Source organism: Haemaphysalis longicornis, unplaced genomic scaffold (assembly GCF_048455015.1).
Source record: "Haemaphysalis longicornis isolate Haplotype H1 unplaced genomic scaffold, Haemaphysalis longicornis Haplotype H1 scaffold_8, whole genome shotgun sequence".
NCBI classification, from domain to species: Eukaryota; Metazoa; Arthropoda; class Arachnida; order Ixodida; family Ixodidae; genus Haemaphysalis; species Haemaphysalis longicornis.
In genome coordinates this window covers 48,272,055-48,336,359 of record NW_027526445.1, presented here as the reverse complement: position 1 = coordinate 48,336,359, position 64,305 = coordinate 48,272,055, and the positions used below count along the sequence as shown (strand labels likewise).

Below are 64,305 nucleotides of genomic sequence, written 5' to 3'. Positions count from 1 at the left end.
GTCCACTGCAGGACAAAGGCTTCTTCCAGTTACCTCGAGCCGCTCCTGTCCTGCGCTGCTCGAGTCCGTTCAGTGCCTCCAAATTTACTCATTTCGTCTGTCCATCGAAACAGTGAACTTTCTTCTAGTCTGGTCTCTCCATATCCACTCTTAGCCTGGTGATCCACCACTTGTCGTTTCGTCTCACTACGTGGCCAGCACAAACCATTTTTTTCTGTATTTGAACTATGATTTCTTTTTCTCGAATTTCTTCCCTGATACCAGAATCTCATTTTGTGTCCCTATGTGTTACTCCTACCATTCTTCGTTCAATGGCCCGTTGACCCGACCTAACGTTGTTTTGTAGTTGTTTAGTAATGCGACAAGTTGCCGTTTCATATGTCATCACCGGCAGGATACATGGGTTCATATTCTTTCAAAGGATTGAAGTAGCTTGCTTTTTATTATTTGGGTGTGCTTGTCCAATGCGGTAATCGTGCTTTGCCATTCGTCCCACGAGTAACCCAGCAAGGCAACGTCATCAGCATATCTAAGGTCACTGAGGCATTCTGCACTAACCGTTACGGCCGCCTGTTCCCAATCCAATGTTCTGAACACCTAATGTAAACATGCTGTGAATAATATTAGAGAGATTGTGTCTACTTATCTGACGCTCTTTTTTATAGGTATTTACTGCTCCCCTTATGGAGGATGATGGTAGCTGTGGATCCATTGTAGATATCCTCTAGTATTCTTACTCGTTCTACACCCTCGTCTACACCCTGATTCGCAATGACTGAATGATTGCTGAGGTTTTGACCGAGACAAATGCTTTCTCATAATCTATGAAGGCTTTGTATAGGGGTTCAGTACACTCCGCGAACTCCTCTATCTCCTGATTGATCGTGCTACTATGGTCTATTGTTGAATAACCGACAACATTACCTTCACCAAAAAAGCGAAAGTTAAGTATGAAAGTGCGATCGATGGCATTTATGACCTAAGCAGTTCAGCGAAATTAGTATGCTCAAGGATGAATTCTGTCACCTATTCATGTAAAGCGTTTTACAACAGCTGTAGTGGAAAAAATGCGCGCCAATCCTCCCTGTGAGGGTGGTTGAAAAGCGAAGCTACAACGACACCCATAACGTTTACCCACGCGACGTCACTGGAACTCGTAGCTTTACAAAGAGTGAAACCAGAGGCAATTAAAAGCACTTAACCACACCCTTTATTACTTTAAAGAGATATCATTTGCAAAGGTTAAATCAAACCATGATTCATGAACGGTGGTTGGTTAAGTTGTATTGTTGAAGCACATGAGTGGAAACATTTTTTATAAAAGAAAGCTCAAACCCGGTGTTGGACGATCTCACTTATATCCTCCGTCTCTGCCAACGCCGATGGAGGCCACGAGATCGGCGGCAGAGGCGGAGGAGAAGTGTGATGCCATGCGTTGGTGTGAGCTTTCTTTAATCTTTATAACTCGTAGCACATGCGCAAGGTGCGCACACGGCCGCTAAACGTGCCGTGGGCGGATCGCACGGCGGAGCCAGAGGTCGCGACGCTATCACAACGCATGGGGTAAACACGCAGATGTGCTCGGTAAAAGCACCGTCTGTCTCCTCCGTCTCCGCGTGAGCTCGTAGCTCAATCGGTAAAACAACCGGCTCTTGCTCCGTTTCTCTATTCGTTCCGCGTTTGATTCCTGGCGGTGCCAGTAACTTCTTTTATTTGTTTGCGGCAGTATTCTGTTGACACCAACGGTCGCGGCAGAACCATTGGTGGGTAGAGGTAAAAAGCTTCATTTTAAAAGAGTACCAGAAATTTTGGGGAGTGATGCGTGTCAGAAGTATGCACCATGTTTGCCATTTCAAGAAAGCGATGGTTGCCGCAAAAGCCTCCTAGATGCTACAGCCAAAGATGGTATTGGAGCCGGCTTCAAAGTGGACCTAGCGTATTCAAACCATTGCGTGCTTTGTTGTTTGTCTGTGGACCAAGGCCAGCGGGGACTTTTTTGTTTAAGCCATCGTAACGTGCACTTCAAATTATTAGTTTTTTGCTGCACGAGTGTTTGCGTGAAACATTCCCGTTGTTTTTTTTTTTGCATAGACGATTAGGAAGGTTTGGAAGGCACGTGAATGCGGCGCAGCAGAAATGTTTGGTAGGCGCGAATATAAAATACTTCTAAACGCACGTAAACTGGTGCAGCAGACGTGGGCTCGGGCAGGGGTTATTATGTTTAAAAAAAAAATTCGGGAACCCTCGCAATTGAGATGCGAAGACTGAGGAAACAGTCAAGCTGGCGGTCTTCACTGACTTTTACTTGGCTTTTTTGATGTCTTCCCATCTTATGAGTAGACCGGAAATTAATGCCGCCGAGCGCACGCCGTCTCTTTCAACCAGGAGGACACCGGTACGTTAGTTTAGGTCATCACAGGGCGCAGCCAATTCTTCGACACGTGCCTCCCCACCCGAACATCTGCGCCGAGACGCGCACTCCCCACGCCTGCTGGTCGGGTCGTTGCCTCCTCAGCACTCGCACTCCCCACGCCTGCTGGTCGGGTCGTTGCCTCCTCAGCACTTTCTCTCACGCTCCTTGTCCTGGAATTTTCTTCCCCTCACTTTGCTGCGCCGAGTTTTGAGCTACGCCAGGCACGGATACAACTGAACCTAAAACAGCTCCGCTGTTAAAAACGTCCTGGAGGAACTAAGTTGAAAAAAGTGAGGCCAAAAAAGCCTCGCCAAAGGGTGACGCCAGAACATCCTCCAGGGTTCAAAACTGTTCAAAATTAATGTGTGAACAAGGCTTGTCCTTTGAAGAGAAAGAAAAACACTCTAAATCAAACCACCACTGCGGTTGTACACATTTTCGTCCCACAGTGACTGGAAGTTGGGGTGCTGTTTTCTGGGGACCGGTATGGTTGTGGGTTGGGGATGAATTGGATATAAAATGCGGGTTTGTGTTACTGTATTCTCTGATTTCCCCTTCCGTCCACTGCGGTTCTGTCAAACCATCTACAGCCGCAAGAGGTAAATCTAACGACATAACGGCTGTAGAAAGTTTCGCAGGTTGTAGAAATCCTACGCCAGAAAACGCACCTGAGCTCACAGCGATCGCGAACGTCTACGAAGCTGTGTACAATTGCAGTGTTGGTCTGATTTAGATTTTTCGTTTTATTCTTCGATCATCACAATTTCTAGGGATATTTAATGGGAAGTGTTTCGACCACTTCAGGTTTTTCTGGCGTCAGTTCTATGCCATGCTCTATAGGCTTCACTGACACCTCATTAGTTCCTTAAAGTTGTTTTTGGGGTTAGAGTACACGTGGACGTTTTTTAAAGCACGATAACCCCTTCTCGAGCAGAGAGTTGCAAAAATACGTCTGCAGCATCAGTACACGTGCCTTCAGAAAAGTTTTATATATCTGACCTCTTAGAAGTATTACTATACTGCACCGCAGATGATGCTCCCCTACGTTCGACGGGGTGGGGATGGGTTTTGTTTTGGTGGTTCGAATAGGGCTGTATGTCGTGTTGTTTTTTCAGGTATCGCTGCTTTTCACGACTTTCGTTATACGAAACGCTCTACTACTGGAAGATCGTTACATTAAACCTTCACTTTCTAGGTGTCAATTGCTTGTTCTCCCCAAAGAAATCCCATTCGAACTATGTCCCTCCCAATCTTAATTTTCAATTTCCTCCGTGCAGCAAGCTTGCTTCCCTTCATGACTCAGCTCAATAGCCACGTGGTGATTTCTACGTCTGGGTTCATCGAAACTAAATGTCTTTCTTACGGTCTTCTTTCGTCGCTTTCACGCGCGCTTCTCGTTAGACTTCAATTACGGTGAGCGAAACACATATATTACATTGCATACTGAACTGATCGCTCTAATCAACCGGGTGGCGGTGTATTGGTCGCTGTAGCCGACTGTCTCACTTCCAGTTTGGTGATAAATTCAGTCTTAATAATTATCTGTGTTTCTATACACTTGCAAAATCAAAACGCCCTGTTTTGTGCCTGTTATCGTCCGCCGAATACTACATCTGACTTTTGTGACGAAACACGTGATGTTCTTAACAACCTGGTCTTAAAATTTCCGCATGCGCCTTTGTTCTTGCTGGGGGACTTTAACCTCCCCAAAATAAACTGGTCGGTGCCCTGCTCTGCTTCCAGTAATCTATCAGGAGATAGCACTACATTTTTTAACATGTGTGTCGACTTAATTTGACTCAGCTAGTTGACAAACCAACCAGAGTGGGTCCGACGTCCACTAACATACTATATCTGGTCCCAACAAACGTTCCTGATCTTGTGCGAAACCTAATTTTCCTTCCTGGTTTAAGCGATCATTGTTTCCTTCACTTTATCTTAGAAGCTCAGGTTTTGCTCCGGCTCACACACCACAAAACAATCAGAAATACCGCCAAAGGAGTCTACGCTGCAATTAACACAGAACTTGAATCTTTTATCGATACTTACATGATAGGCTTTTTTGATCGCACTGTTGAACACAATTGGCACTTGTATAAAAAAAATACGTTTTTGATTAACAAGTATATTCCTTTAATTGCTATCTCTGGCAGCCAACGCTCACCGTGTTTACATCTGATCTAAAACGACTGCAAAATCGAAAGAAACGCTTACTTTGTGTAGCCAAGCGCAAAAATTAGCCATCCTGCTGGTTCGCTTACAAGAATAGTTCAGTCACTTATCGTGCAGGCATAAAAAAGCAAAGAATGTCTTTTTTTACAAACACTCTCACCTCGCTTCTCCAAAGTAGCCCAAAAAAAGTTTTGGAAGACAATTAGACCTAATAAAAAACTTGTATCTCTTAGATATGCTGCCAACCAGGTCATGCGCAGTGACGAATGTTGTTGGAATTATGAAGCTGATTCGTAACCTGAAACCTTCCAGTTTGGCGTAGATGAAATTAATGCCACGTTCTTCAAAAACACCGAAATTTATTCGTCAATAATCATGTCACGCATTTTTTTTCAACCCCTTCAGTGCTGTGCTGTGTCAATTAATTGGAAGGTGGGGAAGGTTGTCTCTGTGTTCAAATCCGGTAACCAGAGCTCTCCCTTAAATTACCGGCCTATATCGTTAACTTTTATTTACTGTAAACTTTTAGAGCACGTCATTTATTCTAACCTGGTATCATTCCTCGAATCCAACTCATTTTTCAGCCCATTTCAACATGGCTTTCGGAAAAATTACGCATGCGAGACGCAACTTCTAACATTCACACAACGGCGTTGCATCAGCTCTGGATCGCGGTTCATGTGTAGATTGCATCTTTGTAGATTTTCAAACAGCGTTTGACAAAGTGTCAGATCAATTACTACTTTTTAAGCTCAGTACCCTAAACATTGACACTAATGTATTTAAGTGGATCGAATTCTTTTTGACCAATCGCACCCATTTTGTGACTGCTAAAGAATGCGATTCTCTCGTAACTGATGTTAAATCTGGTGTACCTCATGGTTCAGTATTAAGTCCTCAGCTATTTTTAGAATATTATTAACGACCTTCCTAATGGTATAAACTCCTCCATAAAACGTTTTGCTGATTTATCGCGAAACTCATGACCAAACGGACAACATTAATTTACAAGCAGACTTCGACACTGCCTCACAATAGTGCAATGACACGTGGCACTTAACACAAACAAATGCAAAAGCGTGACCATTACGCGCAAACGTTATTCGCAGCAGCCCTTAAACTACAGCATTACCGGAGCTATTCTCGAATACGTTACATAACAAGTATCTTGGTGTTCCAAATTCCAGAACCCCCCACCCTCCCGAAAAAATTTCTGGCTACGGCCAATGAGAGCACTTGCACTTTGCTAGCGTTGTTACGACGGTATCACTGTGGAGGATTTGAAAATATCCTTTTTCTGAAAAATATCGGCTTTAGATGGACAACGCTGGCTATGCTTGCGAGGGCGAGCAGCTCTGCGCCTCTCACTGCCGCTCACTACCTCCTCCCCTGTGCCCGGTACCTGCGGCGAGAGTTGAGCGGCGCACCCCTCCTTCACGTTTTGTCTGCCCTCGCTGCGTTTCTTTTGCCTGTCTTGTGGTGTTACAAATTTGTGGACTCATCAACGCGCGGCCGTCGTGCGGACTCAGTCTCTGCTTGCACCGCGCGTTGCAGCGGCGTTTGTATCAGGATTGCCGTCTAGCCAAGGTAAGCACGATTTACCGGCTATTTGCGCGTACGGTGTCGCACAATTACTCGACGTATGTTTGCCTTGCAATCGAAGAATGTTAACACCCTTTATGAAATTATGAAATGCACACGTGGTTGTTAAGCTTACCTCCACCTGCGAGCCAGATTTCCTTCCGTAACTACCCCGTGCAAGGGAATGTACTCACGAATCAACGACAGCAAGAAGACGTAAAAAAAAAAACAGATTTTAGTGCTTTCCTTTTTGCGCCTAATTTTTAGCTCGGGTCCTGCTGAGTGGCCGGGGGACTGTTGCTACGAGTTTTCTTATAGATCGAGTTATTCTGTTCTGAGCTTAATTGTGGAGTAACACTTGCAGTAAACACATAACAGCCAGGAGCGTTTTTAGCACAGCCTGTACACAGAAAGTCCGCCGTCCATGTTTACGCACTTGAGAAATTGGCGAAGTGTATCCAGGGACGCAGCTTTCTTTTTTTTTCTGTTCGCAGCAACCGCTCACAGCTGCGCATGTTCACAGCAGCCGCAGTACGGGGAAGGAACCCAGTTTGTGGCACACATGCATCCGACTAATGCGCATGGCCGGGCCATACGACGAGAAGCCGTATGGCCCGGTCAAGTTTCTGTCGTTCGCATGTCGCCATTCTGTGAACTAAAGCCATCAAAGAGTTTATGCCATCTGTTTGGAAGTGACCAAAATTGTTAAAAGCAACCCGCGTAATCTTCGGTGCAAGTGGCTTTAGCGACACTAAGTGCTTCATGCCCACGGACTTAAAATGATTTGTCCATCTAAGAAAAACTGTATGAGAGTCGCCGCTAAGTTAGAATCAGTTTCCGTTCCTACCGCCAACCAGAGCCAAGAACCAGCAAAGGAAGGACGGAGAAGGAAGGGGGGCGGAGCATGCAACCAGTGCGAGGGAGGCAACCAGTTCCCCGCACGAGACCCCTAGGTTCCCGGAACGGGTCCCCCGGCCGGGTTCGTCTCTCTTGGTTCCTTGGATCGCTCCTCCGAAACTTCGTGAAGCTTCAGGATGTTCCACCCTTCCTCTTTTGTGTTTCCTAGCAGCTTGCTGTATTTATTTCGTAGTGCATTAAAGGTCTACTGAAGCGCTTTTAAAACCTGGTAAAACTCTACTTTTTACAATTGTTACATTGGTCAGTTTATGCCTAAAAACTTTTTTTCGGCATTTTTAGCTTGGGGACAACGGTATTCGTCGTTCAAGTTGACCCTACGCCCCGGCTACTGATCCCTGCCGCACCGCCGGAAGAGCGAGAAACGGAGAGGCAGCGACCGGAAGTAGCGTCATATTCGGAAGACGGCCAGCGACGTGCGCCACCGCTTCGCTGTGTCCGAGTTTTCTCGGCGAAGTTCCGAATTGAGCAAGCGTGTAAACTGCACTTTATTAATCTTTATTGTGTAGAGTTGCTACCGCGTCGATTTTCAACCGTAATGCAATCGTGTGATTCCCTAAAGCGACTCCTAGATACCAGAGATTTCCTACCCGAGCGCCCGTGGCTACTACATTGCCTTCACGAGTAGTCACGGGGCCGGCCGTGTCGTCGGGTGCTCTGTGCTTCATACGCGAAGAGACGGGCTCAAACAAAATGCAGGTACCCCAAGTTCCTGATCCATTATTATAAGGGGATTAGAAAGTTTGTGGGACCACAGCGCTTTGGGCTGCTTCCCGTTTTCCCGATCAACGTTGTTGGCTGTGACGACAGCTTAGCTGAGTAGCTAGATTTTAAGAACAAATCAAGCAAGCTCAAAGCATGAAGCGTTTTCTGTGCGCGGAAGCGCTCCGCACACTCGCCGGTCGTGCATGCCCGTACGGCGCACGAAACGGCTCGCACCACGCATGCCGCGGCAGCGACCGCTCTTCGCTGCCGTCCAGAATCAAGGCCCTCGCGAAAAACAAGTGAACGTGCGAGAGAGTGAATGAATAGTGAGGGGAAAAACTGTGCTAGGGATTGTCATACAAGGTGATTTTAATGAGGTGGTCGAATTTGTATCGCGATGCGGAGCGCTGACCGGTCGTGGAGCTCGTCGATGGCAGCAAATGAACCTGCCCGAGCACGAGATGCGGCGAGAGGCCGATGGATGGCGTTACCTGCGCGCAAGAACAAATACAGCACCGATGGCTAGAATGACTATCAACGTGAAAATAAGGTTCCACACTCGAGAAAGGGGATGATAGGGCGGTGAAAAATTGCGTTAACGATAGTAATTCGCAATTGCAGATGTAGCAGTGACCAAATATCGGCCTCGGTGCTAGCCTAAAATTCCCAACATCCGAGGCGATCCGTGCAACCCAAGCTGGCTGAAGCTGTTTGGGAAGGCGTTTTTCTAAAGTTCGTCGGGGAACAGCGTGCTGCGTTTTGGTTCCTCTACCTTTCGGAGGACCACCAGCGTTCGGTTCCCCTATTCTAAAACTGCGTTTGTGCAGCAATGACACGTTCCGCTGACCGGCCGCGCAGCGACCAGGCACCAGCACCCCCGCGCGACGCGACGACCTGCGGCGGCCCCTTCGCTAGCTGCTGCCTGTGCGCATCTCAGGCCGCTGCACACACTTGTTACCGCCTGCCCGAATGTACAAAGTCGCACATGCGAAGAAGGGGATGATGTCGAGAAACTGTGCCAGGAATTGTGACTAGCGCTGGTGGTAAAGGCGGCGAACCAATATCTGAACAACTTCCCTGCACCCAAGAAACAGAAGTCGGCCATGAGTCGTCGGGGGAGAACCCATTTCTAAAGCTCGCCGCGAGCGAACTGGTTGCATTTATACTTCCCTCAGGCTCTCATATTTTAATGAAAGATTGTGTGAACCCTCTATTCACCAGAGGCCCTCCTGGCTCGTATCTGAATGGGAACAGATGAGATATTCAGGCCGAGCAATCACCGCAGCGCCGGCACTTCCGAATATGACGTCATCTGCCGCCGGCCAATTGGGCTCAATAATATCCCCAGTGCACTTCGTTTACCTTTCGTGGGTGTTACCCATGCTCTTGACTACTTGATGTACGACCACCATCAACCTATACCAAAAAAGATCAGAATATTAACCGATTGCTACGAAGCATTTCAAGAACTTCGACGACCATTTTCAACGCACCCTTCCGTAAACCAAATTATCCGGCGACAATGACCCTACAACTGCATGGCATTCAAGTCCGCATAGACTGGACTCCTGGCCTTGATTTGGCGGCACCGGGGAATCAGGCAGCCCACGAAGCTGCGCAGGAGGCTCGCTCTTTCCTATCCTCCGCTGACCTCGCCGTCGCCCAGCCTTCAGACCTTCCTGAATGCTTGGACACGACCGAAAATATCAGCGTACCCCCCGCCATTCGCATACACCGGTACAAACACGAAAAGAAACTCCGACTCAAGCAACTTACGCCGAAGGATCACGTTTCCAACAGACCTTCCCTTACAAGAACCCAAAAAATATTCATTAACAAATTCTTTACAGATGCATCATTTTCACCGGAAACAATTCGCAAATGGTACTACTCCCACATCAACCCAAAATGTCCATACTGTCAGCAAGCCGTCACGGCTGATTTGCACCACCTAGTCTGGATATGCCCCAAATTCTCTCGATACCGGAATTTCACTTCCCCAAACCCAGATCCCTCGACCCGTATCGATCCCCTCACATTAGATGAACACACCCTTAACCTTATAATACGGTTCGCCACTAAGAGCAGTCTAGCGCGAGTTATATAGCGATGGCCTACACCAGTGAATGGACCATTCAATGCTGAACAATTGTCCTGTGAAAAACTGATGCCGCCTCCCGAAGACCACGAACTCATACGAGCCCCCTTCAACCATAAATCCTCCCCTCCCAACTCCCCCCCCAAGGCCTCCGGCCTTCCCTTTTTGAATAAAAGATTTAACAACAACAACAACCTTTACCTTTTCACCCGACCCACCTAAGAAGAAGAAGAAGGCGCTCTGACCCCGCCGCCGGGCAGGGGTCGCTTATTTTGACAAAAAAAGATGGTTTGGGTGTATGTACACATAAAATAAACATGTTTCTCGAATTCAGCGTCAAGAAAACCTTAAATTAATGCCCCAAACAATTTTTTTTGAAAAGCTCTTCACCAGCCCTTTGACCAACACGTGTGCGCGTTCCGAGAGGCCCTTCGGCCGCTCGGGGTAGAGTGAGAATTTCAAAAATGTGCCCAAAGGCACCGCAAAACAGCAAGTCTAGAGCGGGTGCGCGTGGGCTCATTGGCGGTTGTGTGTGTTTAGCAGCCGCAATTGCTCATTTGCGTTAAAGGGAGTTGCTTTTAGGTGTCTCGAGTATTTATGAAGCCACTACTTTTTACTTGATGGTCCCTGACGCTAAAATGTGTTTATCTGTTTTTTTGTGTGTTAAAGACGCGAGCATTTACAAATATTTTCCGCGTTGCTCCCTATTCAAATGATTACGTTGTCTGTGTACAACAAAAAATATAAAATTACCGGTGATGTGCGGCGGAGAGCAAGTAAATTACATATGTGTAAGCAAAAATACTTTTTTTGCTTTGCTAGTTTTAATCGCTTCGGTTAGGCGTCTACGATATCACAGCTTGTATATTTAAGTACGGCTTGAAATTTTTCTTTTTTCGAAATAAACTTGTTTGTTTGTTTGTTTATTTAGGCAGAGTACAAGTACACCGTGCAAAAACAGAATATTTTCCAATCTTCTGCCAAGGCGAACGGGGCAAAAGGCGTTTGAGCCCGTTTGATCGAGCCCGATTGATCGAGCCCGATTGGGCCGCCTGACGAGGCCCCGTCCCTGTTGTAGCGCAGTGACAGCAGCACTAGCAACGCACATTCAACCGCCAGTCAATGAATTTATGAACACGCAACAAACCAAATGACAACATAGGCAAACTGTATCAACGCAATTGTTGGTTATATAAAAACAATGACAAATCACAAAAAACGTATAATGATAACAGATATATGCTACGCAAAAAGACCTTGACTCTAGTGGCACTTGTTCACAATTTCCACACAAAACAACAACAAAAAAGATGTACAGAACTGCAGAACCGAAATAACTATCACATCAGTTTAATCAGGAGTTTTTTTGCTTATGGCATTGCATAAACAATGAAATTAGGATACTAAATTTTGTTGTACATGAACTGATGTAAACAATTTAACAAAGCAGTCGTGTGAGGTATATAAAATACAACACTGCGAATAGGTTGCGAACTTACTGCGAACTTACTGCGAACTCACTGCGAACTTACTTTGCCGTTCCTTTGAAGACATTGTTGGGTGCACACGCCAATTAATGAATTTTTTGTAAGCGTTCTACTACAATCCTGCCCATGCATTTTTAAACTGTTTCGCCGCGCACTATTTCTTTAGAACATAATCTCCGAAGAAGGTGACGCCGAAATGCGGAACACATAACAATAATTATAGTTAATAAGATTAATACTTATTTTATTAGTGTCCTGTGAGGTCACAGACCAGTTTTGTCAAAGTTAGTTGAAAAACGAGAATTGCCACCATTTCAAGTTAACTCAAGCAAGTAGCATAACGCTAAGAACTCTGTTGCATGTTTGGTAACGTTGTTATTTTAGCTGTGTCTTTCTTTCCTAATTTTCGCTAATTTTTATCCCTAGACAGCCTCCCCCGTCCCCCCACCCATCAGCCTTTCTTTATAATGGTACTGAAGATCCAATGCCGCACGACAATATAAACTATGCTTAACATTACATACATTGTCTTACAATCTTCAAAGGGGCGTTGTTTTCATGGCAGGTTTTTCTTTCTTTGATGGGGAAACTAAAAAAATCCTTGCTCACGAGGAACGTTGGCACGGCTAGAAAAAAAATGCCTGGTTGATTTGACATTTATTTGCCTCTAAAAAAGGAGTGTTTCACTAATATTTTCCCCGTTTTTTTTTTCTTTCACTGCAGGTGCTGGTGAAATTTCCCGCGTGGATAATCCGAAGTACGCGGACTCTGATGCACAACGCTGCATCTGCGTTGGCTACAGAGGTGGCTGAAAGGCACTCATTCCTTCCGTTTAGTAATGGCAAAATTGGCGAAGAACAATAAACAATTTTCAATCTGCCAATCTGTGCGCATACATGCTGTTCTTTTCAGTCATGTGCTGGCCCGCATTCAGAGCATGACCGGTTTACATTTTCACAATGGAGCATATCTTTGGCTAGAGCCTATTAAGCTTTTCGAAACCACAAAACAAAATTTTCTAGTTGAACGTTAACAATTCCCACTAAGAGGCGCACTTCAATGGCATCTCTCAATGTATTTAGGGTTTTATTTAGTATACACTAGTAACACATTTTGAGCATATTTGAAGCAGTATTTTCTGTGCATTTGAAATGCATTATAATGCATTTTGCACGTATTTAAAATTACATTTTAGAGCATTTTCAAAGCATTTAAAATGCATTAAATATATATTTTCAATGCACTCCTTATGTATTTTTGGAGGTACATTTTAAATATAATTTAAATATATTTTAAATATTACAAAATACCCCAGAATAAATACAAAGTTCTATTAGCCATTCTCGAACCATTATATGTATTAAATGCTTCAAAATACATTAAAAATACATCTTTTCGCTAAGGGCACACGCCCATGCATGCACACTCTAACGCACACACACGCCCATGCGGACGCACACACGCACGCACACGCCAACGCATGCACACACGCACACACATACAAATGAATAATCAGGTTGAGAAACAACTTAAAATGCATAAAAACGTATATTTTAGCGCTGTGATATCCCACGAATATGCCGTAACGGCGAAAAAAATTGGGCCCATCTCCCCACGAGGGGGGACTCGAGTAAATGCGTCCGTAGGGGGTGGGTGTATTGCGTTAACGTTAGTGTTTGGGGGGTGGTGGTGGGGTGGTAGTGAATGTTTTAACTATTATTTCTTATTGCTATTAATTATTATTATTTCTTTCATATATTAATTATTGCTTTCGTGATTTTGCGACTCGAGTCCCCCCTCGTGGAGAGATGGGCCCAATTTTTCTTTTTTTTTTGACGCAAGAAGTGAAGGACAGGAGTAGGTTGTTGTAAGTCGTTATTTATTTATTTATTTCTGTTGTCGTTGTATTGGACGCTGAGAACGACGGCTTCGTGGTCTCTAAAGTGTACTGTTAAGGGGGTCTTTAAGCAGTGGTCGTGCGTTGCAGCAACTGGTGAAGACGAGATCGATGCAACTGCTGCCGTGTATCAGCAGCTTCTTGACGTAGTTTGAATGAGTCAAGGATATAAGGCGCGTTCGCACCCTTTGATTCTGTGTCGCTTTTGTGGCGCAGTGAGAAGAGCACCATGTACCTCGCGTTCCGCCCACGGCGTCGTGGGATCGAAACCAGGCGCGAATAACTATTATTTTTTTTATATAGTGTAGGGGGAGGGGTGCGGAGCTGTTGTTGAGAGCGAGGAGGGTAGCGTGATGCGGGAGAGGAGGAGTGGGGGAGAGGGCGCACCAGCGCGCTGAGCTGTTGCGGACGGACGGCGGACGGTACATGTGAGTTAAAGAAATGCTCTGCATTTAAAAGTATTAAGAACGCTCGCATTCATTCAGGCCGAAAGGCAACCGAATCCTGGGCTGGGACATTCGGCAAAAAAAAAAAAAACGCACACTAAAGCTATATGCTAAGGCAATGAGGGCAGTTGACGTAGGTTTAACAAATTTACTTGTAGGAACGACCACATTTTGAGATTTCTTCTGTCATGAAAACGGGACAGCGAAGGATGATTTACAACTCGAAGCAAAGGCAGCATCGTCCAGACGAAAGTCTTTGCAGCATTAGGCTAATGCCGCCACCTCGCCGCGTGAATAGGAGTTAACAAAATTACACTTTTCCGCTTGGCTTTGCGGCTAATGGGACGGCCGGAGAAATGGCGCGCTGCCTGCACCAGACCACGGAAGCCACTACCCAGGGCTCGGAGAGGCACCATTGACAGGTAGACCAGAGGCGGACAAAAAAAAGACAACAAAATGAACACAACTGAAGAACAATGCAAACCATAAATCAAATAGATTTTTTGTGAGTAAACAAGCCTAAATTTCCCCACTATTGCGTGAAAAAACGTAATGTTCTAACGGGAAGGCAAAAAAGACATAAAGACCTCCAGCAAATCTGTTTATCTGCTTGTGTAATTGCAGAATGGTAATTCCACCCACAAATAACAAAATTCCTGAAATTAGTACTGTACACATTATTTTCGAAATATTTGGAAAACCTGGACATAATATTTTGTGAAATTCTGATTGCCTTCAAAAGTCTATTATTTTTTATTTGCCGTGCAGTTGGGAAACGCTTCTTGTGTTTTGAGAGGTGTGTATGCCCAAACCCCTGATGTCTGGTTTGGTATATTTGCTGTGAACATGTGTAATATTAAACATTTGCAAATGTAAATAAATCCATGGCCGAATTAATACAGAAGCATCTATGGAAAAGCATAATTTAGGTTTGTTTATAGGCTGAAACATCATTACTTCTTTTTAACAGTTTGTGGGTGTTACTCGTAAGAACTACAATTATTTTTTATCTGACAGCCAGCAAGTAAATGTCCGTTTGCGAAAACACAATTTGTTCCTGTTATATTTTTAGAGAAATATTAATTGCTGCATAGCGTTCTCCGAAGCAATTTTTACAATGTACCTACAGAATATCAAGTCTCTATCCCCCAGTTCTGGCCAAAGGTTTATCTAGTGAGGCATCCAGATAGTCTAGTGCTGTATTTTTATAGCTATAGACACGCCGTAACCAATTATGAGCTCATTTGTATTACATTCCCAGGTACTTTATTGAGGTGACATCGCAAGGCTAGCGATAAGTAAGCCCGACAAAGACTCGTCCAACCACCGGCAATCGGCTTTGCTGCAGCCACGCTCATGACTCCCACTATACTTCTATTCTCCGACCATGCACATCCTTGTGGTCGCAATGTGGCGGTCATTAGAGTGATGGATTGTTCACAATATTCCAACTCTTCCTGTGAACCGTCATTAGACATGCGTTTTCTAGCACACTGAGAAAACGCGCGCAGAGGTGAGGTCTGACTACAAAACTAGTGCAAATTACTGGTAAAGCTCCCATATCAATTGGGTAACTCTGAAGGTTCAAAATATTTTATATCTCAAAAAAAAAAAACACATCACGTGAGTGCCCGATATTCACAGTGGATGATGCATATGGCCTTATTTCAAAAATGTATGGGGCTATGAAGTGTAAAGAACCAAGGCCAGCGGAGCAAATACTAATTTCACATAAACCTGGATATGTGCGCATTTGGACGGTTTGACATTTATTGTCCCATTATGTTTTGATCTACATTAATGTAAAACGAACACAGAGCACAAGCAGTTAGGGAGAATAGCGGAGCCGGCTGTTGTGAATTGTAAATAAAATGGGATTATTTTGGTCATTCTTTTTGCTGATGTTCTTAAAGCTTCAGACTTATATATTGTTTGCAAAAGCAGATAATTCTTAACGTACTCCGAATATATTTTCCAGACGTTAAAGGAAGCACTTCTTCGACCAACCGGCATGGCTTACTTGAAAAATTATCGTTGCAGGAAAGCATTTGCCAACAAGCCTCTTTGGGCAAACAATTTCTGCATGAAAGCTTTTTGTATTGCCGTATAGTCCTGTTCATTATCTAGACAAATGACGAGTTCAATCAACCGTCAGGGCGCACGTTGAGATCTCTCAAGGATTGCTGCTTGATGAGGGTAAGCGAGGCCACCAAAACATGCTACTTTATATCCATCAAAGCCCGCACGCTAGGTGCGTAGCCACAGCTGTTGCACGATTTCTGAACACACAGCGCCGGCAGCTGCCACCTCAAGCAGGTCAGACCGGCGAGCGGTGCGGCAGCTGGAACGTTTTGTGCGTGCGGGTCTGCGTGCAAAAGTACTGAATGAGCTGAACGAATTCATCAGAAACCACCTGCACGGACATGACCGCCATTGCTAAAAATTGGCCGCTACGTTCCTGTTTGTGTCCGCCAGGATGAGAGATAATTGAACGGGTCAATGCCACTGATTCCTCTCCGGCGGCAGCAACAGCGGTATTGACATCCGATGTTCAACAGACGTCCGAATTAGAAGTTGCCACCAATGCCTTCACATCCAAGGGTGCTGTCAACTCCGCTCCCAGCGCACCCGCCACGACAGAGCGCCTACCTCTAAAGGTATCGCTTCTGCAAAATATGTTTAAAACATAATTTGTACAGAAACTGCTTTGTTGCAACATGTAGTTAGGCGTTTCTCGTAAAAATTCTCGAGCTTGTTTCTTGTAAATAATATTCCATTGCCCTAAAATATGTCAATGTGTGGGCTCTGTCACGCTTCTTAGATTTTGACACCTTCATGGTTCCTTCTTATTCTATTAGCCATTCTCGAACCTGCACGGGAATTTCTCCTTTTCAAGGCTATAATTTCTTCGTGACAAATGACGCACCTTTTGTTCCCGTAGTGATCGCGCTGACTGCTTTGTTACAAACCTTTCATTCGTACTTCTGCAAATGGCGTATGCTACACGGGCACATAACAAAACACGTCACAAGGGTTCCTTTTTTGGCGATGCTTTCCACTGTGAAATATGAACTGCTGTGGGTGTTTGCATCGTGAAATCGGAATGCTTTCTGCAGGAAAAATGTTCGAAAGAATCGCTACATGCCACGCATTAATTAGGGTGCCTCGGGTTCTGAGAACGCTGCATGGTGAGCAAGTAGCGCTTAATTTGAATTAAACACTATCGTCACTAGTTGACATTGATGGGCACCCATTCCTGTGTCGGTCGTGTTTACAAGGACGCACTGCATTCCGTAGGTAGAACCCGTGAAGACCTGAACTGAACTGTATTTGATTGAAGTGGCTAATCAAGAAACAGTTACGGCATGTAACAAAAACGAAGAAAAGAATCCAAATAGAGCGTGAAAATTAAATGACTGGGCTCATGGGCCACCACGGTAAAAGTGCTCAAGATGAACCAAACATCTTAATTGCGAGCAATCAAGCATGACACAGCCGATTGGAAACTGAAGTCGATACAGAGGAAGTCGGACACTAGAATCGGCGGGCTAAACGACCAGCCAATTGGGTTGCGAAACAAAATAATCAAGAGGAGGATGTCCTTCGCGGGGCACCAATTAAGTAGAACGCTGCACCCGATGCTCTAGATACCGAAGTTGCTTGAAGTCAGTGCGTTAGGAATTGCTGTGTACACCGCGAATACTGCTGAGTGCAGGAAAATTCACATGAGTTTTTGACTGGATCGCGTTAGGCTGCAATACCAAGCCGTATGACGTCATGAACAAATAAAGTTATCGATGGTTCGCGCAACCTGCGCCACCCTAATTGATACGTTGCTTACGTCGCACGTATTCTGCGCAATCGGCGAGAGACTGTTTGGCCAAATTATTTTATCCAGATATAAACACAAGAAGGAAAAGAAGTGCGAAGTGTCGAATAGCGCGATGTTCACAACGACGGATAAGCGGTCCGCACGCATCATGGCTGGGATTGATATGGCCACCTATGCTTAGTTTACGTGATCTAGTAAATACCTCGCTTCACTCTCAGTCATAGTTCGTCTAATCGGTTTTGTCACCACGCAACATTTTTGGTGGAGTGTGCGGAGGCATTCCAATCCTGGATTCAACTTCGCACTGTTTTGGCGTGGACGCTATCACCGCAAGCACGCGGGCCGTTTCGGGCAGCCCCAGCCACGCTGCAACAAGGTCTCCTCCGTTTACCCGGATCCGCGTACCCATCCCGAGAGACGCCAGTCAACTCCATCCGAGACGATTCGTGCGAGATCAACCAAATAGGACGTGTTCCTATGTGTTTTCGGCCGACGTCACTCTGAGAACATTCGACTATTCGCCGTAACTTAAGACATCCCTGTTGCGGGCCAGCCATCACTAGGGCTGCCGTCGTCATCCGTGGCGGCAAGCGATTTTCGCTGAATGTTTACATTGCATTGGTCATCGCCATCGCAAGTTTCCCCTTACCTGGGCCTCTACCAGCACGACCGGTCTCGATTATAGTTTGATATCATGGCACATAAATGAGCAGTGCCCGATGGCGCCATCGCTCTTCACCAAGAACAAACTAAAAGTGGCTGGCGCACAGGCCGCGCGTAATTTGTGATGGCTGCTTTACAAATATAACTACTTCGCTCAACACTTTTACCCGTTGTTCCTGCATTTCTCCTAGCGCCACGGCGAAACAATTTTTACTGAGCATTTAATTAATTTCACTCCAGTGTTACCCCTGTCTGCTATCCGCATTATAGAAATAGCCTTTGGTGGTTTGGACGAAAATAAATTTGTGTTCACAGCTTTAATTCCCACAACCAGATCCGCCAAAGTTGAAAGCACTAGTTTACTCGTGGTCCTTCCATGTTTTTCTCACACGCTAACTTAAATGGGCTCGAATAAAATAAAATAAAATATACGTTCTCTTGAAGATGCGAGTCCTAGACGGAAGGTTCACAAACACCATTGATGGCCATTTTCACTTGCATGCTCTCAACCAAAAGAATACATTCGGTAATAGTAAGACATGACAGGTTCCCAACGGCGTTTCGTTCCGCACGTCGACTAAGGAGCACTTAAAAGTTATCTTGTACATTTGCCCCCTTATTCACAAAGCTAACTTAAGTATCACTTTGGCCTCACGACACTTTTCCGCACCTTGACGCGTTTCAAGAACTGAACTTATGCTGCAAGGGCGCCTTTTAGTGAACTTATCGGCCCAATAAGTAAGCGCTATTTTAGGTAGCTCCCGACCTACCTTAAAGGAGCCATGAAGACAAAATACAAGTTGGGTTTATTAGAAAGACTGCTTAGTCCCGATAACAATGATATCAATATCATCGCAACCTTCGACCAAATAACGGAGATATGAAAGAAAACGTGTGAAGCAGTCGCGACCCCTTAGCCAATTTCCCGCAACTTTTCTATGACGTCACGGAACCTTGTTTGTGCGATTGGTGGCCGCCTAACTGACCTGTCGCGACGACACATGACTGGACGTCTGTAGTGGGGCCTCTACTTCCATTTGACCGCATCACATGAATGCTAACGTGCAGTTAACGCACTGAAAATTATATTTTATTGTTGGCCCGTATGACGTCATTCTTGCTCATAACACGTCACTGTGGCGCAAAATTTGAAAGTTTTTAAATACTTCTTGCTTTTTTTTCGTTAAAAAACATCTTTTGTGGCTCTAATGGAGGTGAGTGAGATATTGAATCCTAGTTCTTTCAAATTAAACGAAGTTGTATTTTCTCTTCATGGCTCCTTTAAGTGCGGCTTTTTCCGACCGAAATCGCGGACTACGGCGATAGCTTAGCTGATGTTTCAGATTTCGCGCGTAGTTCGCGAGAAATTGCTAAAGAAATAAAAAACGAAGCGCTTTCTGCGTGTAAAAATGATCCGCGCACGGGTGTAAACATGACGCAGCCGTGTTTACACCCGCACACCGACCCGGCCGGTGCGCGATGCAATTATACACAATTGAACATGAGACTCTTCGCTTTCGCCACGTGTTCTCTAGGGGCTTGGTCGTTTGGCGTTTCACACGATTTGCTTCACGGTCTGATTCCACCTTGGAATCTGGGATATCTTCAATCTGCGTCCTTTGTATTGCTGCACCGCCGAACCCCTTCGGCTCCTTCTGAGCTCAATCGCGTGACATGGATCGCCTCCCCTTTAAAATGCGCATGGAGCCTCCGGAGGCTTATGTGTGATTTCATCGACACTCTATTGACATTGTCCTCATAAAATTACACTGTAATACTGCTACAAAACCACTTTTGTGCGCGCCCTCATAACTTCAATACTTGATGAACGAAAGGCCGTATTGTCAGTCTGTCCTCCAATTCATGGGTTTCCCGACTAGCTAAGTGGAAGATACCGCAATGCATAAACATGCGGAAATCTCTTTCAATGATCTCTTAGACTGGAGGGTTGAGTACAGATGAGGGTAAAAAACGGAGGATAGAGGTCCTAAGAGGCATTGCAGCTACCTGATGTGTCTAAAAGATGTGTGAGACATTTTTAAAACGGGTTATTATTCGAGGGCATTCGGCAACTCGACAGGTCAAGAATCTGGAGTAAAGCGCTGGACACATGTACGACTGGTACACGCGATTCGCATGCGACTGATCGTTACGATTGATCGTTAGGACCCGTTTTGGCGTCGATCGCTGGTCGGAGGAGGCTCACGACGTGCGTCTGGCAAGCCAGATGCAGTCGTGCCATCGTTGCAATCGTCGTGAGGCCACAGCCAATGAGAGCCCGCTGAGCCCCAACCCCCCGCAACCGGCGTGCGTTGCTCTGGTCGGCTCGGGTGTTGGAAACTCTAGGCTTAGCATCCTGGCGGATATTTGATTGCCGCTATCTGTGTAACTGCGAGTGACAATCCGTAACACAACTTTTCACCACACTATCATCCCTTTTCTCGCATAAGCTACTTCTTTTTAGCGATCAGATTGATTCAGAAGAGCAGCGACAAGCGCGGTTGCTACCGTGGTCTGCGCCGGTTCGAGCCGCTGAGTGTGCCGAGCTGGCAGGCGCGACCGGCGTGTGCGCGGACTGTTTCCGAAGGCAGAAAACACTTCGCGATTGCCTGCTTTATCAATTTCTTGCGAACAAACGCGCGGAATCTACAAATTCAGCTCAGCGATCGTCGTAGTTGAACATCTGCGTAGCCTGTTTCGATGCTTCCGCGCAGGTATTGCCATCTCTCGACCGGTCGGCGCACCGCCCGCCGCGCGCCGCGGGGGCCGGTCAGCGTATACGCTTGCATCGCGGCAGATATCTGATCGTCGCTTTTAAAATAAGCCCTGATAACAATCCCAAGCACAATTTTTCACCACACTAACACCTACTTTCTCGCATGTGGAACTTCATTTTTACGATCAGATTGATTCAGAAAAGCAGCGACAAGCGGTTGCTACCGTGGTCTGCGCCGGTTCGAGCCGCTGAGTGTCCGAGCTGGCAGGCGCGGCCGGCGGCCGGCGTGTGCGCGAACTGTTTCCGAAGGCAGGAAACGCTTCACGATTGCCTGCTTTATCCATTTTTTTGCGATTAAACGTGCGGAATCTACAAATTCAGCTCAGCGATAGTCGTAGTTGACCATGGAGCAAAAACGGTGGGCGGAGCGACGCCGACGGCGCATCGCATGCACGCATCGGGTCATGTGTCTCAAATTCACGCATACGACTAGTCGTGGTGACAGTCGTAACGATCAGTCGCATGCGAATCGCGTGTACAAATCGTACATGTGTCCAGCGCTTAAAGCGCGAGACACATGCACGACTAGAGCATGCGATTGGCATGCCACTGATCGTTACGACTGATCGTTAGGACCGGTTTTGGCGTCGTACGCTCGTCGGAGGAGGCTCACGACGTTGCGACTGGCGAGCCAGATGCAAACGTACGATCGGTGCGACCATCGTGCGGCCGAAGCCACTGATAGCCGAAATATGTCGTAATAATGAAGTCACTGTGAAAGTTTCTTTCAAAGCCTCGAGGAGGCGCTAGGGGCAGTCGCGAGTATTTTGAGGGGTGCAGCGCTGGGTGTGCTCGCGCGGTCTCCGCCGACCCGCCCGGTGTGCGCCGCGGTGATGATGATGGTGATGATGATTAGTGGCTTTCCCTTTGAATCGGGACGTTGGTTGTCAGCAACCGACTTGCCTGTTTTATTACGTTTACTTGCCCTACTCCCAGCTAACCTATAGGTTGGCTTCCTCATTTCCATCTCTTCCTCTTTTCTGTTTTAAACTCATCGCCCTCCCCCTTTTTTCTCCCCTCGCTGTTCTAAATTCTAATCCGTATGATTACTCCGCCTGCGTACCCATCCCTTCCCTACTTTTCCTCCACCACCACTCCAGTCGCCTCTTCGTCACCTCTATGGCCTTGAAGTTGAGGTTCCCCCTCGCACCAAACCCCAAAGCCTCCGCCAGCATCTTTTCCCCCTCACCCCGCGGTGGCCGTATCTCTGTGCAGCTCCTGACAATATGGTCTATAGTTTCCCGATCACTGCTGCAGCATGCACACGTTTCATCCTGCTGCCTGTAGCTACCCTTGTATGCCCGGGTTCTCAGGCACCCTGCCCGTGCCTCGAAGAGCAACGCACTGCCTCTCGTATTGCCATAGAATCCCTCCTTCTTAATTTACCGTTTCTCTGCCCTATAAGTCTCCAGGGTTCTTTTCGCGTCCATTCTCTGTGCCCACTTCGTCGTCTCTGCTGCTTTTACCTGCTTTTTAACTGTTGTGTAATCCCCGCTTTCCCCTACCGACTTTCCGTACTGCTTGGTCAGCTGTCTGGTCCTCCGTCTCCACCGCGTGTCTACGCTCCTCATATACAGGTACTTAAACACCATCGCGGCCCATTTTTCGTCCTCCATGTCACGAAGTCGCTCCTCAAACTTTATCTTGCTCTGCGTCTCGCTCGCCTCGAAAGACGACCAGCACATATCCCCTTTTACCGCTTCATTTGTAGTTTTGCTGTGGGCCCCTAGGGCCAATCTGCCTACCGCCCTCTGATTTACTTCCAGGCCTGCTCGGTTCTCTGGCTTCATGCACAGGACCGAATTAGCGAAAGTTAATCCTGGTACCATGACCCCTTTCCAGACTCCCCTTACCACCTGGTATTTGCTGTATCCCCAGAGGGCTCTATGCTTCATTATAGCCGCGTTCCGTCTTCCTTTCGTCTTAAGGTCAGCCTCATGCGCCTGCGTGTAATCTTCGCCGTTGTACAGCCATACTCCTAAATATTTATACTCTTTCACCAATGGTATTTCTACTTGCTGCACTGATACTGTTTTGTGCTCCTCGCCGTCATTAAAGACCATGATCCCCAATTTTTCTCTGCTAAAGGATAGCCCTAGGTGCGTCGCTTCTTCAACGCATATATCCATCAAGCCCTGCATACGTATCCCGTAGTCCGCCATCGCCAATATGTCGTCTGCATACATTATTCCCGGAACCCGTAGTTCCACCACCTGCCCGTTTTTCATGTAGGATAAGTCGAACCCCAGCGTGCTGACTTCTAGCTTCCTTTCTAACCCCGCCATGTAGATCATGAACAGCAGTGGAGAGAGAGGACATCCTTGTTTCAAACCCTGGTAGGTGTATACAGGCCTATTGTATGTTACCCTCTCCCACACTATTTGCACTTGGTTCTCCCGGTATAGCTCCCTGAGCAAGCTAATGAATTCTGCCCCAACTCCCTCGTCCTCCAGGATACTCCAAAGCCGCTCCCTGTCTGCATTATCATACGTCGCTTTACCGTCCAGAAAGGCTAACCACAAAGGTCGGTTTTGCATCTTCGCCACCTCTATGCATTGGCTTACCACGAATAAGTTGTCGTCTAGTCTTCTGTCCTTTCTAAACCCATTTTGAAGCTCCCCTAACATCCTATTTTCTTCCACCCACTGCTCTAGTTCGAACTTCACTGCCTGCATTGCTAACCTGTACAGCACTGACGTGACGCTTACTGGCCTATACGGGCTCGGGTTTGTCCTGACCCCTTTGCCCTTGTACACTAAGCTCATCCTGTAAGATGTTTGAGTGGCGCCCCCTGGCTCTGATGTCAGCTTAGGGACTCGCGCCGCTGTCGTCTGCTACACTCGCGCTGCTGCTACTCTCGCGCCTCTGTCGTCCGCTTGTGAGGGGCAGCAGTGTCTTTGATAGAAATCGCCCGCTCTGAGGCATTGGGACATTAAAAAGCCTATTTCCAGTAATTCAGTTATTTTGCCAGCTTCTGACACATCTGAATACTTTCAAGCTGTGCCCCGAAGAAGTTTGCAACACACGAGGAGAGAACAACTTTCTTAGAGCATCGCTGGAAGATCGTGTGTAACTCGTCCTTTACAGCACACTAGCAAGGTTCAGTGCTCAGAGATCCTCGATAATTATTCAAATGGCGAAGCCTTTAATAAAATACTTTTGAGATGCTCTTATGATGACTCGACAGTCTAATGCTACGCACCAAGCAGCGGGTCCCTACACGCGCATCGCACAGCAGGAAATAAAACGGGTGTCTTTTATTTCTTTCTTTGTTGTTTAGTTGCATCAGATGAATGCTTTTTTTCTCTGCCCAACGCGTTATTTTTCTGCACCGTCACAAACGTATTATTAGGAGGTTTGGGGATGTTTGGGAGGCTCACAAAGTTCATGTGAATATAATTTTCGTGCTGTAAGGCATACAGTACCTTCTTCAGAATTTGGCTTTCGTTATGCCTGCGTACAAGAAAGTGCATATCCGCAGATCGCTTTGTTTATTCATATGAAAATGCAATGAAAAGGTTTGTGCCACATAACCGCGAAACGGCGCAAACAGCGCTGTCCAGAGTACTCAAAGGTCACTTTTGTGCCCTGAATTTCTGTCGTAACCGTCGTTGTCGTAACGAAATGAATATAACCCCAAACAGTTATGACATGATTACGATGTTGAAGTCTTGATATACCCGCTACCGTATGCAATAAATAGTACACGCACCGGTTTTCCATACAACGAGAATCGAAAACCATGAGTATGTCCAAGCAGCTCTTTATTGCTTTCTAACACCTCCAGGCGTAAAGAACAAATCATGGACTACTCGGGATGACGTTCGAAGAATTGAAGAAAACTGCTGTTACTCGCTTGTCCTGTACTGCGAAGCAGGTCCTCTAAACCAGATTGATTTTGATGTAAATAACATTTTCTCCTCCTACTGACCTTCCTCCTCCTCATGAATGCACTTTTTCTATAGCGCATATCTGAATATTGGGAAGATGTGGCTGTGGGAAATCTACAGAAATATCCCTGCAGGTCTGAACAAACATAATGTTACTGTATTTTTTCCATACACGCGACTCATTTTGCTCAATAAGGTTCCATACTGGTTAGAATCTTGGTATACCAGCACGCGCCTATGCACAGAGCTGGTTATTTGGAGCTCAACCTGCATTTTTGTGTGCCCCATTGTGCCTGTCGGCATACTTTCATGCCGTACAGTACAACGTCAAGTGATGTGATGCATATATTGGAGTGCTCGATGAGATTGCAAAAGCTGTTTTACCCTACATACGATTACCAGGAATCGTAATGCCGTTTCCCAAAGCCTACAGCCCCGAAGGGCTGACATTTGTTTTAGTCTTGCATTTTAGATGTTTTGAGTTAATAGAATCTGACTGTTCCCTTTGCTAGAAAGATTGCTGAATACAGAAGCTGGCGCCTAGCTCCGACTCTTCGCGCTCCGTAGAGGACCGGCTTCGCAGGAATGAGGCGATGCCAGCAAAGTTGTTTCTTCGGAGCGGTATTAAAAACTATACTTTAAAGCACGCCTTGAGCTGGTGTATGAAATTTTAAGTCTTTTATTATGATAAAGTAGCGCCCACGCAATATCTGGTGCGGACAAACATCAAAGTAAACCACGCGCAAAGAAACAGCAGGGAGAGCGAGCCAGAGTGAAGCAGACGACAAATGCGAGAATCCCTAAGCCGACGTCACGGAGGCGCGCTTCGCAGCGCCGCTCGTGGTCGTGCTCCCTGCCAATAGTGCCTAAAATAGACACAAGTTGCCAGTGGTACCAACACCGTGGACCAGCGGAATCGTCGGTGCTAAACATCCCCACACCGCTTTACTGAACGTATAAAATGCGATGTATAACGTAATAGCACTATTCTGTTGTACTTCAAGTTGAAAAAGTACTTCTTTTCCTGGCGGATTTCTCTATCTAAACGGTCGTAGTGCTCTTAAACACGGAGGTACCTTGGAGCGAAAACAGTGGGAGGAGCGACGCCGACGACGCATCGCACACGCACTTTGTACCACGTGTCTGAAATTCACGCGTACGACTAGTACTGGCGACCGTCGTAACGATCAGTCGCATGCCAATCGCATGCTGTAGTCGTGCATGTGTCTCGCGCTTAACTGCTGCACATTTCACACAAAATCGCCGGAGCGCCAAGGAATAAAAATTCAGTCAAAGGGGAACGGATTCGAAACACGAAAGTTTCTAATAGCGCAGTGAAGTATTTAAGGATTACAAATCAATAGATTGCGGTTAAAGTTACAGTTGAGCCACGAACCACACCCCAACATCAACACATCTGCCTGACTTTGGTTAAGGGAAGATGTAAGGGAAAGGTACTTTTAGGGTTATGCAAACGATCGGTACAACACAAACGAATGCTTGCACATCATTTACAAAACTCACAAAGAAGCTTATGAATAATTTCTTGCTATTGTTTAAAATTAGTCGTATAATAGACACTTTGGCGTTTTTCGCTTATTTTATATCGTTGCAACTTGCGTTTTTGTACTTTTCCTATTTTTTGGGGGTAATTCTATTCGTACACGCTAATAACTGTGAGTTTTCTCTGGTGTTCTGTTTTTGTGTTTTTTTCATACCCTCGGCCCCGTGTCTCACGCTTAGGAGGTACCATTACCTTTTCTGTTTCAAATTACTCCCGGCATGGTGTGAACAACCACGTGACTTACTCAGTGAGTTCCTACTTATGAATATTTTACTAGATAACTTTAAACATGACAAATATCTTTTTTGTACCCGCAACCATGGCAGGCCATGAATTTGGCATGAGCACCGTAATATGGAAGACATTCCTTCTCACTTGCGTCACCCCGACAACTGAGCAGGTGGTGGTTGGGCAAGTAATGATGCAATGGGAGTCTTGGTGTGTGCGATTTACACCAGATTACTGGCTTTCTTAAAAAAATCAAGGGAGTGTGCAGGCAGCTTTTCTATGTAGCACTACGGCGCTGGCGTGTCACCGGGCAGGCGAAACGCACTTGTTTACCTACAACCATAAAAACGTGAATACAACAGGTTCCTTCGTTAACATAATTCTTCTTGGCCAATCACAATGCGTACGTATGCGACATTAATGTGAGCCATACTTATCATCCATGTACATATGATTCTTCTTGCCAATCCCAATGCGTAGGTATGCAATGTGAGCAATACGTATCATTCATGTGCATATGAGACGTCGAGAGAAAGGGAACTAAAATTATTGCCCACAGTACACAAGTGCCGTTTGTTTCTTCATTAGTTCCTTGGGCAAGTTCTATGTAGGCTTTCAAGAATACCGCAGAAAAGTAAAATATTGTTACGAACAAGTGGACAATCCCCGATGTCCAACCATAGGCGAAGACGAGGAAGTGGTTGACGCGCAGCCGGTGTGAGCTCGGCGATAGCCGCCATGTAAATAGTGTCAAATACATCATCCGCATCTCATGGTTCATGTCCTGTGCCACGTAACATGTTTGGTGGAGTGTGCGGGTTTCTCCCCGTCCTGGCCCCGGCGTCGCTCCGTCTCGGCACCGGCGCAAACATCGAGGGTACGCGGGCCGTGTCGGGCAGCCCCAGCCCCGCCGCGACCAGCACATGACGATACCCCCGCCCCGTGTCCCCAGCCCGTGAGAAGCCGATAAAGATCCAAGACGCGACGAGATGGGACCAGCGAAGACGTGTCGCCCAGCCGTGTCCCCACCCTTTTCGTCCGGTACGGTTCTGTGCACCCTCATCGGTTCGTCGTGGCCTTGTGGGCGTCGATGTTCGGGGACCAGTCGACATCGGAGACCGCCATCGTCATTTGCCGTGGAAAGGACTTCAGTGTTAATACACATCGCATCTCATCCTCACCGCACCCATCCATTCACGGTGACCGAGCACGACCGGGATGGTCGTCTTTGGCCGGGGGGTGATGTTACGAACAAGTGGACAATCCCCGATGTCCAACCATAGGCGAAGACGAGGAAGTGGTTGACGCGCAGCCGGTGTGAGCTCGGCGATAGCCGCCATGTAAATAGTGTCAAATACATCATCCGCATCTCATGGTTCATGTCCTGTGCCACGTAACAATATGTAGGATGTATTGTATAAGACCTGGAGGTTTTGCCTTGTGTACTATCACATAGGACTCCCTTATAGTCAGAATGTATTGTCTATAAGCACTTGTTAAAGACTTTTGAACTCTCATGTCTTCGTTCGGTATATTTCGCTGCGCTGAATAAGGCTGTAGACCATCATCACTAATTACTCAGCGCCGACAAACTATCAAGCTCATGAAATTGGGCGACTTAGTTTATAGTTAAAAAAAAAAACAAGGGCGCAAAATCTACTGTGTTTCTGTGTCCTCGTCCATTGCGCTGTTTTTTTATTTTTTGAAGCCATGAGCCAACTAGCACAATGAAGCATTTTATTAAGCTATCATGCTTCTACAGTGGGCCCGATTGTTTCTGCTTTTTCACATACCAAGCTTCCGCTCCACTGAAATCATAGAGGTGTTCATCGCATTTTCCTTTGAACCTCGTAGCAGCATAACGCCACTATTACATGCAAGCAGGTCTTGCCAATTTGCCGGACTCATTTTATGCTGGCAGAGTACCACTAGAGACTTCAAATAAACAGTAGGCGCTAATTACTTGCAATAATGGCTCTGTATATAGAAGCAGGCTAGAGAAGTTTTAATGTGTACACTTTTTGTTTTCTTTCAGGGCAACTTCCAAACATGCCGGAAGCCTCTCGAAGAAGCTTAGATGTTAAACAAGCCTCTCTATTTCTGCTTACGGTGGCCTTTGCTGTTCCGTTGCTTCGTGGTGACGTCACAAGAGCAACACTTGTCGGTGGTTGGCAGCAACAAAACCCTAATGGAGACCCCAAGTACCTCCAGTTAGCCCACTTTGCTGTATCAACACAAACAGCCAACGGAACACGTTACAATACCGTCGTTAAACTCACTGCAGTTTCTACTCAGGTAAGCATATTTTTATTGCGAGAACACTACATGGGGTGGGTCGGTAAAATTTTTGCGTCACTCCACAGATGCCATGAATTGGAGCGAAACAAAAAACACAGACGAAGAACAGAGTAGACGAGACAGAGCCGCGTCGACCTGTCAACAGATGGAGTGATAGAAGAGCACACAACAACAGAGTGGGGAGAGCGCGTCGAAATGCCTGCCTTCGGGGATAGAAGGGTTGCCTTTGCAACGTTGCTGATGTCGCAAGGATGCTGGGATAATGTAGCCTATACGCCGTCTCCGCGGGTCTTGTGGCATCGGCCGCCGCTTGCACGCCCTGTAGAAGCACGTTTGCAGCTAGTGCAGGGTGATAAAAGCCAGACCAAAGGCTGCGCACCAGGTTGAGGCTACAATTTTAGAGGAAGAAGGGCGACGTGATCATGCATTCTCAGATTCACCAATTGATGTTCGGTAATTTTAGGTGGGGAGTACCATAGGACCGCGAAATATCCGTCCTCGTCCGTGCGCATAGCATTTACAATCGCAAAAATGCCAGTGGCACCGGAAGGATTCGGGCCTGTGGTTGGTAACCCAGGCAGAGTTAGTGTCAGTCGTCTCACCCATTGGGCTACGACCGTGAGTTAGTGCCCGAGAGTCTAACGGCTTACTCACTCGCCTGTAACGGTGCATAGTACCTCAGGACCTCCCAATGTCCGTCCGCGTCTCCATCCATGCGCACACCAACATCAAGCGAAAATCAAGCTAAATTCGATTCCAGACGTGAGCTGCACTGTTATTTAGGGAATAATCAAGGTGCAACTCGGGGCGCAAATTGGATGCCACTCAGGGCGCAAATAAGATGTCACTCAGGGCGCAACTTGGAGGTCATTTCGAGTCCCCGTACTCCGCGCCCTCGCCATCATCCACGGAGTGGAGATGCTGCCATTTTTTTATTTTACTGTGTTTATGGCCCGTTTGTATTGCTTGGGGCCAAATAATGACTGTTTTTGATGTTACTATCGAACGCTCGCGAAATCACAACTAACCGAGGATGTTATTACAGTACCCGCAACACAGCTGCCCTGTGGATGCGCATCAAGTCGCATAATCGCCTTGCAATTCTTTGCAGTGAATTAATACTGGTCAGCCTGAATTTAACTGGGTACGCAGACAATGACAAGAAACGAAGCACAGGCGCTGACAGCGCCTGTGCTTCGTTTCTTGTCATTGTTGCGTACGCAGTGAAATTTAGGCTGACCAGTATTAATTCAAGTATGATCCAACTAGCTCAGATTCTGCCTATTCTAATTTTTCAGTGAATATTACATCGTGGTTACTGTTTCAGCATTTAGCGTAAAGTTACAACAAGCTAGACTGTTCCTCAAAAGTCATCATGATTGGGTTTTCTCACAGCAAAGAAGTGCTGTAGGGCTTTACGTCACTCACTAGAGTATACACTGTTTGATTAGTGGCATGTAAAGCGTTATTCACGGGAAACCCGTTAACCAAAGCTGGTGAAAGGTTTCGTAGTTTAAGGGCAGAGATATGTGGCATAGTATTTAAAGCAGTAATTTGCTGCAGTGTAAACTATAGAATCTAGTACACAGCCCGTCATTATTAGGACTTTAACCAGTTTCTTCGACGTTGGAAAATTCACCCCTCAGCTGACTTTAATAGACTGAGTTGCTGGTGGGACAATAGAATATCTAAGGCAAGGGAATTTCAACTTCCTTGGAATATCTAAGGTAGTTTAATTTAAAATTCACCCCTTGGCTGACTTTAATAGACAGGGTTGCTGGTGGGACAATAGAATATCTAAGGCAAGCGAATTTCAACTTCCTTGGAATATAAGGTAGTTTAATTTCTGGGCATCGTCTTGTTTGCCGTTTTATTCTGGCTACGTCATTAGAGCTACACATATTTTGTTTTTCAGTGGTGTTTAGGAGGTTTTCTTGCACTCTGATGACCTGCTAGATTATGTATAAATGGTAATGCAATCAAACCTTATGGGCAGAACTAATTATCTAAGCTTACAATGTAACCAAAATAAACGAAGGTTCAAAATGATTCCATTTAGATAATCCGTTCTGGCCAATCTTATGAGCGCTGCCTTCGCTGTTCGAGACTGTGTTATGACCCGGCGAAAAGGCCTGCTGCAAACATGCACTCCCTCTTCTCATCTGGACGAAAACCGTAGATGTCGAGTTAACTTGCTTCTGCCTGACTTGCACGCTTCAGGTCTCTGTTACCTGTAGAAACATTAGGCGGACAGACATTTGGCAGGGCCGCAGACAGCACAAGCACTTTCTTTGAAATGTTTATTTTTGGAGAACGAATTGCGATGACACGTAAGCGCTGCTTATGATAACGTGAATGCAGTGTAACCGTCGGTTTAAAAAGACGTGCATACGCCATGTCGAGTTCTTATTGTGGCGCAGACAATACGTGTTGATATGAAATCTTTTTACTAATCGCGCTAGAACATGTATGTTTCCAAATACCCCTAATATTTTGCGCCCTGTCGTAAGAGAAAGTGTACACCGGCATGCCGATATTTCTTGCTTTGACTAACATTGATGTATGCGAGTGGAAATAATTTCATCCAAGAAGGTGGCCGCTTGTCGATCACTAGTCCAAGGAAATCGATTGCCGCATTTGAAATTTCCGCCTCACCTTTAACGTTTGAATGACGTTAATCCGAGGTGCTAAAATGAAACGTGACCTCCAGGCAAAAAGTGATGATGTATAGCATGGACTTCTATTGGCGCAATAATTCTCGGCAATTTAGCCCTGGGTTACAGGAACCGAGAAAAAAAATCAAGAAAGCAAAAGTACCATTTAGGCCTATTGGTGATGCCAACCTTTCAAGACACCTATCGTCGTGACGTATTGCTTATACGTAGAAAACAAAATTTCGCAAAGCCTGACTCACTATAAAAATTGTGGAGCAAATGTCACACATTAGTTAAATTCACTGTTTAAAATAATAACAATTATTAATACTTGCCTCTATTTTCGTATTGCTTTCACCTTAGCAGAGTGTACCTGCAGTACGCGCAAAGAGTTTGACCTAAATTGCATCTTTAACGATTCAACGATTGATTTAGGACCACAGTGCCTGCGATAACAGAAAATAGCGCAAAAAACGACGGTTTACCTAATCGTAATGACCTTTAGCAGCCGAGCTGAAAATTATTCACGCGGTTTTTTTTCTGTACGACAGTAACCATTTTGGAACCAATCTTGGTGACGGTACTGGCGATACCGCGGACCCCGAGCCCCCAAACATAAGCTGGATCCAACCGTGGCGATGTGTTTATAGGTGGAGGGTTAGAAACCACGAACGGTGGCCGTCGGAGCCCAGGTCAAGCTCCGGCGGATGGGCTCCCTGTCTGTTCACCAGGCAGGGAGCTCCGGGACCTCTTTGGCTACCAGGGTAAGGTCAAAGAAGAAAGTACCCCAGTCTCCCTGCTTTTATACTATGCTATATGGCATTTTCAAACCCCCCCCCCCCCAAACGTGATCGGCCCCTGAAAAGGGGCCGCACCGAAGTATCTTTTCCCCAATTGCCATCTTTAACATTTCCTGAACCGGATAATTTTTCTCGATTTCTTGTGATGGAATCGCTCAATCCAACCCACCCTCTAGCATCTCAGTCAGTCTTCTTGATCGCCAAGTATCTTGAAGCCATAGTAGGAAAATCATATAAGTGCAAAAAACAAAGGTCCGGTGAACTCCTCATCGAAATAAATGACAAGCAGCAGTCCACGAAGCTTCTAGCTCAGACTAGACTGGCTGATCTAGACATCCGGGTCACACCCCATCGGAGCCTCAACAGCTCGCAGGGTGTGATATCCGAGACAGACCTCCTGAATGAAACGGATGCGGATCTCCTTGCCGGCTTGAAGGATCAGGGCGTCACTGCCGTGAGACGCATCACTATCCGCAGAGACGACAAGGAGATTCCCACTAAACACATTATCTTGACTTTCGACCGCGCAGTTCTTCCACAACACATCAATGCAGGTTTTATCCGTTGCTCCATCCGTCCGTACATCCCGAATCCGCGGCGCTGTTTTAAGTGCCAGCGGTTCGGGCACGGTACAACCTCTTGCCGTGGCCGAACGACGTGTGCGAAATGCGCGGCGCACGATCATCCGACTGACAACTGTCCATCCGAAACCCTCACTTGTGTGAATTGCGGCGGTCCGCATGCAGCGTACTCCCGCAAGTGCGAAAAATTTCAAATTGAAAAAAAGATAATTAACATCAAGGTCACGGAGAACATCACCTTCCCAGAGGCGCGAAAGAGGTTCGCCTCTTTTCCTCTGGGGAGGTACGCCGACGCGGCTCGCCGGGGGGCGGAGCGGCGTCTGGTTTCCACAGGGACCCAGTTCAGCGAGTCTGACCTGGTCACTCCGCCGCCCCCCTCTGGGTTGCCTTTGGCAGCCCAACCCGCCACCACGCCGCTTGCTGAGGCAGCAGCGGTTGTGGTGGCAACCTCTTCCGTCGGGACCGGTGCCGCTCCCGCCTCTGTCTCCCCGTCCTTCTGTGCGTTGGAGGGTACCGAGGTGATGGACACCACGGGCCCCGCACCACGGGCCCCGCCACCGCACCGCCCGTGCCACCTCTGGCGCCCCGGACGCCCTCAGCGGTGGCGGCTCAAACGAAGGGCTCCCGAGGGGGGGCCAAGTCCGGGGGGCCCGGTCCGTCGGGCACCCCTCGGACATCCGACGACGACATGGATGTCGGGCCGTTCCTGCCTGCAACGCAGCGCAAGGAACGCGTCCCGACGCCAAAGCCTCCCGACAAGCCAAAAAAGGCGAGAGTCACAGCCCCGAAAGACGACACATAAACAAACACACACACTCCAGTAGCTCTCACTAAATAATGAGAAGAGAAAACATAATTCAATGGAACTGTAGAGGCCTTCTTAAAAATCTTGACGATGTATACGAACTACTGCATGCTAATCAGCCAAGTGTAATGTGTGTTCAGGAAACACATTTGAATTCCAAGCACACAAATTTCTTGAATAGTTACATGGTCTTCAGAAAGGACAGGGATGGCTGCACACACTCTTCTGGCGGTGTGGCCATAATTGCCCGGAAATCCTTAGCCTGCCACCCTGTCACTCTGAACACTATCCTTGAGGCTGTAGCAATACGCTTGATAATATTTAATAGGTTGATAACGGTATGCTCCATATACATTCCTCCTGATGTTTCACTTTTAAGCTCTGACTTCGAGGCGCTGGTTGACCAGCTGCCCGAACCATACATCCTGACAGGCGACCTTAATGCTCACAACACTCTTTGGGGCTCTTCCAGAACGGATGCCCGAGGTCGCCTTATAGAGAAATTCCTTACATCTTCAGGAGCATGCCTTTTCAACAATAAACAGCCTACATACCATAGCATAGGACAGAACACATACTCATGTCTTGACTTGGCGATTGGCTCCGCAGTTCTCTTTCCTCTCCTCGAGTGGGCTGTGGGCACTGACCCATACGGTAGTGACCACTTCCCCACCTCACTCACATACATAGGTAAAGGCCCATGCAGTCCATCTTCCCATAATAGGTTCAATGAAGCACGAGCTAACTGGAACACATTTACAGAGACATCCAAACTACACCACACATCCATAGGACACCTACACGTTGAAGAAGCCACCCAACTCCTCACGGCGCACATCCTCGACGCCGCCGAAAAGTCCATTCCCCACGTCTCTGGTGCCCCGCGCAACCAGAGGAGGCCGTGGTGGAATGAGGACTGCAGGCGGGCGCGAGAGGCCCAGAACAAGGCGTGGGGTATCCTTCGTCGGTACCCCACGTCGGGAAACCTCCTCTTGTTCAAACGGGCCAAGGCATTAGGAAAACGTGTGCGCCGTGAGGCAAAACGAGAGAGTTGGCACACCTTCTTGACCTCCATTAATTCATACACAGACACACACAAAGTCTGGACACGTATACGCAAGCTCAAAGGACAACAGACACACAGCCTGCCCCTGGTTAGCACAACAGGGGACACACTTGAAGACCAGGCTAACACGCTTGCACAACACTTCGAACACGTGTCCAGTTCAGCACACTACACGAACACTTTTATGAAACACAAAACATCTGTAGAAAAAAAGCCCTTACACGACAAAGACCGATCAAAAACTTCCTACAACTCTGAATTCACTCTCTATGAGTTGAGGGCTGCCCTGAGCACGTGCAAACCTTCAGCTCCAGGTGCAGATAAGATTACATACACCATGATACAGCACCTACACCCAGACACTCTTGAAACACTCTTACACCTATACAACAAAATATGGCTTTCGGGGCACATTCCACGCTCTTGGAGGGAGGCCATAGTAGTGGCTTTCCTAAAGGAAGGGAAGGACCCTTCCTCTCCCGCCAGTTATCGCCCCATTGCCCTGACAAGCTGCCTGTGTAAGCTCTTCGAGAAAATGATAAACAGGAGACTCATGTACTTCTTAGAGTACAACGGTCTTCTCGAGAGCTGCCAGGCGGGCTTCAGGGCGGGGCGATCTACGAACGATCAACTCGTTGCATTAGAGTCTTATATCAAAGATGCTTTCCTCCACAAGCAGTACTGTATGACAGTCTTCTTTGATCTTGAAAAGGCGTACGATACTGCTTGGCGATACGGCATCCTTAGCGACTTGAAGTCCTTTGGAATGTTGGGTAACATGTAAAACACGCTTGCCAGTTACCTCTCTGAAAGAACGTTTCGCGTGCGAGTTGGAACAGCACTCTCTAGGGTTCATGTGCAGGAAAACGGTGTTCCGCAAGGTGGAGTTTTGAGTTGCACGTTGTTTATTGTAAAAATGAACTCTCTTCGGAAGGCTCTGCCACCAACCATTTCCTGCTCAATCTATGTAGACGACGTGCAGTTATCCTTTAAGTCTTGTAACCTGTCTATCTGCGAGCGCCAAGTCCAGCTTGGTGTTAACAAGCTAGCTGGCTGGGCAGATAGCAACGGGTTTAAATTTAATCCAGTGAAGTGTACTTGTGTTTTGTTTTCGAAAAGGCGCGGCATTCGGCCGGATCCAGACATCAAACTCAATGGTGTCCCAATTCCAGTCAGAAATGAACACAAGTTTTTAGGTGTAGTCCTTGACGAAAAGCTCTCGTTCATTCCACACATAAAACAACTTCAACATAAATGCTTAAAGGCCATGAATATACTCAAGGTTCTCTCCCACTCTTCATATGGGGCTGACAAACAACTTCTTTTACGTGTGTTTACCAGCCTGATAGGTTCACGATTAGACTATGGAAGCGTTGTTTATGGGTCAGCAAGTAAGACATCCCTCAAAATGCTGGACCCAGTGCTTCATCTGGGGCTGCGGTTGGCATGTGGCGCCTTCCGGACTAGCCCGGTCGAAAGCCTCTATGTGGAGTGTAATAAGTGGAACCTACAACGTCAGCGAGCATACACAGATCTCCTTTTTGCTTTTAAAATTTCATCTATGCCACACCATCCTTTTAAATCGGCTTTTTATGATACGTCTATGACTGCACTACTCCTAAACCGACCATCGTTCTCTGCGCCCTTCTCTTACAGAGTTAGAGAGGAAGCGTCAGAGCTTTCTGTCTCCTTTTTAGACACCATACAAAGTTCTCAAACAGATTTTATAGCACCATGGCATCTCCGCACTGTATCATGCGACACATCCTTCACACATGTAGATAAAAACCGAGCTCCCACATGTGCAATTCTGCAGCACTTCTTGTATTTGCAGCAGAAGTATCAATTTTATGAATTTTATACGGACGCCTCTAAAACTGCCACCTCTGTGTCCTGCGCGGCGCATGGGCCCGGCCTTAATGTCACTAAAACTCTTAACAGTAATACGAGTATCTTTACGGCAGAGGCTTATGGTGTACTTCTTGTTGTTAATCATATCCTTCAAAGTCACATCCCACAATCCATTACATATACAGACTCCCTCAGTGTCGTGCGGGCGTTGTTGTCAACAAAGTCTTCAAAAAATCACGTTGTAAATCTAATAGTCAAGGGTATTATGTCTGTGTATGTCCACAAATTTGAACTAGTCCTTTGCTGGGTCCCTGGCCACTGTGGTATAGCCGGGAACGAAGCAGCGGATCGAATGGCCGCTGCTGCTACACTCTCGAATACAGTAGACATAACCACATTACCCTACACCGACGTGAAACCACACATCAGACAACAACTTCGCAAAACATGGCAAACACACTGGAGCGAACAAACCGATAACAAGTTACACGTAATAAAACCACACTTGGGAGCATACACCACCGACACACGCAATAGATACACTGAAGTCGCCTTGGCTAGATTACGGATAGGGCACACTCACGCAACGCACTCGCACCTGCTCACTGGATCTCCAAGACCTCTGTGCAGCAGGTGCGGAGAGGCCCTATCCGTGATCCACATCCTCATAGAATGTAAGGCACTCGACACTACACGACGCAAACACTTCCCTCAACTACACACACGACATATTCCACCACACCCATCATACTTCTTAGGAGATGATGCCATGTTTTCTGTTCAGCGCACCTTTAAGTTCCTATCACAAGTTCACTTTTTACAACTCATCTCATACCACCCATAGCTTTACCCCTGGTCCTATACACCAGCCACCTTATTTATTTTTTAACCACTCTTGTTCTTCACCCTGGCCCTTTACACCAGCCGTACTCATAGTTTTTAACTGATTTTATTTCGTGTTTTCTGCTCATCAAATAACTTTCTGTCTGGCGCTCTTTGCCCGTGTCGGCCTTGCGCCAATAAAATCAAACCATCATCATCATTACCATTTCGGAACGGAGAGTGCGATAAACCATTTGACAAAATAGTTTCGACGCGGTTCCTCCGGGGTTTAGCCAATGAAGCTAAGTTTACTTGTGGTCAGAACATATGGCGTTCGTTGTACCAGAGCTGTCACGTTTTGGATAGGTGTATGCTTCATTTACTCCCCTGAAATTATTTATCAGCCATTTCACAAACTTCCCAAAACCAAGAAAGTTCCAGAGAATGGCTTCATGACAGGAACAGACGTCGTGCTGAAATTATGAAATTGAGAAACTGGGCACATCAAATTAATATTTCTAAGCTAGATATACCTCTTTCGAGTTGATGCTGTGAACCAAGGTCATTTCGCGTCAGTCTGCCCATCTATTCTACCGTCGCAACTCTCCTGTCGAAAAATTCCGTCGCATAGTAAACACCAGTGGATACCTTTCGCAGGTAGCTATGGTATGAGATTTAATAGGTTGTTTGCCTCTTTTGCATAAAAGCGTGGTTTAGCAGTTCATGGAGAAGTGTAGAAAACGCCTGTTTTAAAACATCTTGCTTTTTAATGCAGTCCCTGCAATGGTACGATCAATTATTTAAACTTTACTGCTTTGAGTTTACCGGCGGCCAAAATAATGTAGTTGACCTTAAAAGTAGTACAACTTTTTGGTGGGACATCCTAGCCAGTTGGAAGCTACTGCCAACGGAGATACTTTTTTATGTTACCAAAAGAGGACAGCCAAGTGTAGGCAGAGTGTCAAACCTCGCTCATGGCCTTCAATTGTCATTGCGTAGGGGAAAATCGCGGTTTTCGTTCTATTACCGGCAGCACGGAACGTTTTTTTCCCACTAAGAGTGTTTTAAGCCGCGTATGTTTTTAATAAACTGTGTAGATGTGAACTTTTAAGTCGCCGTATCAAAATGCTACTCATACCTCGTTGAACTAACGCCAGTGAAAATCACCCGTGAAGTTGTGGAGGAAAATGTTTTACTGTTACTCTGCGTCCGTAATTCAGTTCCCTCACCATCGCGTTGGCCCGCAAAAAGTGTGCGACGCCTCGCGTCACGGCAACAAGAATGGTGCGCTAATGATGCTTCATTCTTATTTGAAACAGACGTTTGTATCTACACCATCTTTGGAGCCACAAATTGCCATCTAATTTATTGACTCCATGCGGAGGGTACACGCACGGAAACGTCCAAACTTTCGTTCTCGGGTCCTAAGTACGGGTCATGCACTCTAGGCGGTGGAGCTAGCATTATGTCTGCGTATGTTGGACTAGGCTGGGAAGGGTGTCTTCGGATTTTTATTCTGTACAAACGGTGAAATTATGAAAGCGATCTTGACTAGCGGGAAACACGAAGCAGTAGCATCGTCATAGCTTCAAAGCTGATACTACAACACACTACTCCGTTTGTTGCTGATACCTAAAGCACCGAAAATTCCTCTTAATAATATAAAGGGAACCACTTTTCCTGTGACTGCATGAACACCTTGAGCATGACTGTGTTTACGCACAGGTGCAGGCATTTTCGAGCGATAGCTCAATTACTCCAGTTAAAACCCCCCAAAACGGCTCCTGTTTCGTGAAATGAACCATTCCCCTTGCTCGATTGCGCAGCAAAAGTGTCTAATTGCACGTTCGTACAAGTGTGGGTGGTGGGAGAGGGGTGTAGAATCTATCATCATCAGCGTTGCACCGACGACATCATCATCATCGAAGCCTGTCGTCATTGCACGATCGGCGTGCGCTCGCGCTACGTCTTCTTTTAAGTAGCCATTAAACATTCCGACCGCTCGGTCGCTCTCTCCCTCGTCTGAAGGCCTCTCTCGTCCTCAGTGGCTAAAGAATCCCACAAGGGGTAGAGGAAAAAGGGTTTGGGAGCGTAATTACTGGTAAATGATACAAAGCGGCGCTAGCTTCATCCAACTTTACTACGCGTTCACCGCTACAGGAACAACTGCACCGAACAACGCCTGTGTTTTGCTTAGGGTGCATTTGTGTACAGTTAAACCTGAAGTTAACGAAGTTGGCGAAAGTCGGCAATTTTTCGTTACATGAAAGTTTTCGTTACATGCAGATTTCTAGTTAAATCTCGCGGGAATGAAGCAGAAACGAAGCCGAAATGCCAAACATTAGTAAAGGTGAATTCACCATTTATAGGTTTATTTCACATTGAAATAACGTGCGTGAGTTACGCATGCTGCTTTCGCACGAGCTTAGGCGCTACACGACACTTCAAGGAAGCAAGGTCACTTGCCCTCGTATTCGCGAACGTAACTTAAGTATCGCTTTTGCCCTTTGACACTTTTCGGGGCGTTAACGCGCTTTAAGAATCAAACGTATGCTGAGAGGGCGGCTTTTGGTGAACTTGAACGTCTTTACCGCACTAAAAATCGTTAAGAGGGTGCTAGTTAGGAGACTTTACCATGCGGCTACATTTTGCTGGCTCGATAACGAATATGCCATTCAAAATTGCAGGCTTTTCTTGAAAGCACGCATTTTTTAGTTTTCTGGCGTGCCACAGACAGCAGAGGAGAGGCACGACTACCTCAAAACTTAAGGCTTGAACCGAAACCGCACTCACATGTCGAAATGCATGGCTTGCGGCACAGACGTAAGATAACAAAGCTGTAGTGTAGCTGCTCTTTCTACCTTGTGGGGTGTCGCTCTTCACAAGCAAAATGAGAAGTGGATGCCACGTTAACCCCGGGATGGTGCTAGCCACTCCGTGAATCATCATCATTGTGACAAATTTCCTATTTTAGGCGCTTCTAGGCGTTCTTGTTGCTGCTGTCTCCTCAACGTAGTGCTAGTATTAGTTAAATTAGCTAAATCGGCTGGCGATATCCTCCAGCCGATTTTTAAATAAAAGTGCAAAGCACAATGACAGATAAGCTTGCCGACTTCGTTGTATGAAGGTCACCCGCCGCAACATTCGTTACATTGAGGTCGCAAGCACATGGTCTTCAATGTGGGTAGCAATGGGGAATTTAACAACTTCGTCAAATCCAGCCTGAGATTCGTTACCCAGAGGTTCCTTACATTCAGGTTTAACTGTACGCGTTTAGTCCGTGCTCTGGGCACGAAAATCGAGATCGCGCCTGGCTAACTTTGTTTACCCGGGTTCAAAGAGGCTAATTTTTATTTTATTTTTTTTTGTGCGTGGATCATAAAATCTCCCGCTTTCAATCCGTCTTCAGGTTGTCGCGGGTGTCAACTACAAGCTGTCTTTCTTGACTGCTCCGTCCAATTGCACGGTCGGTCGTGATGTTTACGCCGCCCAGCAGTGTGTCCCAAGTGGACCGGTAAGTGAATACGCTTTATGTGAGGGCACTTCATCGTCGTATGTCCCGCATTTAAATGTTACTTACAGAGCAAATGCCTTTGCTAGAATCGTTCATTAACTAAGTTTAACTCATTGAGGCTGCTGCGACATCAACAAGCTTATTTTGCTGATTTTTATGTACGCTTCTGCTCTTGTTCCTTTGAAAAATATTTGATTCCCTGTAGCTCTCCTCCAGGCAAACTTACGGAGGCATTCCTGAATTGACATCCGAGTTGTATGTATACACTAATGCAAAAAACACGTCAAAAGTTTACCCGTAGCGATATTTATTTATTTATTTATTGTACCTCAAATGCCCTGAGTAGGGGTATTACATGAGGGGTGGGCAGATACATCAGTTAATAAGGTGATCGATGAAATCCTTGAATTTAGTAGGGTCGGAGTGTTGGATGGCGTCGGTGGGCAAGCTGTTCCAGTCTTTGGCTGTTTGCACGAAGAATGAGTGCAGATGGGCAGATGTACGGGCTGCTGGAGGATAAACGGCTTTTGCATGGCTAGTGCGGCATGACGTCCGGTGGGCGGGTGTGATAGCAGATGAAGGAGGCAATGCGTGATAGAATTTATGAAAAAGGCAAAGGCGAGAGGTTTTTCGTCGTGAAGCTAATGTTTTAAGGTTGGCGTAAAGGCCAGTTTGTGCGTTGAAAGGCTGGCTGTTCGAACAAAATATTAAGTTCACGATAAATTCGAACTCATAGTTACATGGTGAAAAGTCATCCTAGCAGAGCATGCTTTTCGGAGTGTTGAAAATTGAGGCTCCTCAAAGGTAGCGAAGAAAACACAATTTTGAAGTAGGAATGTAAGCCATACTACGCCTGATTCAATTGGTTTCATTGAGTATTACAAAATTCACATGTGCTCTTCTTTCAGTTCTACATTCACTCGCGATGCTAAACAAACGCGTGCACAGGAGAGTCCTAATTCGACCCTCCGTGGTACACCACGGCAACAACGCTATCCAAATCGCAAACCCTCCGGTCGAAACAAGACGCATCCGCCAGAAAAGGTTCTTCATTGCAAAATAGTACATGGTTCGGTAAAACCAAGTCATTCATAAACAATCACTTCGCGTAATTGTGGACGTACTGGGAGTGAAAAAGTTTAACTCCCTTTTATTTCAGTTCAGCCCTTTTGCATCCCTTTGCAGTTTTACACACTTCGGGATCCGAGATGAAATACCACAAGCATTGCTCATACAATTCTGAAAAGAAAATTTATGTAAAAAAACAGTGCGCCAAAGATGTTTAGTATCTCAATGTTTTCCGATTAGGCTTGCTTTTTGGTGGACATTTGCGCATGTTTTGCGCTGAATATACAATGTACGCTTGCTTAATTACGGGTAAAGATTTCTTAAAAATTACAAGAGAATTCTGTTTACATTGTCACTTACTGCAGTACTGACGAAATGCTGCAGGAAGTGTAACCATGCAAATGTAGTGCCGGATGAGCGAGCAACGACGAAGCTTTGATGAGGCCGAAAGTGCGAGTCTCTGGCATCCTGCAACTCTAAAGAACAGTGGCACGAGCGTAGCCCGCAATTTTTTTCGGGGGGGAGGGGGGGGGGGTAGGGGTGGCCCGTGGTCGACCAAAAGATGGGAGGGGGAAATATGTAGGCAAGGCTTCTTGCGCGCTGTTTTTCAAACGAAGCTTGAAATAAGGAACTTTTAACATGCGATTTGTGTATGCTGAATGCTAACAGTAAAGCCCACTTGAAGGAGCTGAGATGATGATGATGGCCTAAATTAACGTTAGCCGGCCTATGGGTAGGCCACGGGTGATTCATTCGTCCGTACAGCAGGCGGTTATGCGGGCACGTGCTCGCGAGAGGGACCATGAGTGTGCTCGTGAGCGGTGCGTGGTCCCCGAAATTCGCCAGTCGGAAGTGGAGGCCACCACTGGGTGTTTATAATATCCAGATACGCTTGTTTTAGAGTTCCCTTTAGGAAAAGGACCAATAAGTTTTCTTATCAGCTATGAAGTACAGTCGAGCACGATTTGAAGGTTATCTCGCCAGGATCAGGCGGCCAAGCATGCCGCCGGCCAACGCTTTCCTTTCGGAACCATGAAAATCAAGATTTCGCACTCTTCTCTCTCTTGTTGGCTGTTCCATGCTACAACAATGGCCCACACGACTGACTTGCCACCCCTTGGGTTTCAAGCTTTACATTCGTTGTTATCAAGCACAGAATTGGTTGCCTTTTATCTACGCCGACGATAACAAAACTGGAATGGAAGATTTGCTAAAGTTGGTGTTATGACTGCTTCATTTGAAAGAGTAGCTTCCCCGCGATAACCTTCGAATCGCACTGGACTGTACGTGCGGCACATTCGTATATTATGAAGGTGAAGCTAGCGAACGTGCATCATCGTTTTTAAGTAATTGCCTTTTTGTTATTTTTTGTACTATAGTAGCGTGAGTAGTAAACTCAAGCTTAGCGGAAGACCTTATTGCACTGCTGTTGAATGTTGAACTTTGTTACACGTTTCTCAAATTTGATTCGTTTTCCAGCCGTTAAATTGAACAGACATGGCTTCAGTAAATTTCCGGTTAAGCAAATACAGGTGCTGATTCTAACCGAGAGGGTGGTCAAGGAAACAATGGAATAGTGCCAAAAAGACAAAGCTCCGCCATGAAGAGAATTGTACAGTTTTGTTGATGTAAAGGAAATACAAGATGAGCAGAGCAATGCTTTTCATAGAGCAGAAATTATGGAACTGCAATAGTCAATTAATTGCGATGTCGGTAGAAAAATAAACATATCAAAGATTGATGGTTGACTGAACAAAATACTGACTTGCATGCTCTGTCATGTTATCACACTTTGTACCAGTGTAATGACAAGGAATGACACGCTAAATTCCAGACCATATGTAGGCATATATGTGGCTTTTCCTGCTGTTCTGCCATTTCCTGGCCGTGCTGTTCCGCCTGCGAAACAGTGGGACTGCCTCGTTCGGCTCGCGGCAGGTTCCCGGCGCAGAACGGTGTATCCGGTGCGAAATTCAGCCGCACTGTATATGTTGACATGTACAGCATCTCGAGCGGACACAGGGTTCAGACGTTGTCGTAGCCCTTGTTTTCAGCTTTATATGATCAAGAATGTCTTTAAAACTGTAGGTTCCCCGCCTGCAGGCGACTTTAGGCGGTTCTTCAGGCTTCTTGAACCGAACCCCAGCCTGGCACGAAACATTTAGAGGTGGGGGGTGGGGGGGGGCACGGGCCCGGTGTGCTCCCCCTCCCTGGGTACGCCCCTGAACAGTGGTAGCGGGAACCAGCGAAAGAAAAAAGGAGTAATTGCCACAGTGAAAGAAAGAAGTCCAAGAATATACACCGACATCGCAGCACACGCAGGAAGCATTGGCGATAAAAATGTTTTGTATTTTTCATGCACAATACACATGCAGAGCCCACGTGAACTTCACCGTCAGTACACCGCCTCCTACGTTGGTCCTGAACGAACACTGGGCGATGCATATAATTCACTCCCCAAAAAATTAGTTCTGACGATGGCAGGAGGGAAGCAAGATCACTAACCGTTTCCAGGCAACTAGACGGACACCCAGGAGTCCTCTACACCGACGCCTCACTACAGAAAGGCAGCGACCGCGCGGCAGCAGTCGTGACTGACAGGGAGCGGCTTGTTACCAGCGCCGCAATTAAGACCAAAGACCCAACGACGGCGGAGGAAGTGGCCATAGCCCTAGCACTCGTTCAACCGGGGGCAGAGGTAGTGGTCACAGACTCCAAAAGAGCGTACGGCAACTACCGGAGGGGGCGATCTCCTCAGTGGCGGCTGCAATCATCTCCAAGCAACGAGCACCGGGGAGAGCCATAGAGCTCACGTGGGTGCCCGCCCACTCAAAGGTAGCCGGCAACACCATCGCCGACTACCACGCCCGAGCAATGACCCTCCGGGCAGGGCACGACGCAGACACCCCAACCCCAGTGCTCACGTACAGAGATATAACGAGATCATATCGAGAAGAGCGGTGCACCCTCCCTGAGCCACACCGCACCCTGACGAGGGACCAGCAAACAATACTCAGGAGACTACAGGCAGGGTCGCTCACGCACCCCGTCCTGTTACATAGAATGTATCCCGAGAAAGAAGAGGTGTCCATTCTGCAACAACAGCACTGGCACTCTTGCACACATAATCGCAGAGTGCACTAAACCCCAGGCACCCCTACCCCCCACCCCCCTCCCCAACCCCCCACCCCCACTCCACGAGCGATGGGAGACCTTGCTGGCCAGCCCCGCCCTGCAGACTCAACTTGTGCTAGCGGCCAGGGGCCAGGAGCTGCTGGCCACATACGGGTCCCGTGAACAGGGAACCGCCCCGTCCGGCACTTAAGGGTGCCGCCGTCTTTTCGGGCTCCAATAAAGTCTACTACTACTACTGCGTAGTGGTCGGCCCTTTCGATCGTCCACCCATGGGATCAAAATTTCGTCCACTTTAAATGACTTTTTTTATTGATGAAAGCTACTTTAAGAGTATTTTGTTCAGAACGAAACCATAGACGGGCTTTACATTTACACTGGCGAGGCACGTATGCAGGCAACCATGTAATTGCGCCATCACTGGTTGGGTCGGGCTCCGAGGGATGGCGGTATTTGTTCGAGCACCAAGCCCACGGTGTACGTTGGACGTTGCAAACTCTACACCGCCGAACGCAAAGTAATTCCTCGACCTAAATGTCAGTTAGATTAGTAACCTACCCGTTGGTACCACCATTGAGAAGCTGTTGAGAAGACTGAGCAGACGAAGCAAGCCGGTATTTTTTTTTCTGCGGCGTGAGGGCGCAGTGGCGCAAGCCCCGCCACGTCCGTGGCGCTTCGGTCATGTCCGTGGTCATTTCCAGTGTTGCCAAGCGAAGAAATTGACAGCTAAACTTTTCAGTGAACAGCATCAATAAGGGTTTAAATTAGATTACAGTTAAGCAATGGGGTATACAATGTTCCCGGGAAATCTGCGCGACTCATCCACTGTTGGTATCTATTTTAAGTTGGACTATGCGGAAAGAAATCAATGAGGAAATGAAACGACGTCTACAGAGTGTAACAATATGTGCTTCCTTTGCAATGCGAAACGAAAAAAGGCAGGTGTGCTTTCTACCCGGTCTCTAGATAAAATGAACGCGTTGCCACGCTTTCTGAAGAAGCGTCCAGGTACGGGGTGCAGCTTAGTCGAGAAAATTGGCTCGCGCTATGTGATGAGTTAAGGGGGACTCTCAGTACTGCCAGTACGTGGAGGTTATTGAGATACATTTTAGACCCGCCAAGAAACGAGGCCGAGTCCGCCAGTCTAATTACCACTGTTAGGTACTCGTTTCCCGGGAAGCAGGACGACCTCTATCAAGAACTTCAAACAAGGTACATCTCAACAAGTTGGTGGATCTATTTCAAATTTTTTATCTGCGTTTATCGACGCGCTTCATAAAGATCAGAAACATGAGCTTGAAAATATCTAGAGCCGAATTGAAGTATTCCCTCTGTGGTTAAGTGTAGATCCGGAACTCTTTTGTGAACCCTTGGGACCTTTCTGTGATTAACTTTTTAGTAGCTTGTTCCCCACCATAGGAATTTGTTTTGTAGTGGTGCTATAAAGGTTGATTGTGTAATTTTCAGTTCTTAGGGCAGCGCTGTTACCACCAGCCGCTCCACCATGGTACGTGTTTTCTGTAAATTGACTGTTTCTTCGGTTCCTTTGTATTTAGTCAACACATTCCCTTATATTCATGGCGAACAGGCGGTTTAACACAGCTTTTATATGATATTTTCTTGGCTTAGCCAAAATTTTTGTAATGACACATCTTCTTACAGAACCGTATTGTTACTCGCAGGTGAATGGCAATTGCACGGCCATTGTGTACGTGGTCGTGTGGATGAATAGCACCCAAGTTACCAACTACACCTGCACCCCACCCCGCAAAGCGACCTCGAGCTGAACCGGACGCCTTTTTACGATGCCTTGGGCATAACAGCATCGTGACTCAGTTTTCCCCATGAACGAGGCAGCAAGCGGTGATTCTATCCACTGCAGGTTGTTTCTTTCCACGTACAATTACGAGCTTGGGAACCAGTGCCTCTAAATGTCTACTACTAATCATCAATACAGCCTGGGAAGCAACGTAGGAACGAGCCGTTACATATCGTGCCCAAATGGCCTGAATGATCAAAATTGTTATGATGTTTGGACCTTGAATGTTTTCAAGCCAATATTGAGGAGAAATTTGTTTTCTCTGAAGAGGTGTTGAAATTTTTACTTTATTTTTACAGGACTGCATTCTTTACTGTCCTCTTGAAACACACCCTACATTGTGGTCGCTTTGCTGTTTCATAACGAACAATTTCCTTTCACTCTGTCTAGTTAGAGTGTGTTTTTATTGCCTACTGTACGCAATAAAACAAGCTTGTTCCATCATTTTGATTATTGCACAACGAGGTCAAGATTTTATTTCGCTTACTGGTGCTTTGCCTTCTTTATAGACACACGACCTGTGCAAAAAACTGGCTACTATACTATGTAGTCACAACTAAAAGTCAAGACCTACATGTCGACTGGAGCGCACAGCAACAATTATTTTTGCAGAACAAAATAGCTCCAACACAATGGCAGGGGAATGGCATTGTTTTAACTGGTGCCGTTGCACTCGCATTGTGCGCATTGCAAATGGAGGCCCTCTCAAACCTGCTACAACCATACGCAGAGTGTCGCTGCTGTCAGTGCGAAAAGCTACCAATTACATTGGTAGCCAATCATAGTTCGAAGAAAAAATAAAATTTCTAGAAAAACAGCACGCATAACTGGGACGAAGTAGAGGACAACCGCAAGTGCTCTGTTACTCCAAGTTTTCTCTGCTATTTTGTTTACAGTGAGTACCAAACTAGCCCAATGTCAAGCTTTGCAAAGATAAAACCTTCAAATGAAACACAACCGCAAAATTAGGGGTGAACATCTTGTCTAACTTATTGTTTCAGTTTCAGGTTCGCGCTTCTTAGAGTGAACTAATTCTGAGTCCAGATAAACAGCGAAAAATATCCGCATGAATCCTAGGTGCTTGTTGCAATGCTTTAGTTCCCTGGCATAGTAGAAGCTATCTAGACCCTAAAGTAACGATGTAACAACAGAAAAGCTTCACACGCATCAATTTTTCCTTATCAGCGAGATTACAGCTGCAACCTAGACAGCAACTCGGCAAAATCTAATTTAATACCTAAAGCGGTACGTCTTAACGGCGCCACAATGTCCCAATTCTAAGTTTTTGCACTTTCTTAGTACCACCCCGATGACAAGTAGCTAGCTTGGAAGTCTTATAAGGCTGTTAATAATAAAGAAAGCTTAAGGGCATTGAATGAAAAGTGGGCGAATTGTTCCCACTCAATGCGGAACGCGACAAAAAAATGCATATTGTTCACACAACACCGGGGACTTTGTTTAAGGGACCATGGGGTTCCGTTAGGCCATCAGCAACGTGGCATGGCACGGTATAATGATGCCGAGAGGACCCTTTGTGCAAATGAACAACAATGCATTCCTAGCTCACAATTCATTGATGTGCTAAGGAGCCCGAAAAAAGAAGAAATAACGTGGTGAAGAAAAAGTCATGGGAGTATTTTAGTCACCGTAAAAAAAATTAAGCCTGCTTGCACAACGGTGCAAGCCTATGTCAAAGCAGAGCTGTATTCGTTTCACTAAACTAAACTCAACGAGCGCCATTTTGGACATGGAGATGAATTTACATTGTGTGTACTATATTTATATGGCACTCGTAGAAGAAGACAAAAAAACAAAATATACAAGTGCTTTACTTGTGCAGTGCCCACTTCAGTCTTCGTATACTGCATCGTGCGCCGCCGTAAAGTCTTCATCGAGCTCTCCCTCACCGCTGAACATTCAAAAACACTACTACTACTGCTTCTTGTTCTTCTCGCGGTTGCATTCTCACCAGGCAGCGCGGCGCGCTTTCGGATAAGCCACCTCTTCTAGGGCAGGGCGTCCGCAACTTCTTTGGTTGCCCATCCCCCGAGTGCGTGGCACACAGGTCAAAGAGAGTTCTGCCGCCACCGCGGCACCTGCAAGTTTTATGAGTGCATATGGTTGCCCCTAGTAACGTCGAGTGAGTGACGTCAGAAGCAGACGACACTCGTTCCGTAGGTGGCGGTGTATGCTCAATTCCATACTGTCACGGGCGCTCGGTATTTTTAGGGGCGTAGCACCTTAGGACCTCGCTTTGTCCGAAGCATCGCGGATTATATTGAAATGTATTGGATCAGATTAGATTAGATTAAATTGAATTTTATCAGATTAGATTGGACTAAAATTGTATATACCGTATAAACCGGAATATAGGTCGAGTTTTTTTCCAAAAAAATCCGCACAAAAGTCACCCCTCGTCTTATATAGCGGTCATTGTCAGAATGTAAATCGTTGTCTAGCAACAATGTGCAAGCGTAGTCCGTCGCCATCATGGAGGAAAGATGGTCGCCATCGCCATTCGTGTCGGACTACTCTCTCGCACTATCAGGCCTTTATTCGATTTTGCTTTTCTCTAGTTTTTCGTCTTTTACTCATCTATTGTGCGTGCGTGCGTACATTTCTGTACGTCTCTGTTCGGAGATGAGTGGCGGCAGTCGACGCCAGTTCACCGCGGCGTTTAAGCTGACGGCGATTGAGTCACCGAGCAGAATGGAAATATGGCGATATGGCGGCGCAATTAGGCGTTTCGGAGAAAAGTGTGTGGTACTGGCGGAGCCAGAAAGCTAAGCTGTGCGCGTGCAACCTGCGAAACCGATCGTACCGTGGACGTCAAGCGGTGCACCCCGAGTTGGAGAAAAAAGTGGCGGACTTCGTCCGGGAACTTCATCCGGGAACTTCGCTCACGATCGCTCCGGAGGCCATGCGCGGGCAGGCTCCGCGAACTGTACAATGAGTGGATAGCCGGCGACAACAAAAAGACCGGTTGCGACCGTGTCAAGCTGGGTGTCCTTCTCTGGGCAGTCGTTGCCCGACGACATGGTTACACGAGCGTTCAGGAAGTGCTCCATCAGCAACGCGCCTGATGGCATGGAAGATGACAGTGCGAAACAGTCATCCTCGGGCGACTCTGAGAGCTCGGACGAGTGACTTCGGCAGGCATAGTGAGTGGCAGTGACGGACGGGCATCGAATTATAAATATAGACATTGTGAGTGCGCTTCTGTGCCGAATTATTTTTTTGTAAACTTTTCCCACCTCAAGGTAGGGGGTCGACCTATATACTGGGTCGACCTATAATCCGGTTTATACGTACTGTACACACGCGTTGTCACTCATTTACATGCGCGAGTGGGCAATGCCATAGGCGATTTACGGTAAGAACGATTCCCAGTGCTTCGACCACTCGCCATGATTCACTTCGTGGAGATGCGTGAATTTTTCTTTTCATTTTGCAAGCCCCTTACGTGGCGCAAGCCTCGTGCAAGTCTGGATAGCTATCATGAGACTAGGCACCTGCACTGTTAGCTTTTATTCTTTCCATTCCAGCACTTCAGTTTCTGGTTTTTTGGGGCGCACGCCTTAGTCCGCCTTACACCAGATTCCTGGCCAATCTCCCCATTGGTATTCCTTTCTTTTTGCGAGCTCCTCACGTGACGCAAGTCCGCGCGCAAGCCTGGATTGTGATTAGATCTGCTTCCTCATTCAAATTGTTAAGTTTTTAATTTGTAGTTTTTGTGTAGCGGGCGCATTAGTCTTACCTAGCCCTATTCTTGTCCGATCCCTACGTATGCATTCGGCATTAAAACAATGACCACCAGGACTAACAAATACAACGGGATGGAGCGCTGTATTTTCTCGTGGTTGTCGTCGTTTTCTTGCTCTTCGTTTCACCATGTAGCCTTACCAACTTGCCCAGCTTTCTTTGTTACGTCGGCTAGGAAGCTTAGTGACAATAAGGGCATCGGGGAGGAAGGCGAGGCGTGTACCATTTACGAATTTTTTCTGGTGTGAAGGCAGTGTTTGTGATACATTTGTTGAAATTTGTTGGTGAAGACCTGGCCACTGTGAGGTAAGGGCGGAAGGTTACTAAGGTAGCCTGTAGGAATAACATTTTTTATTCGTTTGCGTCTATCCACTTTGAGGCGATGAATTCGCAACGAGGTAGATGGTATGGGTGAACGAGACGGTTCCTTAGCAGACACCAGTGGAGTTTGAGTTTTTCTACACTCTCTGGCGGCCAGGTGAGCCGCCTGGTTATCAGTCGAGTCAGGCTCGTGGCCAGGTACCCAGTCAAAGCGTACAGTGATGTGGTTCCAGTTAGGAATTTGCGCTTGATAGAGAATTTTAGTGGGGTTAGTGGTGGTGTGGGAGCGAAATGCCTGCATGGCCTCGTAAAAGTCTGTGATGAGTCGAAGCGAAGATTGGGGAGCTGCAGTGGTGTCATACGGCACGAGTGACACAGTGGCGTTCAAAGCATGCAGTTAGGCTTCAAAACGTGTTAAGGTGGGGTTCATGGTGTGATATTCCCGCAGAGCATGAAGTTCGGGAAAAGTCCATGCAAGGCTAACAAACGAAGAGCTTCACCAGCTCGGCTGTTCAAAGCAGATAGGCAGCCATAATTGCGGCATGGTGAGAGATAGGTCATTCGACTGCTAAACCAACGGACTAAATTTTCGCATATAGGTAGCCCGAAAAGGCGATTTTCTTTAAGTAAAAATGTATTTATGCTGTTTCAGGTTCTTGCCCTAGCCCTTAGATCTCAAGGATGGGGCGGAGATTAGATGATTATTCAGCTGCACCGAACCCCTAATCTAGGGGCAACCGCGGCTGCACGTAGCCGGCACATCGCCTTGCAGATAAACACGAGGTAGCCGGGGCGTGTTTAAGGGCGCGCTCTTCCTCAGACTTTGGTGGTGCATGACCTGCTAAGGCTTCCTTTATTTGGTCGCTATGACACCTGTTACAGTATATCAGCGAAGCTGCACATGGTTTGGGTTCCCTGGATTTTTCGCCCCCATCAGCAAGACTGAGAGGGCAAAAACTCAGCTACCGCACTCGGTAAAAAAACACGAAGCGTTCCATCGCTCAAGGATTTCCTGTTGACGCTTTTTTGTTTGTATTTGTTTCTGCAGCATGGTTTGTAGTTCGGCAAGTTGGTACATCATTTAACGAAACGGCGCGACACACGTGTCAAGGGGAAGAAAAACTACACAAGCACTGACTAACAACTGTTTACTTTATTACAAAGCGCGGAATATATAGGAAAAACGTTTTACGAAGAGTAGCCGTGCGCATGATCAGTGAACAAATTAACTTATTTGCAAACAGAAGAAAAATGTTGCAATTAACGGAGCCCGCTATCTCAACACGTATGAAATTTTTTTCAGGAGTGCTACTGATTGAGTGCTACTGCTTACACACGAGGTTCCTCTTTCGTGTATCGCAAGCGCTTCAGAGATTTAGCGCGTATGCTGGCCTTTGTACCTTCGTAAGATACTGCATTTCTCGAACTGTGGATTGCACCGGCAAGCCTCGACGTGTTGAGCAAGAATGCTGCCCGTGCCAGTCTGCAGTATGTTGGCATGCTTCCTTAACCTGTCGTTGATGCAAAGCCGGTTTATCCGACGTACGATTTGCCATAAGGCACCAAGGGCATCTCGCACTCCACTGCTTGCTGGCTTTCGACATAGGGCTTGGTGTGATTTTTGAGGCATCGTTTTTTCTGCTTCTTGCTTACTCTTCCCTCCTCTGGAGGGCCCGCCCAGAGTGTTGGGGGCAGAGAACAGCAGCTGCACACGGGACCATCCCACTATCTTTTTGAGCTTAAGGCTGACACCATGAAGGTATGGAATTAACGCTTTTTTCTTGAGGTATTCTTGCGGCGTTTCCGGTGTGGCAGTCTTCCTCATGTCGCTCAAAAGTTTGCTGGCATGCTGCCGAGAAGCTGATCTGGGAATACAGCTGCTGAAAGACGCTGGACTTGTGCTGTCAAACGGTTTTGTACGGTGGGTCCGCAAGACCGGGCCAGTGCATTCTTCATAGCGGATGTGGCGGCCGCCCGCTTCACAACCAGTGACCCGGCTTGTACGGGAAATCGCCCCCATGAAATGGGGCGGCTGGAAAAATACATCAACCTTTTTTTTTTGGTCCGACCAGGTTTCAAATTTCTGCGGGTTGAGCATTGAAGGCTTTCTGCAATTGCTGGTCTTTTGTCTACGGTATACGTATGTTCTTTGGGAAGGCGACCTGTACATACAGAAGAAGGGCACATACCGTTTCATTCGCATAATGATCGCACTCGCGTAATGATCGCACCGCTGATGTTTGTCGTCAAAATTCGATTTTTAGATGCGACTGTATCTCATTCACTCGACTTGTCCCTGCATCTGGCGTCGGCGTTGTTGTCGGCGTCCGCCCCTCCCCCATTCTCCTCGCCGCGTGAGATGCGCTCTCCGCCGCTCACCCCCTCTCCTCTCCGATAGCGAACACTCTCTCGCGAGGGGCATTGGATTGGATTCGAATGGATTGGCTTGGCTTGCCTTGGCTTGGCTTGGCTTGGCTTGGATTGGATTGGATTGGATTGGATTGCATTGGATTAAAGTGGGCTGTGCTGGATTGTGTTGCGTCATAGCCGCGGCAGACGCACTGGCGCCGGCGCGTCCCCTCACTGTTATGCGCGCTATAAAACGCAGTGCCTGCGCCGCTCCGCTTCATCGTTCCAGCGCCGTTCCTCCGCTGTCCAACGCAGCAACGTGAACATCCTATGCGTCACATCTACACAGGGGTTCCCGCGAGGGGAGGTGGGAGATTTTTTTAAATTTTCCGCGCAATGATTTACGCACCCTGAACTGGCCAGTATGTGGTATGCGTGCCAGGTCTAGCTGATGATGATTGTGCTTACCGATGTTTCCTTCCCTTTCAAAGCGGACATGGCTACGTTATTGGCGCAGAATTGCCGATATTAGCGATATCGGCGAGCATGCGTTCTATATTGATGAGGAAGAAAGTCTCAGTAAGTGCAATAAATGTACTCACAAGACAAAGACAAAATGCTCTCAGCTTGCTGTGTCGGCCCCCGTGTCTGTTTTGATGTCCCGCACTGTGACAGCGGCAGCCACTTATTGGTCGCCCTGTTGTCACCTCGCAGCAAACTCGTTCCGCCGCGTTCTGTAATTCATGAAAACACTACATTTCGCGTCACTTTGCAAAGCGGCTGGCGGTGGTTTGTGGAAGTTTATTATGTTTTTATTTAGTATTTTTATTATGTTCATGAGGCCTACCGTAAAAATTTTGACCCGCAACTCTCTTGACTTTTCTGTGCTGAAACGCTTTTCGTGAAAAATTTACCCCGCGTAATGAACGCACCCCTGAATTTGCATCAAAATGTTTTGGAAAAAACGTGCGATCATTACGCGAGTAAATATGGTACATAGTCTTCTGTCCAGCTCCTGTCCGGAGTGACCTGCTGCTAGTTCACCTGAAGAGAAAATTGCTTGAAGTGCTGCAGGAGACGGCAGTCGTGAGATGTTCTGCTTCGTTGATGATTTTTTAATCATCTTCCAGGCACAATGCACGGGAAGTTAGAAAACAGTTCACAATTTTTTCAAGAGCGTATTGCGACTTCGACCTCACAAACGAAGAGCCCGCGGGTGAGAGGCTACAATTCTTCGACCTTTGTTTTCAACTGAGCCCTGGAAATTGTGTTGGAGATGTGCGCCACGTTCCAAGAAGAGCCTTCTCCCGTACCCATCAGCTCATTGGGAGTTTGTGAAGTGGGCGGTCGCCACATTGACTATAAAGAATGCATGGTAATTCCATACATGCATGCTGTCAGCCATTAGCTCAGCGAGATAGTGGAACGGTCCGGTGTGCAGCTGCTGCTCTCTGCCCCTAACACTCTGGGGTGGGGGGGGGGGGGGGCTTCCAGAGGAGGGAAGAGTAAGCAAGAAGCGGAGAAAGGATGCCTGAAAAATCGCACCTAGTCCTATGTCGAATGCCAGGAAGCAGTGGAGTGAGATCCCCGTGGTGCCTTGAGGCAAATCGTACGTTAGACAAGCCGGCGTTGTCCTTAAGGGAGCATGCCAACACACTGCTTGCTGACTGGCACCGGCAGCATGCTTGCTCGCCCTTACGAAAATGCCACATATGGCCCATATATAAATTATATGTGGCCATATATAACTATATATGTGTTCTAAAATAGACCGTTCCTTCGGGCGAGGGGGAAACGCACTCTCGAACTCAGCGGCCGCGGCGCGCCGGCCGCCTTTCCCCCTCTCTGGAGTGTGCGCGCCGATCACGGCTGGCCTGGCGCAGCTGCTCCTTTGCCTTGACTACGCTTTGTAGGCATCGCGCGTGCGAGTTTACCACTAATTTACGCATTATTTTATCGAAATGTTGGTAATAAATGAGCCAGACTAGCAGCTTGTGAGTTGCGCAAGTTAAAATTTTTGGCAATTATGTTCTGCTGAGCTCTTTCGGTACACCTACTTTGGAGAACTGGCAAAAAATTCTACTTTCTTTCCAAACTAAAATGAGTCACTGAAACTTGCCTGTGCCGCATATGGTATTAGTTCCATCTCCACCGTTGCTGCGGTCACATTGCGGCATACCCGGCTCCAAGTATTACGTGGGATGGCCTTGGCGATTTTCAGTCACTACTACCTCCCTAAGTTGTCCCCTTCCACAGCCAATCTGAGAGGAATTGGGTGGGGGGATACTGAAGGGGATTCCAGCTCCCTTGTTTTCCCATCCCCGACTCGGACAAAATAAAGTTTTTCTCTAACTCACTCCAAGAGTTTAGGCTTTTTTCCCAAATGTGATGTATCTGTCAGCATGCATCAAACTAAGCAATGAAAAAAACGAACGCTTGTCTGATTGCCCAACGACGGACGCTTAATACTTCCTTACATGACACTCTCCAGGAGCCATGCTGTTTATTTTATTTATGTTGTACATTAGTTGCACGGCTAATTTGTACTGAAGAGCCGATTGAAATTCTAGAGAGGAAGTTTTGTTTATTGTTGGCGGCAGTGGTTGCTGAGGGTGAGGTGTTGATATATCGATAAGATATATACAAACTATGTAATGGGCCGAATACTAAGTTCACCCAAAACTACCTGTATTAAACACTGCAGGGATATGAAGCCAGAATTCTGTTACACCGACACGCGCTTCTGTTTGTTGCCCATGAGCACCGAGCGTATCACGGTTAGTCGTTTTAAAAAACATCAGTTTTTGCATTAAAGCGATCAAAATACCCGCTAAACGCTATCCCGGACGCTCACACACACAAACAAAAGAATTGTGACGAAGTATTGCAAGCATGCTCGACCCGGCATCGTTTACCCACCGTGGACCACGCTACCTCGAGGCAAATTTCAGCCCCACCGCGGCCCAAAAAGCCGCCAATTTAAGCCAGATCGCTTAAAGTCGTCGTATGCAACAACTTTCCGATTTAAAGTATACTGAGGAAAAGAACGTATAACGCGCTACAACGAAAAATTCACCGAGCCGCCGCAGGCGCCTATGCGCCGCGGAGCAAACGCCCAAGCCAGGAAATCGGCCAGCAACGAGAGGGCGCTGCGCACGCAAGATGGCGGTGCCCTCGTTGGAATGGTCTATATTCATCACTTGCCATATAGGGTGGCAAATAGGGCGATATATGGTGTGGTCAGCCCATATATGGCGTAAATATGGCCATAAATGGCCGCACTTGGAGCCATATATGGCGGAGCTAACCCATATATAGCTCCAATTACAGCCATTTTTGGCACCAAGTGCAGCCGTATATGGCCCGGCCAACCCATATATGGCGTCTTGTACATCCATATGTGGCGCTAGATTCTTCGTTATATGTAGGGCTCTGCGTTTTCTGATAAATCTGATAAAATCCGAAAAACACTCACTGGTAAAAAGTTTGTGAATTCGGATTTAACCGAAAAACTCCGAAATCAGGGACCGCCGCCTGTGAAAACCGGACTACCCTTTATCTTCCCTGGCATCTTCGAATAACTTTTCCTATTCTATTTTCATGTTTCCACTTTTGTTCGTTCCACTTATGTTTCCAAGCTTCATAAAGGGAGTCGCTTTGGACCCTTATCATGAAAAACAAGATCTGTCCACACAACAATAGTCGAACCCAGGTCAAACACTTCTCGCCTTCCCTGCCACTCCACTTCGGGCCGTTTTCCCGGATATGTTCTTTTGCTAGAATTTCATTCGCCCTTCTCTAACCTCATTTCGCTAAAGATTGAACGCTTGAGTAAGCGCAAAGGAACATGAACGAACGAAGTGGTCGGGACATGGTGCTACTATGAACTCGTTTATTTTCACTGTGACGCCTGATTTTTCAGGGTACGGTACTCTGCGAACGAAAGAAAAGAGGGAAAGGGGAGGAGCACAAGCAAATACACAAAAAACTCAAAAGTGGAGGATGACAGTTGAAACAGCGGCGTTAAAAAAGGCACTTGAAGAAGGCAGAATTAGTGAATGAATAAGAATTTCCCGTTCTTTCTTTGTCAGTGTTATGCAAGTTGTGCTTACGAATTTGCCTTTCAATGAAACAATCTGGTATGCCTCGATGATTTCTCTTGTTAGCTGATCCTCATGTCGGCCTACAGTGCTGGTCTCATTAAAATATGGCCTACATTCACAATCTTATTTGATTGTGTTCGATATTCGTTTTCTATATTCGATCCCTTTATCGGTTGGCAGACAGTACGTTGGTCAGGCAGGTCATTGCTTAAATAATCGACCTAGAGAGCATAGGATCAATGTAGAAAAGACGAGTAACGACATCTGGGCATACATTGTAGAGATTGTGAATGCAACATTTTGATAAGACTGGATAAAAATTTCTCTGCTGTTGAATTTCTTTTTTTTATTGTGCATAGCATTTCTTAAAGATCAATACTCTAGGATACTAATAATCCGAAAAACCCCGATTTCTGTGTACTCTGAAAGGACGCTCCGAAAAACTCCGAATTTGCAAAAATAAATAAACTCCGAAAAACGCCCTCCGAATTTGCTCAAATATAAACTCCGAAAACGCTGAACCCTAGTTATATGCCGTGAACAACAGCTATATGACACAATCAGATTTATGTATTACACCAAACGCAGCAAGATATGCGGTCAGTTACTGATATATACAATTGATTCACGCAGTTACAAGGCAATATATATGCAAATACTCTAAATATTTAATTCAAAATCACAGGAATATGAACTCACTTTGAATATAAATTCTCCGAAAACACTTTCTCTTTAGTTGTCAAGTTAGGGTGCTGGTAGTTTTTTTTAATAGACAGAGATATTTCAAAACTACATATTGCATATGTCAAAGCTACCTTGCATATTTCAAAAACCTTGCATATTTCAAAACTACAATTAGTTTTAGGGCAGCTGCTTTAGTGCTTTATTTGTCATATACGCTACACCACAATAAACGGTTTGTAATCTTTCTTTTTCATCACACAATTTTCAAATCAGTGAGGGGTGTGGCAAGAGGTTGGGGTGGATAGTGAGTGGCTTTGGGAGAGGGGGGTGCGGTTGGGCGATCGTTACGGATCCGCCACTGTTTAATAGCATCTTCGATAAACCACGCTGGTACATATCGGGGCGCACCGATGCGCCTTTTTGTCCTCGAGAAACCGCACCGGTGCGCACCATCTGTCCTCGATAAACCAGGGCGCACCGCCGCAGGACAACTTTCGGTTGCCGGCCAGCCATGCGCACGAGAGTCGATGGAGAGAGGGGTGAAATCATAGTGAAATACCGAGATGCATCGCGAACGAAGCGGGGGAAGCGTCTTAATGCGCCATGTGCTGCAGCGACGGTGCATCGACGCACTCGTGTGAAGGCGGAAGGCTCGAGCCGTATATTGCTGCTGACAAGGATGAGTTGCTTGCGTATTAATCGGACAACGATGCGACTGGCTCAGAGCGGGCGCTAATAACGGCCAGCGATAGTAGAGAGTTTTAGCAGACCGTCCGTTCCGTTGGTTACGTTGTTACCGGGTTACTGGGACCGGTCTGCACCTGCGTGCGCGGAGGGGCGAGGAGGAAGGGCGAGGAGGCGCGGACACGGCGAAGGCAGGCCCGCGGAACTAATCCCCCTACCGCGACGAACGCCCAAGAGCCCAGAGGGTTCTCTGGCAAAATAAACAAGGCAGCGTCTCCTGCCACGCGCGTGGCAGCAGCCACGCCCCCCCGGCAACGGCTGCTGCCACGCGTGACGTCATAATGACGTCATAACATTTATAATTGTCATTATTTTGTGTAGTGTAGTCCGAAATACACATTTTTTTTATTTGCAGTACAAAATAACGCACCATTGAACTGCTAAAACTTTTCTAAACCAACAATTTTTGTTCTTGCGGGAGCAGCCGGCTGCCAGCTGCCGTATCGCGCACATGGAGTCGCGTATCCGAAAGCGTGACGAAGCTCCGATTTTCTCGGGCCGACAACGTAGATAAACCGGATTTCATATTGTTAGAAGCACTATCTGAAAACGTGAGAAAATTGCTTGTGATTATGTATTGCGTGGGGACCCAGCCAGCCTTTCCAGACCGCAGCAAAATAGCCGCTCTCGAGTAATGTTGACCTGTGACCGCTTGGTTATGCTTGGTGTACGCCGATGGTACCTGCGTACAGTTTCAGCGTACGTGAGACGACATCGCACAGCCGACTGGCCTCGTTCGAACAAGATACGTTCCACACAAGAAAAGACACCGTCCGAGCGTAATTCTGTGAACCTTCCGACGCATGTCGGCGCGGCGGCATCTGCTATCAACAGTTTGCACCACGGCAAGTCCAGAATGCTTAAATGGGCGACCTGAAATCGCAGTGTGTGTTCTCGAAATGAAGACAACTTAGCAGCGCCAAAAGATAATCAGAATGTACAGTGCCGAGGACGAAGGGTAGTGGCGGCAACCGTTTTTTACTAGGCACATGTGCGCATTACAATTACAGACAATTGCGCCGAGAATAGGAAAGGTAATCTTTGGTGTCCCCACACATGTACCACGTACGTACCACTACAGTAGATCTCCTCTTCTGAAATATTAGCAAGGAAAACTCGAAAATCGGGAAGTTCTTATTTTCTAGTGGGCGAAATTGTAGCTTAAAATTTGTTTTACACCCACGATACGTTTTATGAGCAGAAAAGTCTTGTGAGCATGCGCCACAAGGATCATAATTGCGTGATATTCAGCGCTTAAAAAGATTTCCTAGTAGAAACCAAATATTTCGTAGTAGGATACATGATTCTACAACAGTTTAGGACCTGCGACCTTCAAAAGGTAGACTAGCTAGACGCTTCATCTCATAGCCACTGCACTGGTATAACTTTCACGTCTCACTGTACCGTGGTGTACGCTATGTTGGCCAGACTTGACTGAGTCCCTCATGCAAAGGAAGTTAATTCAGGACACACAACCAGACGATAGGGTCAGAGAAGAGGCTGTAGAGACGGCAATAGGAAGGGTATACGCTTGGCCGGCCATCATGTCTAATACACCTACATGCACTCCAGCATATGAAAACCTATGGGTTCTGCACAGGCACAATAAGCAACGTCAAAGAGAATCTTAAGATATGCCTAGAACGTGAAAGCATCTACGGATTGTTTGTGTAAACAGGTATAAGCAGCGAGCATGCTGCAAATGTAATTGATAGGCAAACGTCAAGGCTATCATGGGGCGAATTTAACAAAAAGAAATGGTGCAAAAGATCCCAATTTCAAACTACATTGATGTTATATGTGCATGCACTATAAACACAGTCATCAGTATGTTAACTGTACGTAAACACTCAAGTGATATGATCAAACGGAACTAGAGGCCCCACTGCAATCGCCCAGTTATGTTTCTTTGCAGTGGAATAGGTCGGTATCTGTTAGTCGCACAAACAAGATTCTCTGATGGCATGGAGAAATAGCTGGAAAGTGGCTATGGAGCTCCAGCTGCTTTACACATTTTCTGTTATACCAGTTATTTGTTTGAAGTTTGCAATAAAATTGATCTCATTTGTTAGTCTTTGTAATTAATGAACAAAACTTTTCATGGCCACAAAACGGTGGTCGATAAACAAATGCTCACTTTCTTTGGTGGCCTGTAACGATTCACTAGAATTTCACACGGCCAACCCAAGGAATCCATGGCTCGTACACTGCAGGGTAGTGCTAGTCTCCAAAAACATTTGCCAGGACGACTGGAAACTAGTGCGGCCCACAGGCTCCATAGGTGGAAACCAGTAGCCCACCCACAGTGCCATAAAACAGCAAATGAATGGAGTGAGTCTCTGCTAAATATTAAGCAGGTTCAAAGGGTAGGTTCGCATTGATAGATTTTGTGCCATCGTTCACTGTGCGTAGATTAACTATTTAATGGGCACAATAGTCATTTTTGTTATTTCGGACAGTTGAAGGGTTGCCTAAATGTTCTTTAACAAAACAAAAAGTGAAAGCTCTCAGGGATTTTAAAAACATTGTTTAGCCTCTCCAGCAATTGTCCCAGCCTGAAGGAACTCAGCTGATAGTTGGTGCCGACTGTCGTCCTCGCTTGCTAGCTCCCTGACCAAGCACATGAATGCAGTGACTAAGAAAGATGGTGACCAAAGTGAGAAGAGAAGGTGGATCCCGTACAACAGCCCTTGATCATCTAAACACCAGAAAAAAGCGCCGATGACTCACAGGCCACGACTAGGGCGTTAAAATACCTTTTGACATGCATTTACAGGGCATTTACAACCTTTTATCAAAAAAATCTTGATTACACACAGTCCCTCCATGGAAGGGGTTTGTTTCTGACAAGGTCGTTGAAATTTGTTATTCGTGACAACATAAACTCATCATTGGTCCCTTTCATTCAGCACACTTACGGGCTTCGTTTTAAAAACCCTGCTGTTTCTATTTCACGTATAAATGAACTGCTTATGCAATATTCTCTTATTTACCTATGTTCGAAGTAAACTGTGTTATACCGTAAGATGTGATGTGCCGAGTGCATGCAGGTGTAACATTCTTCAATGGGACATGCAGAACATGAAGCTCAGTGCTGATAAACTTAAATCAGGGAAAATAAAGCTTCCCATGTTGCTTCTTTATTTTTGTAACTATTCTCTCTACCAAATACCTTGGTGGTAAACTCAACTAAGCTCACCTTTTCCCTAGGCCTTTATAATTGTTTTGCTCTGCAATTATACATTCTCAGCTGGAGCATGCCTGCAGAATTCAGGCCCCAACCACGCTTTACTATTTCTCAATTGCAGCTGTATGAAATGTTGCTCTTTAGGTTTTGCCAATGATTTCCAACAGGCCATTTAATTGGTGTCAGAACCATTTTATACCTTTAATTGCTATTTATAGCAAACAGTATTATATCATTTTTCATAACACATTTTGTTGTAACCTCATTCAATGATTTTGTTACCCCGCCAGCCTGGTTCATAAATCTTTGCGTGAACATGCCCGTCTTGCAGCTAATCTGCATTAACAGACACCACACATTTTGGCTTTCCAGCGTAGCTTTGGTGTCCGCAAAAAGGAATCTTTTTCTTGGCTCCTCTGCAGCGCTTTGTAGAAAAAGATCACTTGCTGGTTTGGCTTTCCCGCAGGGCTCTAGTGTAGTGCAAGAAAGTATCGTGTGCTTATTCCTTTTTTGTTGAGGTTTTAATGCTGTGCATCTTCCAGAAGAACCCTGGCATTTTGTTTAGAAATGGAACTTCACAGCACAAACAGTGCAGATAAAGTAGAGCTACTCACTTTTTGCATAGACACGGAAGTTTGGCAGATCACTTGTCATTGACAAGCAAGTGTTTGATTTCTGGCTTAAGGTGCAACGCTGGGATAGTTTACTAGCTGGGGGGAAAAAACACAGCACTGATAAATGGTACTGAAGTACTAGGAAAGGTGCCGTGATCAACATGGTTTCCATGTGTTGGCAGCTTTATGGTCCAGTGTTTTTCATGAATATTTGCCAGGGGGCCTTAACATGGCCTGCTTTTGTGTAACAAAAATGTCAACAGTGAAGCACTTATCAATGCTCACATGCTGCTCATTGATACCAGAGCAAAAGTATGTTCAGCAGTCATTTTATTGTTAAAGCCACCCATGATCCATACACCTTCCAGCTGTACTGCAACTTTCACAAACACCGACAGACATTCACATCTACGCACGTGGCCTTGGCTCCAGTTCTTGCACAAGGAATTAAGAAGTATTCTTGGGAGTGGGCAATGTCACGCTCGACACCAACCATTACCCCGAAGTTGTACTTGATGAACTATTTTTTACGCCTGTTGGCTTAAAGGATTGTTTAAGTGCCCGTTTTGTGGAAGAAAAAGAAACAGCTAATGGGCACACAACACACAACCCGTGAATGTGTTTTCTAGCAGCTGGCTTCTGACGAGACTTGCATCATTGTTGGGACATTTTATAAAGCCCCTTACCACTAAGTAAATTCACTTGAGCAATTTTCCAAAACAGTTTACACAGTGCGGAGTTAAAAAGCAATAGAATGTGAAACGTCCCCTCACAATTGGAAACTCCCTGTTCACTACCCCAAAGGCTTTGACAGTAGACGCTTAAGCACGCTTCACCAGTTGCGAATACAAGCATTAGTGTCAAGTTGAACTCCGCAGAGTGCTTGGGATGGGCATATAGATGTCACAGGCACTTGGAATTTGTGCAAAGACTGCAAGCCTCCGAGATAAGCTCTCATCATCATTAGCCCATCCTGCTGAGAGTGAATGAAAGTATTGTGCCTGGTTATGTTCAATTCCAACCAAGCCAAACACAAGAGTAAAGAAGGAACGAGCCTATCAAAATACATACTCAAGCAGATGCAGGAGGAAGTTCTGTTGCCTAACCAGGTTAGAGGCGGCGAAAGGTACTGGAGCGAAGGAAAGGGAAATAAGAGCCAAGCAGTAATTTTAAGCCTTGCCTATCATTTCATTAAGACTTCCTAAGTTGAAAGCACAATGGTACTAAGCAACAAATCTGAGCATAGATGAACAATAACTGAATTGTCACTTGTTAACCTTATGCACACCAGACTTTTAAAGGACTATTAGCAGAAGTTCCATACTTGGCTCACACGGCGATCTTATCGGCTGCACTTCTCCCATGCTTGCACAGTTGGAGCTTGAGCCTCCTTGCACAAGAAGCCAGCCAGTCAGCGAATGGTTTCAGTGGTATCTTGAATAGATATATCTTTGGACGGGCAGT

At 46.5% G+C, this 64,305-nt stretch overlaps 1 protein-coding gene across 1 annotated transcript; it reads left to right on the top strand.

Annotated features, from left to right (window-relative positions):
* The first annotated feature begins 16,050 nt into the window (after positions 1-16,050).
* Positions 16,051-47,521, top strand: LOC144148718 (cystatin-1-like). Its single transcript, XM_077680237.1, has 4 exons — positions 16,051-16,371; positions 28,703-28,962; positions 40,954-41,058; positions 46,941-47,521. Exons 2-4 carry the CDS (start codon positions 28,717-28,719, stop codon positions 47,043-47,045), a joined length of 456 nt encoding a protein of 151 aa, XP_077536363.1. The 5' UTR covers positions 16,051-16,371; positions 28,703-28,716; the 3' UTR covers positions 47,046-47,521.
* Positions 47,522-64,305: the final 16,784 nt, after the last annotated feature.

Bases quoted from the DNA above. Each gene is read 5' to 3' on its own strand.
- LOC144148718 (XM_077680237.1), top strand. From the start codon at position 28,717: ATGCCGGAAGCCTCTCGAAGAAGCTTAGATGTTAAACAAGCCTCTCTA. The intron at 28,963-40,953 runs GTAAGCATATTT...ATCCGTCTTCAG, and splicing joins TCACTGCAGTTTCTACTCAG to GTTGTCGCGGGTGTCAACTA. The intron at 41,059-46,940 runs GTAAGTGAATAC...TGTTACTCGCAG, and splicing joins AGTGTGTCCCAAGTGGACCG to GTGAATGGCAATTGCACGGC.